Genomic DNA, 72089 nt, shown 5'->3' with positions numbered 1-72089 from the left:
TGGTAGGGTAAGAGGCGTGAATGGCATCAGATGTTATATGATCACTATGAATTTCACGGAGATGGCTTGCGCTTCCATGAGACAGCAATGTTAGCACCCGCCAGAGTTTGGAAGGTACCTTGTTGTAGGCCTCCATTTGGCGTGCTTGTCAAATTGCGCAATATCCAGATTATTGAGGCTGTAGGATGCGACAGTGGCCCGATATTGGACTGCATGAAAACATGAGACCAGTCATAATCGTCATTAAGGTTTCAGTCAGGCCAATCTGGTGGCAGACTGTGGCTCACTGGAGAGGTAGAGAGTAAAAGACTGGAAGTGGAAAATGCCCATAAAAACACATTTGTCCAAAAAGAATGGAAATTAATTGATTTGCCTCGAGGTGAGTTCTGCTCTTTACAGAAAACAACATGTACACCAGTTCCTTTCCGCCAGGCTTGCACAAATTCATAAGAATTAGAATCATTTGCTCCGCAGGCCCTAAAAATTTGTAAAACATGCTTTAGTGCACTTAGTTTACTACTGACAGCACTGACGTTCACTCCACGAGATAAGACGATGAAATTTTATCATTTTTCGAGGCCATTAAACTCTCCATGCATGACAACAGATTAAGTATTCTGCGGTGCTCCATCAGCAGTACATTGGACGAAGTGGATAACTGCTATCGTCTTTCGCAGTATGCCGAGAGCACGTCATTCAACGCGCTGGAATGTGAAACACCAAACCTGCGTGCCTCAGACTGACATAAGCAGACAAGAACATCAGGCTTCAAATACAACAGAAAGAAAAAGATTTTGTACTTTCCTACTTCTCCATTGAAGCACTCGAATCACAATTGCTGATAATTTTGCAGTTAGTTAGACTAAATGCCATTAAGCGAGGGACGCGCACTGAGTGTAACACTGTAGACACAGTGCTCTTAAATCAAGGAGACAGTCCAGCTGCACATTCTACTGTGATGCATTAGCAGTCGTTGCTAGGTTACAATGGGCAAAGAGACTATAGAGCAAAGTCTTATATCGATAACAGGTTCATGAGCCGACAACTGGCTTAATCTACTGACATGTTATTCTAAGAAAATCATACACTTCTGGAAGCTGAATATAGTACTACAGGACTGAAGTTCTGAAAGGGTCGCATTCTAAGATTTAATTTTAGATAGACAGTATCAGTCACCATCTGCAGCAAGCTACGAGAGGAAGTCTACATTTGTTACCGTCTGGGTCGTCTAGCTGTCACTGCTAGATGTTGTCTTAAGTAAGCTTCCTTCTGTTCCTAAATTCATATGCTCGTAGGAATCGAACTAGTGCCTTACAGCTGGCAGGCCACTTGCCATCTGGCTTCTACCGACTGTGGATCCAGAACCTGAGCCTGTCCAGCTGCCTTGTGTGAAGGGGAAGAAGCGGAGATTAGTGTTTAACGTCCCATTGACAACGAGGTCATTAGAGATAGAGCGCAAGCTTGGATTAGGGAAGGATGGGGAAGGAAATCGGCCGTACCCTTTCAAAGGAAGCATCCAGACATTTCCCTGAAGCGATTTAGGGAAATCACGGGAAACGTAAATCAGGATGGGTGGACGCGAGTTTGAACCATCGTCCTTCCGAATGCGAGTCCAGTGCGCTAACCACTGCGCCACCTCGCCTTAAGTGAGCGAGCTTGGCTGCTGCTGAGTTGCCATGTGTGGGTACACTTTTATCTCTGCAAGCCACCATCACTACGACGAACGCTGGAGTCCATGTTTGAGGTCCGCACTCTTCAGCGGACCCCACGCTGTGATGTGCGCTGTGCCAACAGGTGCAGACCTTTATCCCGGAGCCCGTGACAGCCGAATGCCACCTGGGCATGCGTCCTGACGCGACAGTCCCTCACTGGCATACTGCTGATGCACAACGTTGTTGCTATGTTCGTTAGGCTGCAGGATCCACACACCAGCAAGCTCTGCACTCTGAGAGCAGGACCCACGACATACACAGGGACAACATCCAAATTGGACACTGCTAGTGACAATGCAGTGCTGTAAGTTGTTGAACGAACATATGAAACTTCCACCTTCCTGATTTATCAGAAAATATCATCCAATTCCTATCCACGACTTCACTATGACAATTCAAAGGGTAGAGAGCTGAGTACCATCCTAATAACCAGGAGAATGGTTCTATCACCCACCGATCTGATTTGTCGTCAGAAGAGCTGCAGTGTCCACACTGGTCAACATTCTACCAACTCTTCAGTTGGGTTGAGGACGATTTCACCAGCTGCAACCTGCAGCAACAAGGCACAATGGGGTGAGTGCAACAGCTGACTTTCTTCTCGTGTTGGGTGTGCAAGTTTAATGATGTAACCAGGTAATACCAAGGGACACGTGACAAATTATTTACGCCATAAGAAGCCTTATATCTGTCACAGTTCTTTGTAATACTGACGAAGACGCTGGAATACATCCATTGACGTACACACACTGCAGCCTTTTAGGCCACAGCATTCCTTACGCAGAGTCAGCATCAGTTAAATTTTATAAGAGTCGTAGATCTGTCCATTTGGCGCATTAGAACATAAAATCCCGAGATGGTTGGAGGACCCTGCCCATAATGTTCCTAACGTTCTCAACTGGGATGAGATCTGACGACCTCAATGGCCAAGGCAGGGTTTGTAAAGCACAAAGACAAGCAGTAGCTACTCTCACCATGTGCAGGTTGGCATTGTCTTTCTAAAATGTAAGCCCAGGATGGCTTGTCGCGAAGGGCAACAAAACGAGACCGAGAATGCATCGACACGCCGCTGTGCTGTAAGGGTGCTGCAGATGTCAACTAAAGGGGTTCTAAAATGAAAAGCAATGGCATTACAGGCTGTCAGGCATTATGTCGAGTCACATTAAGGTCGGTATCCCATTGCTGTCCAGGGTGACTGCAGACTACTCTTCGCTGGTTCTTGGGTCTCAGTTCGAAGAGTGACTCATCACTGAAGACGTATTGGAGAAGCTCCAGACAGTGGGGGGATACCAACCTGACTGTCGCCTGCCATATGGCCCAACAAAACCGGGAGTGATGATCTGGGTGCTATTACTTCTTGGAGCACGAGCCCATTAGCTGTCATCTGTGTCACCCTTTCAACACTGAGATGAGTCGAAATATAATCTACGCTCTGTTATGTTTCCCTCCATGGCAAGCTAGCCAAGGCTTACATTTCAGCAAAATAGTGCCCACCCACACATGGCTTGAGTTCTTATTGCTTGTCTTCCTACTTGCGAAATCATGCCTTGGCCAGCAAGGTTACCGAATCTTATCTCACTTGAGAACTTTTTGAGCGTTATGGGCAGGGCTCTCCAAACACCTCTGGACTATGACGACCTAACGCGCCAGGTGGACAGAATTGGCACATTGTCCCTCAGGTTGACGCGCAACCACTCTGTCAAGAAATTCCGAGCCGAAAACTGCTTGCGTAGTGCCAGAGAAGGACCAATGCTTTACTGAGTACCTCAATCTTTGAGGCTCTTTCTGACGAAGAAATCATCCAGTATTTTTGAAATAGTAATCATTTGTTTGTTTCTACACGTACATCACATCCACTAGTTTCCATTCCATTAGGTAATTCCTTCACGGTGCATAGATTTTTCTGTCTTAGAGTGTAGGTTTCGTTGTGACTGCAGTTACTTGAGCAGCAGGACAATTATGGATGCAAATTAAAGAATATTACCGGACATCTGGGTAACTTGAGACAATATAAATGCAGGGGTGGACAAAAATATGGAAACACCACAAAGACACGCAGTACCATGCCTAACACAGTGTGGTTCAAAACAGATTCCAGTCGTCTTGGAATAGACAGATCCAAGTTCTGTATGATTTTCAAGGGTGTCTTAAGCCATCCTTCCTGCAACATATTGACCGATGATAATGATGATGGGGATGGATAGTGATCAGACACCTTCGTCTTCAAAGTAGATGTTGAGATATTTTGATACTGATGCCCAAGGAAGGTGCGACAGTTCATCCTTTTGCTCACAAATCAATCGTAGATGATTCAAACCGTTGAAAATGGCCCCTGTCGTCCTGGAGTACAGTACTGCCAATGAGGAATAACCATTATACCATGCGATGGGCTTGATATGAAAAAATGGCCACGTGTTCCTTGGCAGTAGTGCAGTCCTGGAGAGTACTCATGGGGCCTATGGAATAACATAGATTAGCGCTGAGCCCCTGCCATGTTTCATTCTTGTAATATATATACTCAACCAGAAGTTGGAACGGTATGAAACAAAACTCAATCGACCAAATGGTTCAGAGTTGAGATCCAAATAATAACAAAAGCTACTTCTACAGCTATCATCAGAAGCTTGTAAACTAGACACTGAATAATAAGGTTTTAAAAAATATTGCCTGTTTAAGAATTTGGAGAGCTGTTATATCGTCAGTAGAAGTTTACAATATACTGTATATGGGAGAGAAGGGAAGAAAAAAATGGTCCAAATGGCTCTGAGCACTATTGGACTTAACTTATGAGGTCATCAGTCCCCTAGAACTTAGAACTACTTAAACCTAACTAACCTAAGGATATCACACACATCCATGCCCGAGGCAGGATTCGAACCTGCGACCGTAGCGGTCATGCGGTTACATAATGTAGCGCCTAGTACCGCTCGGCCACCCCGACCGGCCAAGGAAAGAAAAAGAGCTATTTAAGAAGCGGAGTTTTAGGAAGTGGAGGTATTCCCCACGCTAAGTTTCAAGACGTAGAAAAATATTGTAAATTCTGGCACAGCGGATGGTGACGTGGCTGGCTAGCTGATGGATTCGAGGGCTGCGGCGGCCACCTCTTTGTATTCCACGCCCTGGAGGCGGCGCCGCGCCGCTCACCCGCAGGAAGCTATAAAGCTGCTCGCTCGTGCGCACCGCCCGCCCACAGAATGCCACCTAAAGTCGGCACCACTCCAGTAGCCGTCTGTCTCCAGGACTCTTCTGGCTGTCTGATGTCGGCCGACAGGACCCAGAGAGTGAAACGTCCCGGCAGCATTATGCGACTTGACGCCATATTGCTTCTAACTACTCCAGGGTATTTCCCTGCAAGATAAGGATTTACAATGAGGTGGACTGATGACCTCAGAAGTTAAGTCCCATAGTGCTCAGAACCATTTGAACCATTTACAATGAGGTCACAGAAGTCATGGGAAAGTCACCGGAAAGCGTTATACATATATACAGACGGCGGTAGTACAGGGTATAAAAGGAGATGTACTCAGGTGATTCATGTGTTAAGGTTTCCAAAGTAATAATGACCGCGCGAAAGGAATTAACAGACTTTGAACGCGGAAATCATTAGGAATTCGGAGATCCACAGTGTCAAGAGTGTGCGGAGAATACTAAACTTCAGGCATTACCTCTCACCACGGATAACGCAATAGCTGACGGCCTTGACTTCAGGACCGAGGGCAGTGGCGTTTCGGTAGAGTTGTCAGTGTTAACAGACAAACAACACTGCTTGAGATAACCATAGAAATCAATGTGGGACGTACGACGAACGTATCCGTAATGATAGTGCGGAGAAATTTGGCGTTAATGGGCTATGGCAGCAGACGACCGACGCGAGTGCCTTTGCTAACAGCACGACATCGGCTGCAGCGCGTCTTGGGCTCGTGACCATATCGGTTGGACCCTAGACGACTTGGTTGGATAAATCCCGATTTCAACTGGTAAGAGCTGGTGGTAGGGTTCGAATGTGGCGTGGATCCCACGAAACCATGGACCCAAGTTGTCAACGAAGCACTGTGCAAACTGGTGTTGGTTCCATAATGGTGTGCACTGTGTTTAGATGTAATAGACTGGGTACCCTGGTCCAAATGAACCGATCATTCACTGAAGATTGTTATGTTCGACTACTTGAAGACTATATGCAGCCATTGATGGACTTTCTGTCCGCAAACAACGATGGAAGTTTTCTGCTTGATAATACGTCATCTCACCGGGTCACAATTGTTCGTGATTCGTTTGAAGAACATTCTGGACAGTTCGATAGAACTATTTGGCCACCCCAAATCGCCGGACGTGAATCATGTCGAACATTTATGGGACGTAAACGAAAGGTCAGTTTGTGCACAAAATCCTGCACTGGCTTCACTTTCTCAATTATGGACGGCTATAGAGGCAGCATGGCTTGTTATTTTTGGAGGTGACTTCCAGCGACTGCTGAATCCATACCACGTCGAGATGCTGCACTATGCAGTGGGAAAGGAGGTCCGACACGGTATTAAACAATTCCACAGCTTTTGTCACGTCAGTGCGTAAGGTAGTTCGCTAACGATGCAGTGCTTTACAGTAGAGCATCGTCGATGGACGATCCTCGGGTATTGCAGAAAGACTTGAGCAAAATTGCCACTCGGTATAATCAATTAGCAGATGTCCTTAAATGTGGGCAAATGTAAGATAACGCTTACAACAAAGAGATTGAATGCGACAGTATCTGGTTAGTCGATTAGCGGTGAAAATCCTGAGCGCGCCACGTCGCTGAAATATTTAATGTTAATACTAAGGATCGATGTGAAATGGAACGACCACATAAAGTCGCCACAGGAAAAACAAATGGAAGATTTAACTTGGTTGGAGAGCTTCTTGAAAAATGCAGTGAATCTGTAACGAAAAACGCAACCAACAAGCTTGTCAGACCAGTTTTAGGGTTTCTTCCTGTGTGCCAGATATCGAGCAAAATGCGCTGCTGGGATCGAAATGCACATACGAAAGTGTTACAGAAAGGTTCGTGAAACTTAAACTAGCATTCTTATAAGAAAGATGACGTAGATTTCGAGAAAACCTATACCCTGAAAGCAGAGAACTTGTATTCTAAGAAAACTGTGCAGCTTTATTCTGACACAAACGTAAACTATGTGATCAAAAGTATCCGGACAGCTGGCTGAAAATGACTTAAAAGTTCATGGCGCCCTCCATCGTTAATGCTGGAATTCAATATGTTGTTGGCCATCCTTAGCCTTGACGACAACTTCTACTCTCAGAAGCATACGTTCAATCAGGTGCTGGAACGTTTCTTGGGGAGTGACAGCCCATCCTTCACGGAGTGCTGTTCTGAGGAGAGGTATCGACTTCAGTCAGTGGGGCCTGGCACGAAGTCGGCGTTCCAAACCAACCCAAAGGTGTTCTATAGGATTCAAGTCAGGACTCTGTGTAGACCAGTCCATTACAGGGATGTTATTGTCGTGTAACCACTTCGCCACAGGCCGTGCATATGAACAGGTGTTCGATCGTGTTGAAAGATGCTATCGCCATCCCCGAATTGCTCTTCAACAGTGGGAAGCAAGATGCCTAAAACATCAATGTAGGCCTGTGCTGTGATAATGCCACGAAAACAACAAGGGGTGCAAACCCCTTCCATGAAAAACACGACCACACCGTAACATCACCGCCTTCGAATTTTAGTGTTGGCGCTACACACGCTGGCAGATGACGTTCACCAGGCATCCGCCATACCCACACCCTGCCATCGGATCACCACAATGTGTACCGTGATTCTTCCCTCCACACAACGTTTCTCCGCTGTTAAATCGTCAAATGTTTACGCTCCTTACACCAAGCAAGGCGTCGTTTGGCATTTACCGGCGTGATGTGTGGCTTATGAGCAGCCGCTCGACCATGTAATCCAATTTTCCCACCTCCCGGCTAACTGTCATAGTACTTGCAGTGGATTCTGATGCAGTTTGGAATTCCTGTGTGATGGTCTGGATGAATGACTGCCTATTACACATTACGACCCTCTTCAACTGTCAGCCGTCTCCCTCAGTCAACACACAAAGTAGGCCTGTACACTTTTGTGCTTTACGTGTCCCTTCGCATTTCCTCTTCACTAACACATATAAAACAGTGGACCTAGAGATGTTTAGGAGTGTGGGAATCTCGCGCACAGACGTATGAGGCAAGTGACACCAAATCACCTGACCACGTTCAAAGTACGTGAGTTCCGCGGAGCGCCCCATTCTGCTCTCTCACGATGTCTAATCACTACTGAGGTCACTGATATGGAGTACCTGGCATTAGGTGGCAGCACAATGCACCTATATGAAAAACGTATATTTTTGGGGGCGTCCCCGGATGCTTTTGATCACATAGTGTATATCTCGCACAAGGATTATGAAAATAATAAAAAGTAGATTAGGACACTTACAGAGGCACGTAGATAGTCATTTCTCCCTCGCTTAATACGGTAAGGCGATGCGGAAGGCAATGGAGACCACCTCATTAAAAAGACTTAATATGTATACATATTAAAATAATTATATTTGAAAAAGGTCATGATGATATCTAAGTCGGCAAAAGATTCTGCATATGCACCGCATTCGAATATCTAGGAGCTGATTGTCAGGCGAGAGGTAACCAGTAGAAAAAGAATGAAAAACCATCGAAAGAGTAACATTCTACGAGCCTTAGAGTGGAGTGACTGTAGTTTGAATACAGTAAGTACGGTATAAAATCTGAAAAAGGAAGGGCGGAGACTCAATTAGGATACAGTAAAGGTCACTGAAGTGAAATGGAAAGGAGATAAAAAATTATGGTCAGGCTTATAGGGATAATATCAACAGCAGCAGAAAAAGGAGTAACAGGAATCGAATTCGTTATAAATAGGAAGGTATTGCTATCCTATCACAAATGACAGGAAGCGAAGGCTGACAACAACTTACACATATCTGACCAGGTCACAACCAGAAGTTGGAGGGATAGGGAGATTATATGAGCACACTGGACGTGTAACTCAGTATGGGCGAATGGAACGCTGTAGTAGTCGAAGGAAATCAAGACAGTGTTGCGGGAAAATATGGGTTCAATAGAAGGAGTGGGAGAGAAGAATGCCAATACTCTTGAGAGAAGAATGCCAATACTCTTTTCAAAATCAACTCGAGGAGGAGGTATACTTGGAAAAAACCTGAAGATACATCATGGCGAGTCATACATTCCGAAATCAGGTATTGGACTGTGAGGCATACCGAGGAGCAGATGTAGACTCGCACGACAATTGAGTAATGGTGAAGAGTGGACCTGATGTTTAAGAAACTCGTACGGAAGAAACAATGTGTGAAGACGATACGATATTGGAGTGGCTGTGTTATTCTGATTAAGATGAAAAGTTTCTTTGGAGATGCAATCATGTCCAAACGAACAGGCACTCCCGACACCACAGCCGTTACGAAAGACGTCAAATGAATTCGCAATTGCGAATGACTATCATCAGCTGTAGAACTGAATGATGACAACGAAAATTTTCTACCGTAATTTCCCCCTCATCGCGAGCTGTCGACATACCACTTGGCTATTCGTGCACGACTCATGGCCGTACCGGAGCTTCCGTGTGTCGTGAACCAACCGTCTACGACCTGTACTCGCACATCCATTATATAGATTACCGTGCACGTCAAAGGTCGTACTTTAAAGTCGCTTGCTCGATATCGGTAGATGAATACGATATAGCAGTGCCTCTGTTATTCTGTTACGAAACACGTGAAATGAATTCGTGACGGCTGTGGTCCCTGCAGTGCCTGTTCCTTTGGACACGCATGCATGTCAAAATGAACTTTGCATCGTAATCAGAATAACGCAGGCACTGCAATATCCTATTTATCTGCCGATACCGGACAAGCGACTTTAAAGTATAACATCTGACCTGTACGGGAATATACGTAATGGATGTACGACTTCAGGTCATACATGCATCGCTGACGACATGTGGAAGTCTGGGGGTGACTGTGAATCGTTTATGGATAGCCAAACGGTAAGGCGACCGCTCGCCATAAGCTCGAAATATAGGATCGAGTCCCAGTCCAAAACAAAGTTTCACTGCCGTCATTCAATTCTACAGCTGATGGCAGTCCTTGTTCGCAGTCGCGAATTCATTTAATGTGTGAAGAAGTGAGATATTGAAGTTTTGAGGAATGATGACATTCTTTTGAAGTTTCCTGTGGCCATGGATACTGGGATAGTCAATACCGTAACAGGCACCTCAGTTAAAGAATAAAGGACATTTACAAGAAGGCAGTCAGTGGAGCTGGACAGGCAAATGTAGGTACAAAGGAGGTAAAAAATGGTTCAAATGGCTCTGAGCACTATGGGACTTAACAGCTGTGGTCATCAGTCCCCTAGAACTTAAAACTCCTTAAACCTAACTAACCTAAGGACATCACACACATCCATGCCCGAGGCAGGATTCGAACCTGCGACCGTAGCAGTCGCGCGGTTCCGGACTGCGCGCCTAGAACCGCGAGACCACCGCGGCCGGCGAAAGGAGGTAATTCCGTTGAACAAAGAAAGAGGAAAGTACAAGAAAAGCTCAGGAAAAGCCTGGAACAAATAAGTATAGGTAACTTTAGAATGAAATAAATAGAGAACGCATGGAAAATAAGGCTAAATGGCAGCAGGAAAAATGAAAAGAAACGAAAAAGGAATGCTCTTCGGAAAGACTGATGGATTACAGCATGTAGAAAAGTCAGTACAGAATTTAATAAAATCAAAAGTACGGACGTCAACAATTAGGATGGAATGGCGATTCAACTGCAAAACGAGAGCGAGAGAGCGGGTAAGTGGAAACATTACATTCATGGACTATATGAGTGGGACGAGTCAGAAGAACAAAGGGGAGTCGAAAACATTGAGGATCTATTAATGACGATCATTTTGGCTTTAAGAACGGTAGAGGCACCAAGAGGAAGCTCTGACATTGTATTGATAATGGTAACAAGACATAAAAATAATCAAGACACCATCATATGATTTGTCACCTTATAATTGGGAGTCAAATGAAAACGGGAAGAATGGAAAAAAAGTATGTGAACTGTTCATTATCCCAAAATCAATCGGCATTGTTGTCAATACAATTATCCCACTATGAGAATAGACGGTCAGTGTCTTCATGCAAAAATGTTTGCGGTTGCCTACGGAACCACGATTGTACCCAAGTGTGCACCTCTTCGTCCGCAGAAAATATACGGCTGCAAATGTCTTTCGCTAGGGCTCCAAAAATATGGAAATCATTTGGATGGAGACTGTGTAACGGCTTCCAGTCGAAACGTTTGAAGTGTACACGAAACAGCCTTGGCAACATGTGGACGAGCTTTATCCTGCAACCGAATGATGACGTCCATCAACATTCTTGGGCGTTTCGACTTAATGTTGAACTTCGGGTTCTCAAAGTGTTCACTTACAAACTGTGCGTTAACTGTGGTGCTGTGTTTCAGAAAGTTAACGAGCAGCGAGCCCTCGGACTCAAAGAAATAATTCATTCAGATTTTCCCGGAACTTCCACATGTTGCCAGGTTTGTTCAACTATGTTGCCGAAGCCTCGCTGGGAAGCCCTTACACATCCTCTATACAGTCCTACCACATGCAATTCACATATTTTAAGAGTCCTGAAGACAGACATTTGTGGCCGAGGATTTCCTTCAGACGAACAGGTGCACGCCTGGGTATAATAGTAGTTAAGTAGGCAACAGCTAAAACAATACCATTGCTGTTGACGGGCGTTGATATACATCAATGGGGACAATAGAAAATGTGTGCCTCGACCGGGACTCGAACACGGGATCTCCTGCTTACATGGCAGACGCTCTATCCTTCTGAGCCGCCGAGGGCACAGTGGATACTGCGACTGCAGGATTTATCCCCGACACGCTCCCCGTGAGACCCACATTCTCAACTTATAGTCCACACGTTGCATTCGTAGTTCCCCTGCCATTATACACATTACTCGCGGCAGACAATCCACCGAGTCACGTAAGAGTTCAAGCAAATCGTGTGCATCCGCACTGAAGAGCGTGTCCGAAAGAACAGATGCCATCTTCATATCGTTTAAGGCTAACCGGCTGATGACCTTCTTCAGTGCGGATGCACACGATTTGCCTGAACTCTTACGGGACTCGGTGGATTGTCTGCCGCGAGTAATGTGTATAATGGCAGGGGAACTACGAATGCAACGTGTGGACTATAAGTTGAGAATGTGGGTCTCACAGGGAGCGTGCCGGCAATAAACCCTGCAGTCGCGCTATCCTCTGTGCCCTCGGTGGCTCAGATGGATAAAGCGTCTGCCATGTAAGCAGGAGATCTCGGATTTGAGTTCCGGTCGGGGCACAGATTTTCAACTGCTCCGTTGATGAATATCAACGTCCGTCAGCAGTTAATGGCACTGATTTAATTGTAATTTCATTCTAGAGAATTTCACGGTCACCAATGGCAACTGTTCTTTCGGGACATGTTCGAAAGAACAGATGCCATCCTCATATTACTTATCTGTGAATTCACTGATCGTCGTATCTCACAGGGGGGTAAGTGTATTTTACGGCAATTACTTCTGAAATAATAAACAGTTTACTTACTTTTTTCTGTGAGTCACGTTTTCATTTCACTGCCTCCGATACGTCATTCACTACCTTAATTACTTTGTTATTTCATGAATTTTGTTGACTTCGCGTCGTCAATGTCTTTCGATCATTTATTACACCTTTTTGCGTGTACTGATTATACACAGTTTTTAGCTAGTATTTCCTTCAAATATCTTGGTTAGCAGATAAAACTAGGCTGTTACTTACATTATATATTCTTAAGCTTTTTGTGGAAGAGGCTTTGCTGTCCTTTAGGCATGTGGGCTGAATTTGTATTTCTGTGTCCTCTGATGTCGCTACAATGAAGAAAGTAGGTAACTATCATTTGTAATAATCAAATCAATGGCTAAACGTATTCGTGAATGTCACGGTTCATGGGGAGGACGTTCGTAATTTTCTAGTGGTTATAGGCAGTACAATCTCGCTGTATTACTCGATTCTCTTTAGTGCTGTTCTCTCCACAGCAAGCTTGCTTTTAGATGTATTAATTGTTAAAAATTATTAACACTCCTTCCTTTTCTGCTTCTGTTTGTCTAAATGCGCTATAGACTGCAATGTAGTTACTAGAAAACATGTTTCTTTTAGATTTTCTCAGATTTTTAATGTAAGTTGTCACGTAACTGGTAGTCTACAGATATCTCAGGACAGTCAGGGGAAACTTACATCTGACGGCCAGATGAGAGTTTCAACCACAGTCCACAAGAATACGAATCTACTGTCTTAGCATTGCGCCACATTCCTCGTATGTTGCAAGTGTTTCATCATAAGGAATAAAGTTTTCCGCGCATCATTTTCATTGATAAACAGCTATGTATTCACTGTATCTTAACGTCAATTAGACAGCTAGCGAAGGTGTAAAGTCGTATTTGTTTTTTTATGAGCTACGTTCCCTTTTGACTCAGTGGATGGGTGTGGATCTATTTCATGAAAACTGCTTTAAGCTGTTGTTCCGCAGTTCTGGTTTCATGCTGTTGTTGAAATGGATTGAGCATAGCCCAACCACACCAAGTGTGTGCCTGGATCTCGGGGCAGATCTGTGCCACGTTGTACCCCAGAGGCATACAGAAGAATTCACACACTCAAGACAGTGAAAAATGCAGCCATGAAGGTAAATTTTTCGGTAACTTTTTTTATTTTCGGGGGAAATGATAAAGAATAAGACATCCTGAGGGCTTAACTCCAAACTGAGCCGTTGTTCCTTGGCACACTTCGCTTGAACGGACCGTCTCTCTAATCTGTCACATAGCATCCAGGGTAAAAGGGAAAAAATGGCCTAAATATATCACTATATAATTATCACTCTGACACTTGATTACTTCTCTCTGTCTCTCATATGAATATGGAAGCGACAGATAAATAAATGCGGTGGTTATGTAACTATGCGTACAAAAAAATTATGCGCAAGTAGAAAACGGATTGATAGATACCACTTATTGCCGTCTAATATCTTGCAAATGGTGGACGAAATATTATTTCCTTTAGGCTGAAAATAATTTTATCCTAGCAGGAATAAACATCAGCAATATTTTGAATAAAGTGTCGTGGAGCGCTTAAGTTTGATTTTGCGTCCCTCGTGTTACGAAATCTTAGGAGTTTGAGAGGAGGATCGCTATTGTAGCAGTAGAGCGACGTACCAGGTTTTATGGTGACCTCGACTCCCAACAGCGTGATTTGTGGCTAAGGTTTTCAGAAGATGTTTATATTCCAATGGTACATTCAGGAGCTGTTCCTTTGTGTTCTCCGAAGGCCTCTTAGAGCTGATCTATTGCACTTCATCATGACCTTCGTAACTAAAGATATGCCTGCTGGTACAGAAACGTTTCTCTAATGGAAACCATATCCAATAATTCAGTCACACGTATGTGCCGGAAACAAAGAATCTTTTACTTCCTGCTGTGATATATTCAGCCTACTGGAAATTGGTGTATCAGATTACATTCGTTCCAGTAAAGTCTTGAGAAAAGTGGTCCAGGCTCCGTTCCGCAGTAAATGCATTTGCTAGTGTGGGATAGAAACGCTAAATGTGACCCTCCTGATGTGATGTGTCCAGCGTACAATGACGCCAGCTTCATCAACGATACAATGGAGAAGAGAAATGGATCAACACACAGACTTTTTTGGAAGCCTTTATCTAAGTAATCAATCCAAAGAAGAAAATCACTCAAAATAACAACATTCTCACGAAAGCAGATAAAAGTAGTAGTTCGGTTCTGATGGACAAACGTGATTACGTTGAAGAAGTGAGAAAACTCCTCACACACAATTCCTACAAAATACTCAACAAAGATCCCACCAAAACCTTTAAAGAAAACATAATATCTGAATATGAAGGTAAGTGTTTGATCACCATGAACCATGCACCTCCTAAACCGTCCGGACTTCCTAACCTACACAAAGTAAGTCAACCTTTACGACCTATTGTGTCAACCTATACGGCACCGAACTACAAAATCACCATAGGATTACATTTCTATATCAAAACCAAGACAACATGTAAATCTAAGATTTACATTATAAATTCAATGGACCTCGTTAACAAAATTAAAAATTTCACTATTTCTCGTTATGCAAAATTAGTATCTAGTTTGGTTACCTAATAACTAGTGTCCCTTCCAGATGCTAGTCAATTGTTTCCTAAAGATGGCCCAATGAGCCGAAAACTAGTTTGGAATAAACAAAAATCAGTAGAACAAAAACGATGTACTTGTAATTCAACTTTAAATAATCACTAATAATGACTCGTTCAGATTCCTTGCTTCTAACGATTTCAGCTACGTATACTGCTCAAAAAACATTTTACACCAGCTTCATGTCCGTAAACATGTATGACTTGTGATTAAAGAAAAGCAGGGAATGAAAGAATAAGCCGTAATTAATTAAGAAATTAGTTGTACTGTGTAATAAATGCAAAGCAATAACCAACATAAAGGCAGTCACTTCGAAATTGCACCTCTCTGTACATTTGTGAAATAAAAATCTGCTGCTGGATAACATTAAATACCACGTTGCTCTATCTCTTACATTGCAACGTGCCTGAATCCTCCTTAGAGTGACGTCCACAAGATTCTCGATTCATTGTCTGTCGGTGGTCTTCAGATTTTGCTTTGTCAGTTTGAGTTTTTCTGTTTTGTGAAACATAAAATCACATAACTTAACGTGGTTTTACCTACCAGGTTAAGTGGTTTGGTAGGATACCGATGGATGTCGGCTGCCCACGCCTAGACGTAGTCTACTGTTCGGGAAAATTGTAACACCCAATAGGAATGGTCTGAATCACTTGAATATCAGAGGATGTGTAGAACAGTGAAACCATAATAAGTGACTGAGATTACAAACAGATGGTATGCATGTAGGTCCAGGAGCAGTTTCCTCTGAGATATCTGCCAGTTCTGTGAGTCGGTACAGAGCGGTCACATCAAGTGGAAACTTGGAAGCAAGTGCCGACATGCCCTCTCGACCTGAAAACCAGCAATATCAGCATCTGAGTGAGTCCGAATGGGGTAGAATGATTGATGTCCAGAAAACTGGCTCGTCGTGCAGTGACGCTGCTGTAGCTACAGGGCATGCTGGTAAAATAATGGTGCACATGTGGAACCGTGGCTAGAAGAGGGTCACATACAACGACGAGTGATTGCTAAACCACACGACATGATCAGAGCGCGGGATGACCGCAATTCTGTCCATGTGGCCATAGCTGTCAGAAGAGCTTCATCCACAGTGTTGGCTCGACGTTGGAGAACTGTAGTGGGTGTGGCTGTGTCTGCGTCGACAATTCAACGCCATCGGCTGCGGGTTGAATTGGTGGCATGCATGCTATCGCGTCGACTTCCACTAACTAACAATCACCAACATCATCAGACTGCTAAACACCACCAGTGACGAACTCAGTGGCATCAACTTCTCCTAAAGTAATGGCTATACACGAGTTACACGCTATCGTCGTCAACACAGTCGGACACACTGCACTGTTGAGTGGTATGGCGGACGAACGCCAAGTGTGATGTTTTACGACACAACTGGATGTAGCAAGGGATCTCGTCTCCTACGTATCGAAGTCAATCTGAACACCAACCGCTAAACCCGGGAGGCCTTAGAACTTCAGGCAGTGCCCCTACTGCAGGCATCTCCAAATGCCTCATTTAAGCAGCACGACGCCCGATCGCATGTGTCTAGGAAAGTACGAGCCTTCTTCACAGAACGACAGGTACCACTGCTTCGCTGGCCTCCGCATTCGCCTGACATGTCGCCCGTCGGACAAGTTAGGGATATGACCTGATAGCGATTTGTTCGTTGTTGTCCACCTGTCGATGCTTTGTTGACAAACGTACAAACCGCGAAGCAGCGTGTTCCCAACAGCATATCCAGGCCTCCGTGCAAGACGTCTATAGGATATACAGGACAAAGCGGCTTCGTACTATGCCGAACCGTTACGGTCAAACTGCATGTAATTCTAATCATTTGTTTGTCGCGTCCCTAGTCTGTGGAGTAAATTTAATCACTTGTGTCCTTCTCGGTGTTGCAATTTTCACAAGCACTTATGTATTTTATTGAATCATATAGGAATGTGATTCTATTCTCAGATACATCTCATGATGGAATGTGTATTCAGAAATCTATGAGGTGTCTTGCAATAATAACCAGCATCAATGAAGATAAGAATGAGGAAGTTTGTATCTTTCACGTAATAAAATACTTGTTTCCGGTTTAGTAATGCTGTCACGGATTCAGACTGGTCAGGTGTGTTCGCATCCCGGTTTTATCGGGCAAGTTTCGGCGAACCGAGGTCGCCCGTCACTGTGAGTGGCCGGACGAAACGTTTACTACGTCGTATCGGAGGCAGGTAGGCCAAGGGCAAGCAGAGCTACTGTTGTGACGCGTGCTGGTCATTCAGTCGTGTAAGATAAATGCGCGGCGGCACAGAGCCTTCACAAGTATTATCCGCAAATTGGCGAGGTACGCATGCTAACAACGGTCGGTCTCGCAGCAACCAATGCCAGCGCCGGCGACCACTCACCTGGATCTGTTGGGCCCTCCGATCTTACCAGCGCTCTGCCTTCGCCGATTTCGACAGAAAACATCTCCAAGGACGACCCTGGACGGTCGCACAGTAGCAGGAGGAAGCGTCCTTGGCTCGTCGGAGTTCTCATTTGAACATCAGAATCGAGTCTCAAATGGGATTACTAAGTCTTGCTTCTGGCTTCACGTGTATCATGAACTCGATTAATGGTTATTGTAAATGAATTCATATAAATCACAAAGAACCTATTCCAAAATATTTGAGGGGTCCTTAAGAACAGACATTATTTTACCCGCAAAGTTTTAGAGGGCGTCATGATGAGAATTTTAGTTTCAGCCTGCCGGTATCTTGCTCCATCAAACTTTGCAGCGCTGGAACGTTGATAGTTATAATTAGAGAACGGCTTCTGGTGCTGCCTGTGAAGGTAATGGTGTCCAGTGTACGTTGCCTTTGATCCACGGGCAACTTAAAGTAAGTTTGTGTGTATTCTTATTGTCATCAGAGATGAGCAAAATATTAAAAGTACTTACATTCTAAATCAAGTACTTGGCTATTTTTTTCTGTTTCAGATGTAAATACAAAACGGTTTTAAATAAAAGTATTACAACACAGAATGCAAAATAAGAGTTTTCAAAATTCCTTTATTCAAAGAAAATACCTCTGGTTAGTGAAAATTTGACATGCCATTTATTTAACTGATTTTAGCAACAATAACCGTTGAAATATCTTTCGTGTTCCGCTTATGTGGCCTCATTATTATTCCACCAAAGGAAAATAGTTGTTCAACAAGAGCAGAACTTGGCACGCAAGTATTTATTTAAGAAAAAAATTGCAGTTCGATATCTGTTCAAGGAATATAAAGTACTTCCAATACCTTTAAAATGTTGTACTGTTTCCAGATCTATCGTAGTGTTGCCACTATGACTGGCTAGAGAAGAATCACAATCCTCAGCAGACACGTAATAAGATTAAACCATTTTTATCAGAATTTTACAAGTTCTTCTCACTTTCTTCTTCTTGTTTCGTCTCTCACACTCTTGATATAAACAGATCCTCAACGTACTCTCTGCGAGTCCTCAGTACCGATATCAATTTGGAAAAAGGATAAGAGATGGATGTTAATATGCCGTCCTTTTCTTTTGGTTCCTCTATTCATAGAATCTCTCAAAACGTATATTAAGACTTTCTTTAATCATTGTAACTTATATCAGCATACGAAAGTGCTTGGTATACCCATTTCCAAGCTGCTTAGCATTCTTTGCATTCTCATTAGTTCTGGCAGAAAACATCCATAGCCCGTATCTTTGCCTCTTTTAAATTTCCGATGCCGTCAGCAATACGTTTTGAACAGCTTACGTATTCATTAAGAGACTGTATTTCAATTTCTTTAAAAATTGCTAATCCTAGTTTCCCTAAACTTGCATTTCCGATATCTTTGACTATGAGTAGAGCTTGAATAAAATTGTAATGTTAATTCATTGTGTTGGACATGGATAAGCAGGGGATTGTCCAGTTGATTCTAAATGGATTTCACAAGTTTTAGGAGACCTTGAACACAGATTCGAAAGTACTTGACATTTTGACATTGACATTGTATTATAGACTACTTTGTATGAATTACTTTGAGATCTAGTTCAGATGGTTCAAGTGGCTCTGAGCACTATGGAACTTAACACCTGAGGTCATCAGTCCCCTAGAACTTAGAACTACTTAAACCTAACTAACCTAAGGACATCATACACATCCATGCCCGAGGTAGGATTCGAACCTGCGACCGTAGCAGTCACGCGGTTCCGGACCGAAGCGGCTAGAACCGCTCGGCCACAACGGCCGGCAGATCTAGTCTTACACATATCTCTTGAAGCTATTGAATGTAATGTGTGTGACGTCGCTCCCTCCATCATTCATTTCCTTTGGCGTTATAGAAGGAAATGGTAAACACAATGTGTACTCAAGTCTTACTACCTTTTCTAATAATTAAGATCATGGGCATATTCACTTAACAGGTACACTTTTGACACTTATTGCACCATCTTTATTTGGCGTGGAACTACTTTTGTTTAAACAAATGGCTATTAAATGAATGAAATGCGAAACAAAAAATATCAAGAGAAGCGATTTTCATTTTATAAGTACAAAATATCTCGGTTTTAAGTATTTGAAAGACAACAGAAAATGGTTTTTGAAGAAAAAAATAACTTCAAATGCAAAACAAAAGTAGGTATTTTGTATTTTCTGTTAGCATTTCAAGTACACGTATTTCGCAAAATTCATATCTCTGATCGTCATGTTATATTTCAGAGATCATTCTTTATTTTATCTATTTTAGGGTACTGCAGTTGTTTATGATCCTTTTACTTTCTCAACGACTCATTTCGATAGCTTACAACCTCGTCCTCAGGTCGATACATATTGTATGTAACCCACTGCATCCATCTGCTTACAATCCAGCGAAAAACAACTGGTATTTTTTCATTCGAAGTGCAATTAAATCACATATATCACCCATAATAAAATTCAGACTTTCAGAGAAAATGTTTGTTTCATTGCTGACATAACACTCGCGGGTCTTAGTTCGTAGTCTGGAGAGGAAATTAAGACTGAGATCACGGGTTAAGCCTCAAAAAAATACGCGACGGTGAGTACCATTTTGCACTCTAGGCTAACATGGTGCCTTAGCGTGTTCTGATTAATTAAAACATCTTTTACGTTGAGGCATTGTATAACAGTCCCGTTAGGATTTTTACCCAAATATTTTCATTGTTTTAAAACGTACGTGAATGTAATATTTGTAAGTGACTAACCAACTCTCAATATGCTTACTATAATTTACTACAGGTTCGACAGTGTGACCTGCCATATGTTGAGTAAGAAAGGTCGTGTGGCTTTAAAACTGATTGTCTGCATGGGACACGGCCCTAACTTCTGTTAAGTGACGACGCGGAATGCGCTTCTAGGCTTGCACCCTGTCGATAACTTACCTGTAACGTAACTTACATAATCTACTATTGAAACAAAAGTCTTGGCTACCCTTAGGGAACTCATTCCTTACAATTGTAGTAAATGAAGTTTTGCTAGGTTCCTAGTACTTACATGTGGAATTAGTGAAGGCAGTATTGTCTTGTTTAGGTTAGCAAGGGTGTACCCAGTGAGGGACGGGGCAGACAGCTACTCCTCCCCTCCACAATCCCCGTTTGAAAACGGGGGCGTTTGCAAACGGAACACTTGTCTCACATGACATCCAGAAAGCCACGGTTGAAGGCAGTCATGTAGACGCAGCATATCTCGATTTATACGGAATATTAAGAGAAATCTGTGACTGGATTGAAGATTTGTTGGTAGAGAGGACGCAGCATGTTATCTTTGATGGAAAGTCGTCGACATATGCAGAAGTAACTTCAAGTGTGCCTCACGGAGGTGTGCCACGGCCCTTGATCTTCATGTTGTATATTAACAATCTTACAGACAGTATTAACAGAATGTAAGACTTGTCGTAGATAAAATGGCTATCTACAAGGATGTTTGAAAAGCTGCACACATATTCAATGGATCTTCATAAGATTTAAAAGTGGTACAAAAACTGGCGACCTGCGTTAAAATTACATAAATGTAAAACTGTGGAAATACGAAACGAAAATACGTAGCCTCCTATCAGCACAATATCAGTCAGTCGCAGCTGGAACCGGTTCAAATGGTTCAAATGGCTCTGAGCACTATGAGACTTAACATCTGAGGTCATCAGTCCCCTAGAACTTAGAACTACTTAAACCTAACTAACCTAAGGACATCACACACATCCATGCCCGAGGCAGGATTCGAACCTGCGACCGTAGCGGTCACGCGGTTCCAGACTGAAGCGCCTAGAACCGCACGACCACAACGGCCGGCCTGGAACTGGTAAGTCGGCCGGTGTGGCCGAGCGGTTCTATGCGCTTCAGTCTGGAACCGCGCGACCGCTACGGTCGCAAGTTCGAATCATGCCTCCAGCATGGATGTTTAAGTAGTTCTAAGTTCTAGGGGACTGATGACCTCAGATGTTAAGTCCCATAGCGCTCAGAGCCATTTGAACCATTTTTGGAACTGGTAACTCATACAAACATCTGACTGTAAACCATCTGTAGGGAAATTAAATGAACTATCGCAAAGGCTGAGTCGTAGGTAAGGCAGGTGGCAGACATTGGTTCATTCGTGTGGCCGCGCGGGGTAGCCGCGTGGTCTGAGGCATCTTGACACAGTTCGCGCCGCGGCCCCCGTCGGAGGTTCGAGTCCTCCCGCGGTCATGGATGTGTGTGTGTTGTCCTTAGCGTAAGTTAGTTTAATTTAGATGAAGTATTCGCTAAGCTTAGGGAGCGATGACCTCAGCAGTTTGGTCTCATATGATCTTACCACAAATCTCCAAAATTTCGTTGGTGGAATACTAGGGAAACGCAATCAGTCTGCAAAATAGAATGCGTACTAAACACTCATGTACCCAGCTTAGAATATTGCTGAAGTGTGTGGTACCCGTACCATAAAGGACTCATAGGGGATACTGAAAGCATAAAAATATGAGCTGCCCGAATGTTCGCAAGTTTATGGGAGCTGTGGGAGAGTTTCATGGAGGTGCTGAAGAAACTGAACCGGTAAACGTCTGACGATAGAGGCAAACTGCCCCAAGAAAGCCTAATTTTTCAAGAACCACCTTTAAGTATTGTATCTGGGAATATTCTACAGCCCTACGTGTAACTCCCGTGGAGATCAAGTGGAGTAAGATGAAACTAATTGCAGCGAATGTAGAGACAATGGAAACAATCATTCTTCCAGCGCTGTGAACGTGACTGACACTAGAACAAGACATAATAACTGATAACCTCTGCCATGCACTTCACAGGTGTTTGCAGGATATACACTATACGTGTAGACGTAGAACTCGCTTCCTGCCGCGAAACACTAACGTACGTTTGAGTTCTGTATGCTTGAAGAAGCCAGAAAAAGTGGTGGGTACTGAATAATAGCAAGAATACCAGGGGGTGCAGGGACTGGAAAAAAGTATGGAAACACAATAAACGGAGTAGAAAACCCGTTGGCATTAAAAACAGCTTCTAGTCGTCTCAGAGTGTATAAATACAGATCCATTATGGTTTTCAGTGGACTCTTAAACAATTCTTCCTGCAAAGCAGTGGCGAGTTCTGGTGATGATTACGGAGTTAAATGGGAAGTAGACCACCAAGGCTCAATAATTCTGAGATTCAGTTAACGACAGTAGCCAGGGGAGACGCGAAAATTCATTCTCGTGCGAGCTGGGTGAACAGGGACCCTATTGTCTTGGAACACAGCATAGCTATTGCGGAACAAATGTTGCACCGTGGGGTACACCTGATGAGCCACCTGATGAGCTAGAATTGTCACATACTCCTTAGCAGTAATGCGTCTTTGCAGAACAACGACGGGGCCCCTGAAGCACCACGACATGGCTGCTTAAATCATCGCTGGACTCCCGTCATGTTTCACTCTTGAAACGTAAAGTTGGCCAGAACCTGGAAACAATGTGAAAAAAGACTCATGTGACCAAATGACTTTCCTCCATTGCTTCATAGCGCAGGCTTCGGCACCACTTTTTCCTATTTTCGGTATTTGCATCATTGACAAGTGATTTTATAATTACATCTCGCCCAGGAATTTCCTACTTACGGAGTTTCCTTCGTGTTGTTTTGGTACTTATAGGGTTCGTGAGTGCAACATTCATTTGTGCAGTGATTTTCGCAACTTCCTTCCTCTTATTTTTTGTTACAATCCTCTTCAGTGACAGCATGTGGCGAGGGCCAAGAGTTTGCCCACGTTATAATTCCCTGAGCTCCGACATAACGCACTCACAACTACACAGATCACTATTCTAACCACTAATGACACCTGAAACGTGTTGAAGACATTGCACCTCTGCTGTTCGTGGTCAAATACAGCAAACCACCCTGCAGGCTTGGTTAGTACCTGCCTTTATGTTCAAGCGTACTTCCTAGCGTTGTTTACATGTTTTTGTCCACCCCCTGTATTTGTTGCGAAACGTCAAAACTACTGCTACATTCGTCACATTTATCCTTGCAACTGAAAATGGTATATGGCTCTGTGTCATAAAAGCTTCCAGTATCGTAGTAGTTGAAATAGGTGATTTTTTTCCTCGTGTTGCCAGCCAGTGTGAGAAGCTACTAGAAATATGAATATAGAACGTCTTCGTATGTACTTGGACGTTACATGTGCCTCATACGAACTATACTCTCATACAAACTACATTCTCAGAAATTCGCATTGTAGGTATTAGGTCTCTCTCACGAGCTGGTAGCACCAGTAGCATGTTTGGCACAGTTTTTCAACAATTTTAAGTTTTACTTTTAAGAAACCGTGGTTAGCTTTCACCAATTATCACACTTTCACTGCACTGATATGTGTCTTCCTGCCCACTCAGCCTGCTATTGTATTCTCTAGGACGACAGCTGTCGCTTGCAATGGCCAGATGGTTACCGTTTGCGCATTTAGACACAAATATTGCAGTCACGTACACTTCACATTACCAAGATTCTATCTGGCTGTGACTGATCGTTCAGAGATGTATGCCTCAGCCCATTTATAGGAGATGTGAAACATTTTTAACTTTTCAACGATGTTCCGGATGGAAGGATAGGCTCATTGGCTCTTATTCCTACTGTTATAATGACTGTCAAGTAACAACTTTCCAGTGTTTCAGCTGCAGTCTGTTGACTGTCCACATCCCGGTTACCCCGTGGGTCATATCTAAGCAGCCCCCTTGTGCTGATATATATCAGCTGTCTTCCTAGGATCACACACGACGATTCCACAGACTGAAGCCTCAACACGTCAGACACTCTCATGTACACACCTTCCTGCCCTCGGCAAACAGAATTTCTGTACTCTGTAAGCAAAGTTAAATGCCCACAAAATGGAAATTTGTGGTAAGGTTTTATGGGACAAAACTGCTGAAGTCATCGGTCCCTAAGCTTTCACACTACTTAATCCAACTTAAGCTAAGGACGACACACACACCCATGCCCGAGGGAGGACTCGAACCTCCGACGGGGACACGCCCACACAATAGCCACAAACAACGATATTAGACAAGATAGCACTGACTACACATTTTGGTACTGTAAAGATATCTTGATGTATTAGCTCTGTGCCTTGTTAACAGCTACGAGAGAAGTACTCTTCAAAACGTTCTGCAGTAGATTGCATATACATCAGCATGTCTAAATTGTAAACAGATCTGAGGGGATAATGTGGGGCGAAAGCGAAATACCGGAATGGAAATGCGCGGTATCGCGGTTAGTAAAACTTGAAACGAAGCGTATGTCAATGGAAAATAGTTTAAACACATTTAACGTTACGATTATCAAACTTGAAATAAACTGACTGAATTATTAGTGTCTCACATCACACACTTGATGTAGTCTAAATATAGGTACCAATTATCTAACGTATTACTAATTCAACATTTACATGAAGTTTAACAATATTGAGCTTAGAAGAACTAACGATCTATAAAATTCGAGAAAGAGTCAGAAATACACCCGTAGAACGCAACTGATCTGTCTTTTGCGTCGATATCCATCAGGCTGTCCCAACAACAACCCGTTTGGTACAGCGTGAAGCCCCTTTATTAGACTGAAGGAATCACCTATTTGGTCCACGCAGTCCGATGGTTGCCACACTTTACGCAGTACATTTAGAACAAAGGTTATCTCTCGACTGCTGCAGAATGGACAGTGTGACAGAGTTGCGCAAATAGCTGTTTTTCCAAGTGGCCCTTGTGTGACGAAACCAGACAATGATCGTTAGCGAGGTGACAAATATTTATTCGTTTGCGTCATTGAGAACGTAGAGCGTCTCCCAGACCACCATAAACAAGTACGTGGACAGAGTGTAATCAACAGAGTCTGTCCACGGTCGAGACTAGAGTCATAGAAGAAAAAAAGAGTTGCTCAAGACACATGTTTTAACGTCACCTGTTTCTTCCATCGATTTAAATAGAATGAACATTTTGGGAACGATCAAACACTCCCAAAGTGCAGCTATTCCACAAAGACGGTAACAAGTTTAACTCAAAAAGTAAAAAGTTCCGAACAAACGGTACGCCATTTCTTACTGTGTGTCCATTTTGTAATTCCGAAATACATTAGGAGAACAGAAACAAACGAGGCAAATGATGCTGCTGTATTTAATAATCTTCGATCGCACTCCGACGGTATTTGAAGATATTAATTGGGAATTAAGGCAAATTCTCAGTACAGGACCGAAGTAGAATTTTTTTTTTTTACCTTGCGTAGCATTTACCCATTTCAGTCATTAGAAAGTAATTTCTGTAAGTAACCACTGTTAAGAACATACCGTCGGTGCGAGAATACGTTCTTTACTTTCGAGACTTGTGTCGAGCAAGAGATCATCTTTAAACGACTTCTATATACTCATCAAGTCCCAGTCTGTTAAGTAAGAGCGTTGTCTGATTGATCAATAGACAGCAAACTAACATATATATATATATATATATATATATATATATATATATATATATATATATATATATATATAAACAAAAGATAAATACATTTACAATTAATAATACGTCCACTCGTCCGCAGCGTCGAGTATTACTTGGCATCTCCTAGGCATGCTTGAAATCAAGTTTTGCGCTTATTCAAGTGGAAGAGGCTCCAAATGTGTCGATTTTGCGTCGACAGCCGTTTCAAAGTGAATAACTTTTTTCCTTGCAAATGCTCTTTGATTTAAGACTATACATCCAGTACCAGCACATCTCTCTCCTTTTCCAGTCGCTGCAAGGCCTGCTGCGATGCTCCGGATCATCGTCCTGAAGTACTTAATCTTCACTTTTATCGACGAAAGAATGTTTGGAAGTCGGCATCAGGTACCTCTGATAAATTTGTAACATCTTCTGTTCATTTAAACTGTCAATAAACACGTGCAAATCTCAGTCACGAATTCAAAGTAAACTAATGCTTTATGGACATTACATGAAGTAAAAATGTTCCGTCTAGTGGACTGTGAAAGAACTAAGGAGATATTTCTTACCGCCTATGTGTAATACCAGTTACGCTGTTACTTAAGAGACCGTAAGTTAACGTTAGCTCAAAGACTGTGCAAATAAGTTACCGACGGCAAAAATACTCCCGACAGACTGGCAATAGCAAGGAAATCGTTTCTGAAGAAGAGAAATTTGTTAACATCGAGTATAGATTTAAGTGTCAGGAAGTCGTTTCTTAAAGTATTTATATGGAGTGCAGCCATATATGGAAGTGAAACATGGATGATAACCAGTTTGGACAAGAAGAGAATAGAAGCTTTCGAAATGTGGTGCTACAGACGAATGCTGAAGATAAGGTGGGTAGATCACGTGACTAATGAGGAGGTATTGAATAGGACTGGGGAGAAGAGAAGTTTGTGGCACAACTTGACTAGAAGAAGGGATCGGTTGGTAGGACATGTTTTGAGGCATCAAGGGATCACAAATTTAGCATTGGAGGGCAGCGTGGAGGGTAAAAATCGTAGAGGGAGACCAAGAGATGAGTACACTAAGCAGATTCAGAAGGATGTAGGTTGCAGTAGGTACTGGGAGATGAAGAAGCTTGCACAGGATAGAGTAGCATGGAGACCTGCATCAAACCAGTCTCAGGCCTGAAGACCACAACAACAACAACAACAACAGGTGTCGTTACCTATAAAACTGCGCAAGAAAGACACAGATTTTTGATCACGTTTTGGCCTTGCAATAAGTTTTCATCTCCTGAAAATATTCGCCTACTCTGTAGCAGATTCCGAGATTTCAGTTAAAAAAGAGTTTAGTAATACCATCCAGGGATGACATGAAAAACCTTTAGTTTTTGTATGTATTTGTAGAAATAACATTCTACTGTCCGCAATGACATACCAAAACATTTTCGTAATGTACGTAACGACAGGTGAGAAGGCATGATGTTAGTGTCGATTTTTCAAAAGGGTTAACTGAAATGCACTACTGGCCATTAAAATTGCTACACCACGAAGATGACGTGCTACAAACGCGAAATTTAACCGACAGGAAGAAGATGCTGTGACATGCAAATGATTACTTTTTCAGAGCATTCACACAAAGTTGGCGCCGGTGGCGACACCTACAACGTGCTGACATGAGGAAAGAGATAACAGGCATCTTATACGCACGGCTGTAACGGATCGTGCAGCCACGTCTCGATCCCCGAGTCAACAGATGGGGACGTTTACAAGACAACAACCATCTGCACGAACAGTTCGACGACGTTTGCAGCAGTATGGACTATCAGCTCGGAGACCATGGCTGCGGTTACCCTTGACGCCTCATCACAGACAGGAGCGCCTGCGATGGTGTGCTCAACGACGAATGGCAGGAATGGCAAAACGTCATTTTTTCCGATGAACCCAAGTTCTGTTCACAGCATCCATGTTTGGTGACAACGCGGTGAACGCACATTGGAAGCGTGTTTTCGTCATCGCCATACTGGCGTATCACCCGGCGTGTTGGTATGGGGTGCCACTGGTTACACGTCTCGGTTACCTCTTGTTCGCATTGACGGCACTTTGAACAGTGGACGTTAAATTTCAGATGTGTTACGACCCGTGGCTCTACCCTTCATTCGATCCCTGCGAAACCCTACATTTCAACAGGATAATGCACTACCGCATGTTGCAGGTCCTGTACGACTGCTGTCCTGGCCAGCACATTCTCTAGACCTCTCACCAATTGAAAACGTCTGGTCAATGGTGGCCGAGCAACTGGCTCGTCACAATACGCCAGTCACTACTCTTGATGAACTGTGGTATCGTGTTGAAGCTGCATGGGCAGCTGTACCTTTACACGCCATCCAAGCTCTGTTTGACTGAATGTCCAGGCGTATCAAGGCCGTTATTACGGCCAGAGGTGGTTGTTCTGGGTACTGATTTCTCAGGATCTATGCACCCAAATTGCGTGAAAATGTAATCACATGTCAGTTCTAGTGCAATATATTTGTCCAATGAATACCCGTTTATCATCTGAATTTATTCTTGGTGTAGCAATTTTAATGGCAAGTAGTGTACATTACACTCTTTCAGTAAGGGCATATTGTAATGAAAGGACATTACAATTAAAAACAACGGAAAATAGAGAATCATAATTCTCTGTAATGTGTCTTCGACACAAATCTGACACCTCATATTATTGCCATACTCTTCAGCCTGAACACTGATTTTATTCATATCTCTTCACTAATGTGTCCAGTGCAAGATGTTTCGTCTGTGTATAGCTACTACAACTACCATTCCTTTGAATCTGATTGTATATTCAAGCATTGATCTTCCTCTACAATTTATACTTCACACTATCACTTGTGTGACAGTGAATAACTTTCCAAATAATCTCTAAATCTAATATACAGTATAAAAATTTCACATTACAACAGTGTAGAATATAACATTATATCTCTGTATGAACATAATTCAAGACATCACTCACCGTATTACTGCTATGCGACTGCTCGTCTACAAACGACCTTCGCCGGCCGGAGTGGCCGTGCGGTTCTAGGCGCTGCAGTCTGGAGCCGAGCGACCTCTACGGTCGCAGGTTCGAATCCTGCCTCGGGCATGGATGTGTGTGATGTCCTTAGGTTAGTTAGGTTTAATTAGTTCTAAGTTCTAGGCGACTGATGACCTGAGAAGTTAAGTCGCATAGTGCTCAGAGCCATTTGAACAAACGACTTTTTCTGACACCCAGTACGCAGACACACATACACATACAAATACACAGTGAAAGGACAGGAAATTGAGAGAGGGGATGTGCTGTGATGTGGGGGGACGAGTGAAAATTAAGAAAGAATGTGATACTTAATGTAGAGAATTCAGGAAAAATTGAAAGTTATTATTAAGAATAAAAATATATAATTTGGCTTTAAAATATTCACGTTTCATATTAGTAAATGTTAAAGGACACGTAGATCATCCCGTAGATGACAGCACACTTCGTATGTCTCACGAATACAAAGATTTATCAAGAATCAAGGTTCACTGACAATGAGCCGTGTATTACAGTACTGTCGAGCTTCCTTTGACGAACGCAGCTGAGAAACTAAAATATCCTCAGAAGCCTCGGGCACAGAAGGACCTCCTGAGATTTTCGTTAATATTTCGAGAATCAGATAGTTCTGTTCGTCCATCAATAACTTATCGCGACTCCTGGAAAGCACTTCTTAAGTGTAACTCACGCCGAAATTGCTGCTGGACTTTGACTTTTATCGTCCTTATCAGCTTTCTAGGTAGCTGCAATAGCTTCAATATATATACTCCTGATTGTTCGCCGACCGCCTGAAATTCGAAGTTTTCGCTCATTAAACGTTTAACGCGTAAGAACGTGTGAAGTCATAAATAGCGCATAGCAACAAGGGAAACTTGCGTCTGGTGGTGGTTAGTAAATAGTTGAAATCTACAATTATGAAAATTAGTGTTACAATCGAGGGTAAATAAAAGTGATGCACGATTAGGAAGTGATCGCTGTGATTTTCCGGTCACCCTCGTGGGCTGGTAGATTTTGTTGTTATAATCCTTTCGGTTTCGAACCACCGCAGTACGACTCTGAGTTCACTGTCCGCGAGCGATGGGAGTTTATTCACCGCAGGTTCCACGTGTGTTAGATTTATTGTCACCTTTCACATTCAGCCTCTTCTATGCTACGTGATCTTGCACACTAACTTCGGTCACGTGCCCACTAACCCTTTGGATGAGCGGACATTTCGTTCCTGATACACAAGCCAGACTGTTCACTGAAAAGCGCTTTCCATAAGTTATTCCTCGTATAATCCTTTTTTTGCCTCCTACCGCACCATTCATTCCTAGGAAGTCAAAATGATACACAATGATAATTAAATCTGAAATAACAGCGATTACAGAAACAGCTTTAAGAAAGAATGCACATAATGTTCGTAGAGTTTTTCTTTCGTTTTAGTTTGTTTCCCGTTCACCTTAAGGTTTTTTCTTACTTTTTAATATGGCGTTATCTTCATTTACTGTATCTCCATTTCTACAGAATCTCTCTTCGGTAATACAACATTACTTGAAGAAAAGAGATCCAATTAGTTACCATTACACTGATAGTTATGTTACAAAGTTTTCCATGAGTTCGTCTCACGCCCCTTTCATTTTCAGACATGTTCATCTATTTACAATATTGCATTAATTTTTTAATTCTAACAGTCTACATTCTTCATTTTCTCCTGTTTCTTTTTTTCCTTCCACACCGTTTTTCACGAGATTTAGTTCTGAGCCTGGTTAATACACCCGAAAAAGTCTTTCTAATTTATATGTCACACTTCACACTTTTTTTTAAGTTGGTACCTCCAAAATGTTTTCTTGTTTGTGTTAGTCGGTGTTTATATCACCACTACTTTTCTTTTTCGAAATGAAAGACTGGAAGGTAAAGAAAGATATCACTGTAACATTGTAACGAATGTTATTTCGTTCTGTTGCGCGTATCTTATTAAGTGAATAGGTTTCGCAGTTCTACTGATGTAGTTGCAGTACGGTAAAAAGTCAACAGAAAATTAATGCATACGCTGTGCTGCCAGTCTTCCAAAATGTACATAATCAGTCGAGCTAGATAACTTTTCGTCAAATAACCCTCGCTTATATCTAGCACGTCGATATGCATGTTTGGCACTTACAGATATAATTAGCACGGTCTTGATATATACATTATCACGTAAACGTACCAGGCTGCCTCTATACCTCTATACCAGTGTTGTTTCATTTACAGCTCCGACTCTTACTGTATTGATTCTTGCTATGTTCCTATTTGTATAACGGGCAGTCAAATGGAAACGAAACACACGGAAAAATGGTAAATAAACTGTTTACGATTTCAAATGTAGTGGTCGTAATTGTTAATACATTTGTTCCACTGTAAGACAAGACGGTCTTCATGGAAAAATACTTACGATTGCCTACGGAATCTTGATAGTACCCAAGCGTGCAACTCTTCGTCCGAAGCAAATCGACAGGCACGAATGTCTTCCTTCAGTGCTCCAAAAATCTGGAAATCGCATGGGGAGACATAGGGACTGTATGAGGATGTGTAAGGGCTTCCCAGTGAAACTTCCGCAGCGTAGTGAGCGAGCCCACATGTTACCAAGGTTGTGTGACTACGCTGCAAAAATTTTGCTAGGAAGCTCTCACACAGCCTCCACACAGTCCCGATCTCACCACTTGGGATTTCCCTATTTTTGGAGCCATGAAGAAGAATTTCGTGGACGCCGATTTGCTTTGGATGAAGAGTTACACTGCTGGATAGAATCATATTCCGGTGGCAACGGCAAAAATTTTTCTAGGAAGGCATTGACCGTCTTACCTCACAGAGTGATAACAACAGTCATGGCGGCTACTTTTGAAGTAACAAGCAGTGCTCGGTATTTCAATTGGTGAACAAGGAACCCTTACAGGATCAGTTTATTGACCGTCTCTCCGTCTGAGTATTAAAAACCACTTTCCCCAGGAATCGGTGGGCGTATCAAGTTGGTATTTATGTCACAAATCTAGGACCACAGTATCTTGAAGGTGAAAAACTGGAACTTCTAAATTAATGCAACCAAAAGATACGACCATTTATGTCACACATTTTGATACCCGCAAACTCACTCATCCAAACCTGTAGGACACTACAAGTTGGCGTAGAATCATGCAATTTGACAAGAAGAAGAGTTCCACAGTACAACAAATAGAAAAATCCTGAAACTATAAATTTATAATTATATCAGACGAATTTTTTTTCCATTTATTTCAGACTCTCTGTCCGGCTGTCTTAAGTCCCTCTTCTCTCAGAAACTGTTAGACGTATTAAGTTGAAATTGGTGTTACATCTGGTCACATGGCGGTATAATAAATGTAAGCTTCTACATCAATGCAACCAAAAGATACGACCATTTCTGCAACAAATTTTGATATTCGAAAATTCACCTATGGAGATCTCACCGTTGACCTAGAATCATGAAATTTGGGAAGAAGCAAGATTTCACAATACAATTAAAGGGAAAAATCCTAAAATTGTGAATATGTAATTATATCATACAAAAAAAAATTTGTCATTCACTACCGGTTGTCAAATTTGAAATTAAGACAGTTTCTTAAGTTCAAAAATGGTTCAAATGGCTCTGAGCACTATGGGGCTCAACTGCTGAGGTCATTAGTCCCCTAGAACTTAGAACTAGTTAAACCTAACTAACCTAAGGACATCACATCCATGCCCGAGGCAGGATTCGAACCTGCGACCGTAGCGGTCTTGCGGTTCCAGACTGCAGCGCCTTCAACCGCACGGCCACTTCGGCCGGCCAGTCTCTTAAGTCTAGGAATTCCTGGGACCGATATCTCCCCAGTGTCAGTGTCGGTAACGGGGAAAAGGTCGTCAAGAATCTCGATTCCCGAAATGGATGAGCTCTCTGTATACATAATTAAGTTTGTAAGGAACGCTCAGTGAGCGAAACCTACTCGCAACTGGCCAATATTTTACCATATGTCACTTTTTCACTTGACTGTCTCTCATAGTAACAGTATTCTTTCCTACTCTTTGCTACCTATCGAAACCAACACATTGTTTTCGAAAGCGCTAAAAGATAATAATTTATGGTAATTAGTGTATCCTAACAGTGTTTCTTCTGAAGTATCTATGATCAGAGCTATCTGCGTTTTCTTTATTAATTACCTTTTAGGCAAAACGTTTATCCTCTTATTTGTTGCTGAGAACTTTTACAGTGTAAGCAGTTGTCATATTTTATGCCACTCCAAAATTACCTTTAATGTTTGTTATTTGTCGCCCATTGCTTACGACCGTTATTTTATTTCCAAAGAGGTAATATTAGTCGGTAAATGTAGACAGATGGGATTCTCCTCGGTGGCATCGAACTCCACCGTCAAAAAGTCGTGTTGTTCAAGCGTCTTTTCCGATTATTTCGCTATAACGCACTCGTGGTCAATCTGTTCCTTTTCGTTTACCATCGTCGACTTCTACAGCTACTTATACATCCTGCAAAGCACTGCGAAGTGCACGGTAAATGGTCCATCTCATTGTACACTCCTGGAAATGGAAAAAAGAACACATTGACACCGGTGTGTCAGACCCACCATACTTGCTCCGGACACTGCGAGAGGGCTGTACAAGCAATGATCACACGCACGGCACAGCGGACACGCCAGGAACCGCGGTGTTGGCCGTCGAATGGCGCTAGCTGCGCAGCATTTGTGCACCGCCGCCGTCAGTGTCAGCCAGTTTGCCGTGGCATACGGAGCTCCATCGCAGTCTTTAACACTGGTAGCATGCCGCGACAGCGTGGACGTGAACCGTATGTGCAGTTGACGGACTTTGAGCGAGGGCGTATAGTGGGCATGCGGGAGGCCGGGTGGACGTACCGCCGAATTGCTCAACACGTGGGGCGTGAGGTCTCCACAGTACATCGATGTTGTCGCCAGTGGTCGGCGGAAGGTGCACGTGCCCGTCGACCTGGGACCGGACCGCAGCGACGCACGGATGCACGCCAAGACCGTAGGATCCTACGCAGTGCCGTAGGGGACCGCACCGCCACTTCCCAGCAAATTAGGGACACTGTTGCTCCTGGGGTATCGGCGAGGACCATTCGCAACCGTCTCCATGAAGCTGGGCTACGGTCCCGCACACCGTTAGGCCGTCTTCCGCTCACGCCCCAACATCGTGCAGCCCGCCTCCAGTGGTGTCGCGACAGGCGTGAATGGAGGGACGAATGGAGACGTGTCGTCTTCAGCGATGAGAGTCGCTTCTGCCTTGGTGCCAATGATGGTCGTATGCGTGTTTGGCGCCGTGCAGGTGAGCGCCACAATCAGGACTGCATACGACCGAGGCACACAGGGCCAACACCCGGCATCATGGTGTGGGGAGCGATCTCCTACACTGGCCGTACACCACTGGTGATCGTCGAGGGGACACTGAATAGTGCACGGTACATCCAAACCGTCATCGAACCCATCGTTCTACCATTCCTAGACTGGCAAGGGAACTTGCTGTTCCAACAGGACAATGCACGTCCGCATGTATCCCGTGCCACCCAACGTGCTCTAGAAGGTGTAAGTCAACTACCCTGGCCAGCAAGATCTCCGGATCTGTCCCCCATTGAGCATGTTTGGGACTGGATGAAGCGTCGTCTCACGCGGTCTGCACGTCCAGCACGAACGCTGGTCCAACTGAGGCGCCAGGTGGAAATGGCATGGCAAGCCGTTCCACAGGATTACATCCAGCATCTCTACGATCGTCTCCATGGGAGAATAGCAGCCTGCATTGCTGCGAAAGGTGGATATACACTGTACTAGTGCCGACATTGTGCATGCTCTGTTGCCTGTGTCTATGTGCCTGTGGTTCTGTCAGTGTGATCATGTGATGTATCTGACCCCAAGAATGTGTCAATAAAGTTTCCCCTTCCTGGGACAATGAATTCACGGTGTTCTTATTTCAATTTCCAGGAGTGTATATTAGACTTCGTTCCCTCCCATTCACATGAAGAGCGCTGGAATAACGATTACTTACAATCCCTGTGCGGTTTGTAACTTGCCTAATCTTATCCTTGTAGTCAACATGGGAGCAATAGCAAGGGGGGAGGGAGGATGTAGCATGTTCCTAGACTCATCGTTTAATACTAGTCACTGAAACTCTGTAAGCAGGCTTTCGAGAAGTATTTCACGTCTATAATCAAATGTCTGCCAGTTCAAATTTTATAGAATTTCCGAGACGCTCTTCTGCGTGTCAGACAAACTTGCAGATCATTCCTATAGACCTTCTTTGTATACGCTCAATATCCTCTGTTAGTCGCATTTCGTATGGTGTTTGACACATTTGCGCAATATTCTGAACAAGTTGCACGAAGGTATTTTAAGCAAGCTCTTTTATAGATTGACTGCATTTTATCAGTATCCTATTGCTGGACCGAAGACTTACCTGATAATTACATTTCACACGTTCACAACTTTTTTATCTCGGTATTTTTCTGACGTGACTGATCTTTTATAATTAATTGATATTATAGTCGTAGGATACTACTTTTCTGCGTTTTTAAGTGATTAATTGTCCGCCCCCGGTAGCTGAGTGGTCAGCGCGACAAATGTCAATCCTAAGAGCCCAGTTTCAATTCCCAGCGGGGTCGGGAATTTTCTCCGTTCAGGGACTGGGTATTGTGTTGTCCTAATCATCATCATCATTTTGTCCCCATCGACGCGCAACTCGCCGAAGTGGCGTCAAATCGAAAGACTTGCAGCTGGCGAGCAGTCTACCCGATGGGAGGGCCTAGTCAGACGACATTTACATTTAGTGAATAATTTCACGTTTCTGGACATTTTTACCAATTTGTCAATCATTACATCACTTTGAAATCTCATCAAGATCTGCCTGGATATTTGCGCAGCATGTGTCAGTTAAGCCCTTCATTGATTTTCTGTACAGCGGTCGGAAACGGTTCGCCCAGATTGACCCATGTAATTCCTTCCGCACTAACAAGGGATCCAGATGCCGAGACTATCCTTAACAGCATCTTTATCTTCTAAGGAGGCCGAAAAATAGGTCTTATACCTTGTCTTCCCAGGACTCTGCTAGTTTGTTGGACTCTGCGCCAGAGAAAGAAAGAAATGCAATTGGTGGCTCATCATGTGAATGTTTCTTCTTTTCCCGTCTGTTACCAACGCATACTGGATTTTCATCTCTTAGCGTAGTTTCTTTTCTACTAGCAGTTCACTTTGGGATCCGAAACTCCGATCACGTAACCACATTCAGATCGAACGAGACAGGCACAGTTCTGGCTATAGGAAAAGTTTTGCAAATGAATGTAGTTGTGAGGGTAACAGAAATACGGCGCATAGTTGTTAAGCAATAAGTTGCAATTCAGTTAGCTGGGCTTAGTCCTAGATCCGTACACGGTGTTTAGTGGTGAGATTATTGCCTGTCCGTTGGAGAAGTTAATAAAGCTGGTGATTTCCTTAGTGGTTATCGAAAGGGAAATTGTAAGAGATGTTACGAAGTTTCATGTGTTCCTGTTCCTAATTTCAGATTCATCGATAACATTACAAATATAATACTATCTTTAACAAGCGCACATCATAGCAATCTCCATAACACGGTCTCACGATTGTTGCAATCTACGTCGAGAGAAGAAAAAGGTAAACAAATTCTATAGGTAACACCCAAACAATTGTTGTGGAGTATCCTGTCAGGTCCGAAATAAGTTCGGATAAACCATTTTACTGATAAGACATTACACTGGTAGTAGCAAAGATGATAACAAAATCGTTCAGATGTTCCTTTGCTTTTATAAATGTAACTCATGTTGAAACTGCTGTGCCGTAAATTTGTTGTTCTCTTCCAGTGAAAGACGCAAGGCAAGTTTCCTTTGTCGGAAGCGAAGGCAGGCGGGATCTGCGAATCTCGCTTTATTGCTATGCTTGCCACTCTGTGGAACATCAGGAAACAGGTGGGCATTGAGGAGACTGCTGAATCGAACTTTCGTCTCCTGAGAAAGTCACTCAAGCGTGCGATGTTGCAAATTTAGGGGCGCGGCACTGTTTTCACTTGAGCCGTTCTCAGAATCGGAGATCCACCTGCAGCTGGCATAACGAAAATTGCTTCACAGAGAAGACGTGGTCTCTCATCACTGAATACTGTCGTACTGTCGTCCCCTTCTCCGCTGATCTCGGATAATTAACACACGACCAGTTTCAGTGTGTGACTATATTCACGTTACAACGCAAAGTCCATAAATTCATCTAAATACCCAGGAATTACAATTGCGAACAAGTTTAATTTGAAAGAACACATAGAAAACGCTGTGAGGAAGGTGAAACAAAGACTGCATTTTATTGGCAGAGCACTTAGGAGAACCAAACAGATCTACTAAATAGACTCATTGCAGTATACTTGGCCGTCCTCTTGCTGTGCGGTGTGGGATCTTTACCAGATATAATTAACGGTAAACATTGAGAAAGTTCGGAGACGGGCCGTACGTTTTGTACTATCGAGAAATAGGGGCGAGAGTGTCACGGACATGACACAGAAACTGACGTGGAATCATTTTTCGTTGCGGCGGGATCTTCTCAAGAAATTTCAGTCACCAACTTTCTCCTCTGAATGCAAAAATATTTTGTTGACGCCGACATACGTAAGGAGCAAAGACCATCATAACAAAATAAGGAAAACGAGAGCTCGTACGGAAAGCCATAGGTGTTCGTTTCTTCCACGCGCTGTTCGAGAGTGGAATAATAGAGAATTGTTTTGAAGGTGGTTCGACGAGTCCTCTATCAAGCAACTAAGTGTGATTTGCGAGGATCCATGTTGATGTGGATTTAGACACCGAAATGAGCATTGCGTCTCTGAAAACAACTGAGAGAGATTCTCGTTTCCATTTCCTTGAGGAGCAGAAAGTGATTAAACCGTGTACAGAAGTAACATTTGTTAAGAGAATATACAAATTTCCATTATCCATCCTGGTGGATGGTGGAAATGCAGACGCATGTAATGACAATAAATAGCCTGAAGATGGAATTACGGTTTTATTGCATGATCGATTTCGAGCCGTTACGCCTCAGCTTGAGATGCACCGGTGCACATATTAAAAAACTTTTTTAAAATTACATACATCAGTGCATATAAAACATAACATTTAATTTCTTGCAAAGTGTACATTGTAGGCTAACGAGCTACCAGTCTTAAGATCGGTTTATAGGTAATCCTCATATACAGCAATTGTAATTAGCCATTTTATGCCTTTAATGTTTGTGTCATTACACATCGATACTTATCACGTACCGTTAGAAATGTTATTGCAGTAATATTTTGCTTTCGCTGTAATGGCACTGAGGGTCAAAGACGATGGTGGTTGTGAATCTACTCGCTGCTACGTTCTCAGGATGTTCCATAGGTAAAACTTAACACGAATTCACGTTGAAATTTATAGCCTGTGGTGCATAAATGTTTAGTATTATATCTTATATCTTAGTGTACTGGCCCAGGTAACATTTATTGAAGATCAATGTAAAGGCTGTTGTTAATGCTATAAAGTTTTTCATGTTAGAGAGTGGTTATGCTTTCCCCATACATCTAGGTTCACGTCATTTGGTAACTTAGTAATATCAGTGTGTAATGACGTAAACGTTACCAGACAGAAAATCTTGATGAACTAGTATTGACATTTGCTATGACTTATTATAATATCTATGTATTGGGATTTAGCACAGACCTCTAACCTACTTAAAGATTGGTAGACTTGCTGTTGTTAATGCTATAAAGTTTTTCATGTTAGAGAGTGGTTATGCTCTCCCCATACATCTAGGTTCACGTCATTTGGAAACTTGGTAATATCAGTGTGTAATGACGTCAACATTACCAGACAGAAAATCTTGATGAACTAGTATTGACATTTGCTATGACTTATTATATCTATGTATTGGGATTTAGCACAGACCTCTAACCTACTTAAAGATTGGTAGACTTGTTAGCTTACAATGTATTCTTTGCACGAAATTATGTTATGTTGTATGAGAACTGATCTATTTATCCCTAAGAAAGTTTTTTTACTATTTGCACATTTGCATCTGAGGATGAGGCAAGAAGCCTCGAAATTGATAATGCAATAAAACTTGTAAAACAATAAATGTAGCCTGAAGCTATTTTATTTACTGCTATTATAAGAGTATTTTCCACCCGTAGATACATACAACATTTAAACTATCAGGATTTGGCGCTTATGGTTCTACAGCGGATGGGATCCTGAAACATGTAGAAGACTAGGGTTGTAGCTGTGACTTAAGCTTCATCCTATAACTTCTACGTGACCGAAAAGCTGTCAACGACGTCGAAACTTTTATAAAAGACGAATGTTCTGGTTTTAAGATGATTAAGTAATACTCGTTGTAAATGCTTTCCTACTTCAAGATAATTTACTGCTCTCTTAATAACTTTCAGGAGAGTGATGCTCTTGCCGGTGTGTACGCAAAACATCAAAATAAGGATAAAGTAGATTTTTTGTGCCTACAAATGATATATGTTGATCTCTAATACTTAAACATAGTGAATATATGGCTTTGGCGTACCAAGAATGCTTATAAGACCTGGCGCCAATATTGCCGGAATACAGTCCCTGCGAAAAATATTTTTAGCGTAACTGGAAGGCGTTCGTTTCATTACAGGGGTGAACACATTCTCACAGCACATTCGTTTTGCATCATGTAACAAAGAAATGACATATCATCTAAACACAGCACGCGTTGTATGCTAACCAAGTCTGTTTACTGTCCCTTGAATGTTCCTGGCTCTTTAGGCATCTAGTTTTGCATACGCAGAAAGCGGGAATTTCTTTAAAGAAGTGGAAGTAAAGACTGGTGATGAAATGGTCTTTCCAACGTTTATATCTTTTTAAATGAACTTTGAAGGTGGAAAATGAGGAATGTCTTGAACGAGCAATGTTTTGAAACTTCAACACTATCATCATCTGCTTAGATGATCTCATTGTGTTCTAGTCTCTATCATCCATCCACCTCTTACAAGGTTTTCCGAGCTTTGGCTTTCCTATCAGGCAATAATTCGTTGCTTTTTGTAATGGATTTTATGTTATTATATCAACATAATCCTTCCATTTCATTATTTTCTCTTCCATCTTGTCATTAACAAAAAAGATATTTAAATCTGAACTTAATGTTTCATTCCTTGTTTTACGCATTTCATTACAGGTCCTTACGTAACTCATGAACTTTACCTCTGCTGACTGTTGTTAATTATTTGGAACCACATACAAGAACAGCTACAGCCATAACTTTATAGAATTTCATTTATATTTCCTCTTTGTTTACCTACACAAAATTCTTCAAATTTTTCCACAGATAGCTTGAGAAATTTATTAAGCTTCTCTTCAATGTCTTTGTCATAGTTAAAACTCATATCACATCCTAGATAACTGAAGAAAACTGAAGTCGGATACTTCTAAAATTTTCGCATATATTATTCTTTCTGATCTGATTCGGTTTGTCACTTTGAAAGACATTATCGTTGACTTATTCGCAGATATATTTGAATTGAAGTGTATTGTGTTTTGGCTCAATCTTTTACATAAATTATCTTCTTATTAACAGCATATAATAGAGTAATTAATGGTTTGTTGACCCTATTTCAGTATGTAAGTGCATGTCATCTTTCTGGTTCATAATTAGGTCGTCAGTAAAAGGATAGACTGCACCCTTGTCGAACAGTTTGATTTATCCATATTTCATCCGACCTTTCTGACCCTGAACTTACAACTGCTTCCGTATTTAAATATAACCTGTTCGTGGTAACAACAAGATGTTTAGGAAAACCTTTAATTTCTAATATTTTCCTTGTCCAAGGCTTTTTGGAAATTCTAAGCGAATTTCACGACGTTTTTTAACAATTTATCTCATGAGCTTGGTTGTTCTTCTAAAATTATTGCGTCTGGGATAGTTTGTTGTCTTTGACTAAGAATTATGCTGTAAATTTTATACTCTGCAAGTAGTAAACTTACTTCTCTATGATTTCCTGTGTCTTTCCTGTCGACTTTTGTAAATATAGTAATAATTTCAACTGTGTTCCGTTCTTCAAGTATACAACAGTTGTTTCTCTGTATTTGATTGATTAATTTCTTCCTGGCCAGTAGCTTTTGTATTTTTGTTACATTTAGGGCTGCTTTTAATTCTTTTATGTGTATTTAATCTGCAGAGATATATTAGTTTTTCTATAATAAATTTCTTCACTCTCTTAATTATATCATAAGCTTTTTAAACTTCCCAGTGATAAAATTTGTGTGCTGGACCGGGATTCGATCCTTGTCTTGAGGGAGAAATTCTGTTACCAAATGAGTTGCGTAGACAGTTTCTTTTTTGAGTCATCAGTCTTCTGAGTGGTTTGATGCGGCCAGCCATGAATTCCTCTCCTGCCCTAACTTCGTTTCAGAATAGCACGTGCGCCCTACATTCTCAGTTATTTTCTGGATGTATTCCAATCTCTGCCTTCCCCTACAGTTTGTACCCTACACGGTTCCCTCTAGTACCATAGACGTTAGCTACTGGTGCCGTAAAACATGTCACTTCATCCTGCCCCGTCTTGTCAGTGTGTCCCATATGTTTCTTTCTTCATCGATTCCTTGGAGAACCTTATCGTCCCCCGGATTTTCATCATTCTTCTATAGCACCACCTCTCAAACGCTTCGACTTTCTTCTGTTCCGGTTTCCCACTATCCATGATTCACTATCATACAAAGCTGTGCTCCAAACGTACACTCTCAGAAATTTCTTCCTCAAATTAAGACCTATGTTTATTACTAACAGCCTTACCTTGGCCAGGAATATGTTTCTACCTGTGCTAGTCTGCTTTTTATGTCTTTCTTGCTTCGTACGTCACGTGTTGCTTTGCTTCCAACGTAGCAGAGTTTCTTAACTTCGTTTATTTCGTGATCACCAGTTTCGATGTTACATTTCTCGCTATTCTAAATTCTGCTACATCTCGTTACCTTTACCTTTTTTCAATTTACTCTCAATCCACATTCCGTACTCACTAGGCTGTTGAGTCTATTCAACAGGCCAAGTAATTCTTCCTTCTCTGACTGAGGACAGCAATGTCATCAGCGTTTCGTATTGTTGATATCTTTTCACGCTGAATTTTAATCCTGCCCTTGACCCTTTTCTTCCTACCAGCGCTCCTTCGTTGCATATGTTGAACAGTATGGTTTTTCAGTCATCGGTCTTCTGACTGGTTTGGTGCGACCCGCCACGAATTCCTCTCCTTTGCAGACTTCTTCATCTCAGAGTAGCACTTGCAACTTACGTCCTCAATTATTTGCTGTATGTATTCCATTCTCTGTCTTCCTCTACAGTTTATGCCCTCTACAGCGCCCTCTAGTACCATGGAAGTCATTCCCTCATGCCTTAACGGATGTCCTATCATCCTGTCCTTTCCCCCTGCTACTGTTTTCCGCGCGCGGAACCAACTCATTCCTTACCTTATCAATCCGCCTAATTTTCAACATTAATCTATAGCACCACATCTGAAATGCTTCGACTCTCATCTTTTCCAGTTTTCCCACAGTCAACGTTTCACTACCAAACAATGCTGTGCTCCAACCGTACATTCTCAGAAATATCTTCCCCAAATTACGGCCTATGTTAAATACTAGTAGATTTCTCTTGGCCAGGTATGACCTTTTTGACATTGCTAGTTTGCTTTTGATGGCCTCCTTGCTCCGTCCGACACTTGTTATTTTGCTGCCTAGGTAGCAGAATTCTTTAACTTCATCTACGTGACCATCAATCCTGATGTTAAGTTTCTCGCTGTTCTCATTTCTGCTACTTCTCATTACTTTCGTCTTTCTTCGATATACTCTCAGTCCACGTTCATTCTCAGATCACGTAATTATTCTTCACATTCCCTTAGGACAGTAATGACATCAGCGAATCTTATCACTCACATCCTTTGACCTTGAATTTTAATTCTACTCCCGAACCTTTCTTTTGTTTCTACCACTGCTTCTTCCATATACAGATTGAACAGTAGCAGCGAATGCCTACATCCCCGTCTTACACACTTTTTAATCCCAGCGCTTCGTCCTTGGTCGTCCACTCTTCTTCTTCCCTCTTGGCTCTTGTACATGTTATACAAACACATCAGTAAAAGTTTGCTCGGTTCTGAGAATTCCGGAACCTGTACAGAAAATTGGAGTAGAGCTCAACATAAACATCATTTCCGCCCTCTTTATTGCTCATAAAAACCACACATTGCGTGTTCTACCACCACACAGTGAGACCTTCAGAGGTGGTGGTTCAGATTACTGTTACTGTACAGACCGGTACCCTAATACCCAGTAACACGTCCTCTTGCATTGGTGCATGCCTGTATTCGTCGTGGCATACTATCCACAACTTCATCAAGGCACTGTTGTTCCAGATTGTCTCACTCCTCAACGGGGATTCAGCGTAGATCCCTCAGAGTGGTTGGTGGGTCACGTCGTCCATATACAGCCCTTTTCACTCCATCCCAGGCATGTTCAGAAGGATTAATGTCTGGAGAACATCATGGCTACTCTAGACGAGCGATGTCGTTATCAAGTGTTCAAATGTTCAAATGTGTGTGAAATCTTATGGGACTTAACTGCTAAGGTCATCAGTCCCTAAGCTTACACACTACTTAACCTAAATTATCCTAAGGACAAAAACACTAGATGTGCACGATGGTAGCGCGAATTGCAGCCTATTGCGCACAGTCCTGTGGCTGCATGAAAAGCATTATTCAACATGGTGGCGTTGCTGTCGGGGTTTCTCCTAGCCATAATCTGTAGGTAACTTATTATAGGAGGGTAGAAAACCAACACAGTTCGTGGAGTCTTAATTTTGGAGCAGATTGTAAAAGGGTCGTTTAGGTGAACGATGTGTTGGATCGAACTTAATATTAAGAGTGCTTTTCGGTGCCGCTTTTTAAAAAAGGAAAGTGAAGAAAGCTAACATTAGCACCTAGGTTTTCAACTGAGGCTTGAGCTACGTTTGTTGGGGGTGTTCTTCCGATATGTGAGTCACCTACCATATTACTCTGGAAGGAGCATGTTTCAAATCTCCTAGCCTGCCATCCTCATTAAGTTCCCTGGGTAACTTGAGGTGAATTACGGAACAGTTACTTGAACGGCAATTATTCGTTCCTCCATACTTGTTGACCCTCTCTAAGCCTCAGAATGCAATTGCCTCGATATAGAAAGACCCTGAAGTGATGGAAGCGTTATATAAAAAGAGGGAAAATTAAAAACCGGAAAAAAATCGACTCTTCCCTCTGAACGCTTGTACAAAGTGAATATAGTCCTGTGAAGCAGTATGACACCAACAACAAAATAAGAATGACAAAGCATTCAGATGCATAATTCCGGGCAGCTGCTTCTTTAAGCTTCTCACTTTTCTGTTTTACCACACACGTTATTCAGCATTCGTGAAATGACAATGCAACGGACGCCGTCAGAAAGTTGCAAGAGAAAAAAGACCTGTGTTAGCTGAAATTTCAGTCACACAGCTGGAAACGAGAAGTCCACTGTTCTCGTCCAATTCATGTGCAAGACAGTCAGCGCTCAGCAGCACCAGCAGAGGATGACCGATGACATAATGCGTGCGGCACCGTCGCCTGGCTGGCGCCCCCGAGAGGCAGGTAATCGCTGCGCTATATCGGGCACTGTCCGGCCGCAGCCGATGTTAATGCAGCGTACCCACAGGAGTGCCAATGGCGTCGGGCGCCTCAACTCTCTCGTACAGAGCAGCAGCCTATGGCGTCAGCTGCCTGTTGCTGAACTGCTTGTACGAAGATTTTCGGGTGTGTTGGCTCACTGCACCAGATCTTTTTATTATTATTATTATTATTTTAGTTCTTTTTTCTTTCAAGTCATCGGTCTTCTGACTGGTTTGATGTGGATCACCAGGAGTTCCTCTCCTGTGGCTACCTTTCCATCTCAGAGTAGCAATTATAACAATTATTTGATTGATATATTCCAATCTTTGTCTTCATCTACCGTTTTTACTCTCTGCAGCTCCCTCTAGTACCATGGAAGTTATTCTGCGATGTCTTAACAGATGTCCTATCATCCTGCCCCTTCTCCTTGTCAGTGTTTTCCACATAGTCCTTCCCTCGTTGATTCTACGGAGAACTTCCTCATTCCTCACCTTACCAGTCCATCCAATTTTCAACATTTTTCTGTAACAGCACATCTCAAATGCTTCGATTTTCTTCTTTTCTGGGTTTCCCACTGTCAGCGTTTCGCTACCATGCAATGCTGTGCTCCAAAACTACGTTCTCAGAAATTTCTTTCTCAAATTAATGGCTGTTTGATATTAGTAAACATCTTTTGGCCAGGAAAGCATTTTTTTTCAGTGCTAGACCTTCAGTATACTCTTTCCAACATCAGAAAAAGATCGAACAAGCAACGAAGGGGTAACGTTCTACGATTGGGCCGTGGAATGTCAGAAGCTTGAACGTGGTAGGGAAGCTAGAAAATCTGAAAAGGGAAATGCAAAGGCTCAGTCTAGATACAGTGGGGATCACAGACGTGAAATGGAAAGAACACAAGGGTTACTGGACAGATGGGTATAGGGTAATATCAACAGCAGCAGAAAATTGTACAACTGGAGTAGGCATCGTTATGAATAGGGAGGAAGGACAGAGAGTGAGTTACTTTAAACGTTTCAGTGCAGGGTTGTTCTCACCACAACCAACAACGATAGTTCAGGTATACATGCCGACTTCGCAAGCAGTAGGTGAAGACATAAAGAAAGCATACCAGGATATTGACCGGATGATTAAGTACGTCAAGAAAGATGAAGATATAATAGTCATAGAGGACTGGAATGGGGTTGTAGGGGAAGGAGTAAAAGAAAGGGTTACGGGAGAATGTGGGCTTGATAGTAGGAATAAGAGAGGAGAAAGTCTTATTGAGTTCTGCAATAAATTTCAGATGCTAATAGGGAATACTCTGTTCTACATTCACAAGAGGAAGTGGTTAATTTCGAAATGGCAGGAGATACAGATAGATTTCACTTAGATTACATCATGGTCAGGTGGAGATTGCGAAATCAGATAATGGATTGTAAGATGAACCTAGGGGCAGATGTAGACAAAGCAGAAATGACGAAGAGTAGGGCCGGCCGGGGTGGCCGAGCGGTTCTAGACCCTTCAGTCTGGAACTGCGCGACCGCTACGGTCGTAGGTTCGAACTCTGCCTCGGGCATGGAAGTGTGTGATGTCCTTAGGTTAGTTAGGTTTAGGTAGTCCTAAGTTCTAGGGGACTGATGACCTCAGATGTTACGTTTCATAATGCTCAGAGCCATTTGAACCATTATGAACGAAGAGTAGGTTGAAGTGTAAGGAGCTAGTCAGGAAGAACCAGTGTGGAAAGAAGTGGAGTACTTAACTCCTAAGTAATGAAGAGATAAGGTTAAAGCTCTCTAAGGCTATAAATATTGCGATAAGGAATAACTCAGTAGGCAGTTTAGTTGAAGGTCAACGCACATCTCTAAAAAGATCAATCAAAGAAGTTGGAGAGAAAAACTTAGGTACGATTAAGGTAACTTCGAAAAAACCCTGGGTAACAAGAAATACTTCAGCTGATAGACGAAAGAATGAAGTAAAAAAAGCGTTAAGGGAAATTCAGAAATACAAAAATGCATGTCGCTTAGGAATGAAATAAATTAAATACAACTGCAGTAACATTAAGTGCGCAATCGGAATTCCGCTGTTAAACGCAGAGGACAGGGCGGATAAGTTGGAACAGTACACTGAAGGCCTCTGTGATGGGGAGGACTTGTCTGATGAAAGAAGAAACTGGAGTCGATGAGAGAGCGAGGAACCAGTATTAGAGTTACAATTTAAGAGATTTGGACGATTTAAGATAAAATAAGGCAATGGATATAAATAACATTCCTTCCGAATTGCTAAAATCATAGGGACTAGTGGCAACAAAACGATTATTCACGTTACATGAAAGAGATGATAAGCAGTATTTGTTTGGAAAGAGTCTAGCTATACACTGCAAGAACAAAATTGAAAATATCTGTCGAACCATCGACGATGATGCACCTGAAGACTTCGGAGGGACAACCGGTGTTACATATATTCCATATTGGGATAAACTCGGGATAGAGATGAGCCACAGCAAAATGTTCTAAATAAAACTTGGAGGTGGCAAAGAGGGTAAAGCATTGCTACAAATGGCAGCGATCTTGAACGTGATTTTCAAGGTGATTTGGAGGTCAAAGTGATTATTGTAAATGGAAAACCAAATATTTGATTAAAGATTTGAAAAGAGCCGCAAATTTTACTTATAAAATTGTACATTATTCAAGGTAATGGCAAGGTTCCATAAAGCTCAAATAAGAAAATCTGTTTGTAGTTGTAGTAGTGATTCGGAACTTATGGGGGGTACAGCAAAATACAATGTAGATACAAATTGTAAGACGAATAAGGAGTCACGCATCGCTGCCAATAATCGTGATCTAAAAGTAATTATCGAAGTTCATTCGAAGGTTGAGTTTTGTTTCATGGAAACTCCTATTTGTCACGGCGGATTTGGAAAAAGTGAAGAGAGTTTTCAACGTTGAGATTTATTTACAGTGTTTATCGGCAAAAATAAAGACGTCACAACATATACATTTATATTAACATTTGCAAGACGGGAAAAAACATAAATAAAAAGTAGATCATTGATTTACAAGTCGTTAAGAGAGCCCCTCACCTCTCATCCCGCGGGATGCTTAATTTAAAGAGATCCAGTGCCTGTCACTTTGTACATGGAAATTAACCAATGAGCTTTTGCTCAAAGTCACCACCATTTTCTTCAATCCGCATGTTATCTCCTTAAGAAGTGTCTGACAATCGAAAGCAGGATATCTCGTGGGATGGGTACACAAGCTTTCCAGATAGTTCCATCATGATTTCTCTTGTCGTTGGCTACTGTTCGTAACAAATATTTCCAAATATCTCAGTAGGCAAAAATCAAGATTATTTAGATAGGGTGAACAAGATGAGATATAGCTTGGGCCATGGAATGGACCACTACGTCTAATTCATTGGTGTCAATGTTATTATGTCCTTATGATCTGTGAGCAACCTGGCGGTTCACCGTCCAATTACACCCACATTCTTTGTCAGGTCTCTAAATCCACGTCTTCAAGGTGGGCCAGAAAATTACTTGGATCTACATTGCCATTGAAAAAATAGGGACGAATCAAATAGCCATTGACATTTACGCACCAAACGTTAAGGCTCCAGTGATGATGGTTGTCAACAGTCCTGTAACAGAGTGGATGGACATTCGACCAGTAATAACCGCTGTACCCGTTTAATTCACCGGTATTTGTAAATGTGGTTTCATCTGAATACATTACTGAGGTGAACACTTCTTGACGAAACACAGGCCAGCAGCAAAATGCAAGGCGTTCTTCGAACTTCCGAAGCCTTAGTTCTTGTGTCAACGTGGTATAGTAAGCACGAAATCACTGCGCCTTCAGAATTCTGAGAACCGTTGACTCAGATAATCGTAGTTCACTTTGAATTGATATGCAGATTTAAATATACCATTGCAGGAACGGCTGTGACGCGATTATCATTTTCCCCATATTCATGACGACGACGTATACGATATAAGCGGCTGCGAGTGCGATCGCATAGTGACTTTATTTGGGTGGCCTCTGCTGGGAAAACGCCTGGCATGAAATGCGGCAAAGTGGACGTAGAAACCCTGACACTCTCCTAAATCGTAATGATATCTACTACATACATGAAAAAAAGTTTTGCGTAGCCTCGTTTCTGAGAGTTCAAGAACCTGTACAGAAAATTGGAGTAGATATCAACATAAACATCATTTCCGCCCTTTTTACAGCTCATGAAAACCACACATTGCATGTTGTTCCACCATACAGCGAGACCTTTAGAGTTGGTAGTCCAGATTGCTGTACACACGGGTACCTATAATACCCAGTAGCACGTATTTTGCATTGATGCATGCCTGTATTCGTCGTGGCATACTATCCACAAGTTCATCAACGCACTGTTGGTCCAGATTGTCCCACTCCTCAGCGCCGATTCAGCGTAAATCCCTCAGAGTGGCTGGTCGGTCACGTGTCCATAAACAGCCCTTTTCAATCTACCCAGATATGCTGGATAGGGTTCATGTCTGGAGAACATGCTGTCCACTATAGTCGAGCGATGTCGTTATCCTGAAGGAAGTCATTCACAAGATGTGCACGATGGGGGCGCGAATTGTCCATGAAGACGAAAGCATCGCCAACATGCTGACTTTATGGTTGCAGTATCGGTCGGAGAATGGCATTTAAGTATCGTACTGCCGTTACGGCGCCTTCCATGACCACCAGCGGCGTACATCGGTTCCACATAATGCACCCCAAAACAGCAGGATTCAAATGGTTCGAATGGCTCTGAGCACTATGGGACTTAACATCTGAGGCCATCAGTCCCCTAGAACTTAGAACTACTTAAACCTAACTAACCTAAGGACATCACACACACCCATGCCCGAGGCAGGATTCGAACCTGCGACCGTAGCAGTATCACGGTTCCGGACTGAAGCGCTCTACCACAACGGCCGGCCCACAAGCATCGACGGCAATAGGGGTTGGTTGGCTGATTTGAGGGAGGGTAGCAAACAGTGAAGTCATCGGTCCCATCGAATTAGGGATGGATAGGGAAGGAAGTAAGCCGTGACCCCTACAAGAAACCATTTGTCTGAAGCAAATTAGGGACATTGTAAAAAACCTAGATCTGGATGGCTGGACGCGGGTTTGAATGCGAGTCCAGGGCCATAGAGGCACCACAGCTGAATATTTCTGCAGGGGACTTTCGTTGACTTGTTGAGTCCACGCTACGTCGAGCTGCTGAAAATGGAGATCCGACATTTGTCATCTCATTGCATAACGCCGGCACCTAATCCACTTCCATTGTACTAACTTAAAACGGTCTACAAGATCTTATTTTCTTCGTTCAGAAATCATCATTTTATACGTAAAACGTGCAGCTCTTTTTAAATCTTAAATCAAATATTAGGATTCTCATTTAAAGAAAAGTGACTTTAACCTCCAAATCACCTTGAAAATCACGTTCAAGGTCACGGCTATAAGTAGCAGTCCGTGACCCTCTTTTCTACCCACAACTTTTATCTAGATCATTTTGCTTTACCTCATCTCTATCCCGAATTATTACTCATTATGTATAAAAATGGTCCACCCTGTATATGTGACGTACTTAAACATACAATATCGGCATACCAGTAATGAAATTAATGTTCCTGCTCCAGCATCTTTATTTAATTTTTCCATATCTCATTAGAAGGCAGTATCGAAATATTTTTATGGTGATTTCCAACATATTTCCAGCTCAAGAGCGTCTTTACTCTTGGTGGGACATTAATCTCTATCCGTGCTCTCCTTCATATTGTGCAAAAATCTGTAACCCACTCAGGCATATTAGAAGTGTTGTTTGTGATCCAAGAGAAACTATTTTGATTTGCGAGTATGTAAACCCAACCATATCGGGCTTAATGACTGTGAAGCACAGGCAACAAAAGACTGGTTGTCGTAAATGGAACGTAGGCCGTTTATCTTTTCTCCTAATCGCCTCGCGTCTGCTTTTGCAATTTCACAACACGAGCGAGTCCGTGTAGCACCACAGAAGAATAATCTAGTATCGTTTACTCTTTCGAGTTTGTCCAGACGTCCTGAGCGTGGTCGCACTTCGAAATGAGGCACTAAATTTTTCCTGGCTGTGATCTCATTGGGAAAGGATTAGTATCTGTCTCCACAAAGCGGCTCGGTTTCGGCATCATAATCTGCTCTCGGAGCCGGTAGCCGTTCCGCGCTATTGGCCGTGCCGACTGGAATGCCGGCCACGCAGATATCGGCCGCACGTCGCCTCGAGGACGCCCCGCGTTTGGGATGTCGGTCACGGCGGGCTCTCGGCTCAGCTGCTGACGAACAGGAAGAGGGCGACTCTGAGCGAGGTGTTAAGTGCCGAGCAGACCTCGCGCTGAGCGGCGGCGCGCCGTCGGCCGACATCTGTACACGTTGTCGGAAGTCGTCGTCTGACGTCTTGCAAGAGGAGGCATACCAAGTAACATAACTTGGACACCTGATTACTACAAGGGCTATCCGGAAAATAGCCTCCTTGGGCTATAAATAACGTACTGGAAGAGTTAATGCAAATTTATTAGAAAAATCTTAAAAGATGATGCTGAAGTTTTCCCCACTAATACACTGTTTCCCTCCTTCTCTCTCTCTCTCTCTATGGAATTATGCGAATGGGATGGAAATCGGTAGACGCGAATTACTTGTACAGACAAATAAATGGTTACATGTTAAGAAACACTGGATGATTTATTCAAGAGAAAAAGTTTCACAAATTGAGAAATCAATAATGCGTTGGTCCACTTCTGGCCCTTATGCACGCAGTTATTCAGCTTGGTAGTGTTTGATAGAACTGTTGGATGTCCTCCTGAGGGATGTCGTGCCAAACTCTGTCAAGTGGCGCGTTATATCGTCAAAACCGTTGAGAGTTTATGCTGCATGTCTTTGTGCTTGTCAAACCCTACCTTCGCCAGCAAGGATGCCGAATCTATCCCCAATTGCGAATGTTTAAACCGTTTTGTTGAGAGCCCTCTAACCAGCTCGAGATTTTGACGAGCTAACTGTGCGAATTGGACAGAATTTGGCAAGATATTCTTCACGCGGACTTCCAATGAATCTATCAGTCAATGTCAAGATGAATAACTTCTTGCACAGATGTGGAACAATACACTATTGACTTTCCCAATTTGTGAAGCTTTTTCTCTGGAATAAATCGTCCAATTTTTCTCAAATTGTAATCATTGTTTGTATCTAAAAGTACAGCACATCTATCGACTTCCTTCCCATTTCGATAACTCTCTCGTAGTGCTTCGTTTTTTTTTTTTTTCGTCTTATGAAATATCCGCCATGTTCAACAGTTCATTCTAACAGTGGTACTAATGACCAATGTTGAAGAATAGAAATATTGAAAAATAGATGGGTAGATCGATTAACGGATGATCTAGGAGAAAATAACTGTACTGGACAGGTTTATTAAAAGTAAGGGGCGGGTGACAGGACACTTTTCGGGGCGTCAAGGCTAGTGAATTCAACAGTAGAAGGAAGTTTGAGGGATAACCATCGTAGAAGGAAACCAAAATTTGATTAATGTAAGCAGATTGAAATGGATCTAGTTACGCAGAGATAAAGAGCTTGCAAAGAGCAGACAATCGTAGGTAATTTGTTATTTTATGCTCTGCACGTGGATATTCTTTCCGAGCTATTGTATTTTAGAATTACAATTTAATTTTTGCCGCTGCATTGCACTTACGTACAGGCCGTTGTTCTAATTAATTATGACCAGTGTAGCGTGATTGGGAACATATGAATACAGTGAGGTTGTGCTGACTGGGATGCAAAGGCGAATGTGTTTATGTTTACTTGTTTTGTAAATAAAAGTGCCTTTTCCTGCTACTATTTACTTTATTTATCCCATACGCGTCTCGCCTTCTCCTGTTCTAAGGCATCATCAATGGGATCTATAACGATACACTTTTGTTAGTTACAGATTATCAAACAGTTCACTTCGCGATTTTTTGTAAGAAAAAGTAATTACTTACGATTTGCTGATCTGCAGGGCTGAGAAACATGGTGAACAGTGTGTGGAAGGCGAGAACACAAAGATGTGATGAAAAGGCAGTGATAAAAGTGCTAGTGCGACCGCCAGACCAGATGTGAGGAAACGCAGATCTGCAAATCGTAAGTAATTACTTCTTTTTACAAAAAATCGCGAAGTGAACTGTTTAATAATCTATAACTAATAAAACTGTATCGTTATAGATCCCACTTATGATACCTTAGAACAGCAGAAGGCGAAACGCGTATGGGATAAATAAAGTAACTAGTAGCAGGAAAAGGCAGCGACAACAATTTGTACTCACTTAAATTACATTTATATGAAAAGTATTGTGCAAAATTTGTTTGCTTTGTCTTTATGTGGCTTTATATGCATTGTTTCGCAGGGGATAAATTTATACGATTTTGGTACGCTAACTCCACGTTAAGATAGTTTTTGATAGGAATTTCAAACTTATGTCGTACAGTACTCTATACATTGTTTTTGAGCTGTTCCGCTACCAATTACATCAAACAAATCTTTCGACTAACGTACAGAACAACATTTGGTCGACACGAGAAGAAGAAAAGATGATGCAAAATTCCTGATCACTAAACTTTGCGTCCCACAGTTTGGAACATGACTATCTCTCAGTAACCGTACATAAGCTTCAACGGAAAAATAAGTCATCCAACCGGTTGCAAATAATTTTTAGTACATTGAACTAGATTTCGATGCCTCTAAGGATGTTTGCATCAGTATGAAATTTTAGCAACCCTATGAAATACATGGAAAAATAAGTTTGACAGTCACATTAACAAAGGTGAAAATGTCGCAACATAAAGGTTATTTACGTAAAGTTACATTGCGAGCAGGCAGTAGTCTAAATTACTAGCAGAGGTGCTCAAGTCAAAAATTAAAAATGTTCCAGTGTTTGGTACGTACGCTTTGTAATGAGCAACAGCAGATTGATCGGGCCAGAGGTTCCTGGTAAAGTACTGCGCAGCTGTTTGGAATTTTTAATAGTCTTCATGAAAAAATCAGCTTCACTTGCGAATTAGAAAATAATAACGGTCGTCAACATTACTTCGACCTTAGCATTCCCATAGACAACGATGGACTTTCCTTCGATATTTTACGAAAAGCCATTAATACAGATCAGATTGTGTCCGCTAGTTCAGTTTATCCTTAATTCCATAAAAAAATCATTTTTCCATTCGACCATTAATCGTGCGGTTTCTGTACCTTTGTCACCAGACAAGCTTAATGACGAGATGCATTTTATAAAAAAATATTGCAGTCAGTAACGGTTTCTTTAGATGAAAATATTTTCAGAGTTAAAACTGACGCTAAAGTGACAGCTTTAGGCATCTGTGCTGTTTCTGAGAGTAACAAGTATAAAGAAGTTTTTTCGATTCCATTTTTAGGCCACATTTATTACAGAATTTGTCATCTTCTCATTATAAAATATGGATACAAAGTTTCTTTTCTACTAACAATAACTTACAGAAAAATCTAGTTCACAATCTCATGTCCACAGTTGCTCCTATACAAAGTTCAGGAGTGTATAGAATCACTTGCGATACGTGTCCTCTTTATTATACAGGACGAATTGGAAGACCTCTCAGTGTCAGGTATAAAAAAAAACATTAATTAGGGAAAAGATGCACTAATGTACGTAATTCCACTTTTGCTGTCATCTGTTTATTTCCGGCCACGAACCGAAAACTTTTGAAGAAATTTTCATTTTACGTAGAGAAAAGAAAGACCACAGCCTCGACATATTCCTAAGAACAATTACTTCATTCGCAACGAACAGTTATAGTTACTAAAAAACATTTTTTCAATGGCTTTAATACGCTAGTCGTAAAATTTTGATTCCTTTATTTTTTATTAGTTTTCCTGCCTCTAGTTCCGAAACATCTTTTTTTGAAAACTCATATAGCGAAGTACTACTACAGTTTCCTTCATGCAGATATTTTTTTGGACTGTGCAGCTGTTTGTGTAAATATTCTACAGTATTATGTACTTCATGTAATGGTCATTTCTTTAAAGCCTAATAAATGGCTTGTAGTTGACTTCATTTACTTGAATACTTTGTACTTTCAAAAATTCATTAAGATCTCATCCTTCGAATTTTTCTTTTTGTAATTAACCGTTGTTTAATTACATTATTTCTGTTGTAATGTCTGAAACTGGCATATGTCACTTTCCGAGCCCGATCGGCGGCGCATCTTGTTTCCTGTTTCTGTGGTAGCAATGTAAACCATGTTGTTCATTACCTTGTCCCAAAGTCTGGAACATTTTCAATTTGACTTGAGTATATCTCCTCGTAATTTTGAATATTGCATGCTCGCAATCTAACTTTAAGTAAATAATCTTTAAGTTATGATATTGTCATCTTTGTTAATGTGTCTGTCAGACTTATTTTACTACGTTTTTTATAGGGTTGTTCAAATTTCATTCTGATAAAGACATCCTTATAGGCGTCGAAACCTAGGTCAATGTATTAAAAATTATTTGTAACTGGTTGGCTGAGATAATTCTCCGTTGACTTTGCGTCAATATCCTTGTTAAATTCGCAGGCTCTCCAGTATCACATACAGTGCGGGCTCGCGACACTGTAGATGGTGATCCGTCTGTCGGATGCGGACGTTAAGCCTGGGTCCTCTTGGTGCTATTGTGCTATTCTAGAAGAGTACGCATTGTGCCGACACAGAGAATACAATATAAACATGGCACTACACACACACACACACACACACACACACACACACACACAGAGAGAGAGAGAGAGAGAGAGAGAACTACTTAAACCTGACTGACCTAAGGATATCACACACATTTATGCCCGAGGCAGGATTCGAACCTGCGACCGTAGCGGTCACGCGGTTCCAGATTGTAGCGCCTAGAACCGCTCGGCCATTCCGGCAGCTGCATATTACAGCCACAATCACTCATTATATATGCTTAAGACCCAACTGACATTCTTCAAGGGAAAGGGTCCAATGTGCGCAGAGGAAGAAAACCAGTTCAGTTTAGGCGGATGAACCCAGCCAACATTTGCTTACGATTACTACTCATTCTTACTTTTGACAGTTACTTCTGTAGTTCACGTGTTTTATTCTAGCCACTGTCAAATACTTTTGAATAACTGTTTTCTTGTTGATGAAGTGTCCATATTAATTACATCTTAATCTTTATTTCGTTGGATTATCTAATATTCTCACATATCTGTTTCATTATCTTAGTTGTGTATGATTGCAGTATGTCATTTAAATCTCAGGCTGCTTTTTTTTTTTTTTTTTAAAGGTGTAAGTCATATTTTACGGTTACGGTAGCTTGTTGCATACTTTCCCCTCTGATTACATTTACACACTACACTTCCTAACTCAATGGGACGATGAGTCAGTATGGCTGACGGTTTCTGCAGTGATATATTAAGTCCATGCCGCTTCGACCTGCCGGGAAAAAGGTCCGACGCGATATTAGGAGCCAACCCATGACTCTGGCAACTCAGCGCAAATGCCAGTGAAATGGGGGTACAGTTCAGTGAATTACGTTTATTTCCTTTCTTGTGTGTTATGACCTGTGCCACTTTGCAGTCTTTATGTACGGATCCTTGGACGAGCGAATCATTGTAGATGATTATTAAAAATGCAACTATTCCTCGGCATATGTTAAAGCAGCGGCGATCAAACTTTTTTGTTACAAAGCCAGCACTGACACTATGACGCGGCATCTTGGGCTGCAGATCTACCGATCGTATTTCTGATTGATACGATTTTTAAATTACTGTGTTACTAGCTATCAATTGATTAACAATAGTAAGAGAACGACAAGTTGGCTGTAACCCTCCAAATACTGATCACTAGGCGTCGGCACCTCCTCGAACACACCATAACGACTGTTCTCTGTTTCAAATTGCTGCTACCTTCAGACACTGCAAAGTTGTGACACTGTAATTGCCTGTGCGGTTCTAGGCTCTACAGTCTGGAACCGAGCGACCGCTACGGTCGCAGGTTCGAATCCTGCCTCGGGCATGGATGTGTGTGATGTCTTTAGGTTAGTTAGGTTTAATTAGTTCTAAGTTCTAGGCGACTGATGACCTCAGAAGTTAAGTCGCATAGTGCTCAGAGCCTTTTGAACTGTAATTGCTTGACCAATTGGTGTTGTGTTGTATGAGCAGATGATTAATTGATTAATAACAGTAATTGTACTTATATTTAAATGGGTTATGCAACACCATCACAAATATTTACTACGCGTTTTGAATGCCGTTTTCCTTCTACTGATTGTGTCGTATTACAACAGCCTTAATTTCATTTTATTTTTCTTTATAGAAATGTATACCACATTTGAAGATGACCATCTCTGTAATGCATATTCACGATCCCATGTTACTTGCGTTTGAAATTTATACTGTAGCGGCTGGCACACAAGGCCATGAGTTGTCAGCAATGGAAGGTAATTACCCTGCCCCCTTACACCCTTTAATCCTGCAGTGGCTACTTATCCCTCTGCCTCTGAGGTAAGCCACCCACTTCACTTACACACGGCTGAATTCAGAAACGTCAGTTAAAATTAAGCACCCCAGTTTTATTTGTTACTCATAGTCAGAAGAAAAACTACACTGTTAAGAAGTTCTTAACGTTAGCTGATGTTTATAGATTTGACTGTTGCTACATTATTACGAATGTGTTATAAAATTCGGCCGAGAATTGCAGGACACACGAATACTTGACTTGGAGTGCATGCCACGTGCGACGTCACTCAAATCCTGGAATATTTGCGTCGTGTTCTTTGGTGTGGGAATTATGGAAAACTATATTTAGTAACTTTGCTTTAGTGGGACTGTAATTGGTTACGTTACCATTGCTATCACACAGTTAATGTGTTTATTGTGTCTCGTCATTGGTAGATTTTATATACGAAAAAATTTTCTTTGAATGTTCTGCCGGATTTAATCGCAGAAAGTATTAAAACCATCTTAAATTTAAGTCTGTACTAAGTTCAGTGCTTTTGTATATGTAGTCGACTGCAGAGTCGTCATTGGGGAGCGGAAAAGTTTGGTGACGACAGACCATGATAATAAGGTGTATAACGCAACAGAATGTTTTGCATTAAACGAAAGCAGTAATCTGACTTCGTGACAAGCAATATAGATCGCAAGTTTCGACTTACAAAGTATGCAAGTAAGCAGATAATGCAGCTCGGATGGTGTGTAATCGACACGTCACCAAACCAATCGCTTCTCAATGTTACTGAAATGCTGTAGCATCGACAGATCCATTTCATGTTATTAATAAAGGATATTGGTATCTTTTATAAGAAATAAAACGTATATCAGCTTAATTAATTTTATTATTATACTAACATTACTTAATATTACAGAGAGCAAGAACAATTGCGTACTTACCTGATGCAAGATGTAATAAAAAGAATGTGTCGGCACTGGGTTTTACCCTTCCTTTTCTCTTATCATCATCATACAACGCAAACATGACAGTATACACGAATCTAATACTTTCACCTACACTCTACAACTATATATAAAAGTCTCACATATCCGCAAGGGAAATGGCTAATGGCCAAAAGTAACACCGTTACCTCTAGGCGACTGGATCCACCCCGTGGAACTCCCCATCCAGCAATGTCATCTGATATTCAGTTTAATTTTATGATGTAGACACTACAAAGGAGGGACTCCTCAAGCGTTTGTTAGGGGCGAGATCACTCCCAGAAGTAGGATAAATATATACAATACAAGCTGAGAACAAAACGTGCCATTTGAATATCCAGCCCGCACTGTCTAACAAGGGTAATAAGAGAACAATTCAAATATGCTGCTAAGAAGAAAAAGTTCCGCGATAGGCATATTTTTCTAGTGCGAAGGAACAAAATTGTGCACATTACAAGTACACAGTCTCTTGTTTTCATCAACTGATATATTTCTACTATAGTACCCGGTGCTTTATGTTTGAGATATCTCGTAATCACTGAAAATGTTTCACATAACGATTAATCCTCAAATGTAACATGCTTCACGAATACAGCTAAGCGGTTAGTACCAAATTGGTAGATGAGACGCCTGGCTTGCGAATGTGGAAATTTCTATCGACGGACAAAGAGTCTGAGGCCATACTAGTTTTCTTTTATGACAAATTATCTATAGCTTGAGGAAGATCATTTGAATTTAATGTTGTTTGCTGTGCTGCATCACCGGTTGGAAGGATTAGCCAGTGAACCACAACTGCCTGGGGGTGCCCGAATGTGATAATGATGTTTGGCAGACTCTTCGAGGAGGCTCCTCCCTTAGGGTGTTTCGGTGTTTCCGCAAGAGCGTGCAAAAATTTAACAAAACACAGGAGATGCTACACTGAACAATTTGAGGTAGGGAGCATGGAGTCGGAAAGGCCAGCTTAAGGAGATACTAGGAATAAAATCACATTGCAGTGTACTTTTTTTATTTACAATAGATACAGTTAACTGCATATACCATCACTGACACAATGAACGTACAATTTGTACTGTATCTTACAAAATGTGCTGAAACTGACGGCCATCGACCTCAATGCAAGCTTGACGTCGGCGAACAAGATACTGACGCACCCTGACAAATATCGCTGTGTCTTTAGAATCGCATCAATGGCAGCTAAAATTTTGGCAGCTAAAATTCTGGCAGGTAAGATTCTGGCAGATAATTCCATCTCCATATTCATTGGGGTCTGATGATTTTAGGTATCCTCACAGGAAATCATCAGTGGGATTCAGGTCATGTGACCTCGTAGGCCATGGGATAGGACAACCTCTTCCAATTCAGCAACGAGGGGATACAGCATTGCGATGGTTGCCGACATCCACACTGAAGTGAGGCGGTGCACCGTCATGTTGAATGGCCCTGTCGTCGATTCACAGCATATTCTATCATGAGAAAATGTAAATACAATGCAACAGAGGCACCTTACGGAGAAGTACAGTAAACAAAATCTGCATCATGACTTCCTAATGATCAGGCTTGTCTTCCTTGTTTCCTTTCAGGAAGTACAGAATGTACATATAAATAAACTGCACAATACGTGTAAACTTGTAATCACGTTAGTTGTAAATAAGCTGGCAAACAGTGTTGCTAGACAAAACAGGAGACAAGTTTACTTCCATTTCTCCTTAAACTGGCTTGTCCCGCCCCCAGGTTCCATACCGCAAATTTTTCAGTGGAGTATTCTCTATGTCCTGTTATATTTTTGCACGCTCTTACCGAAAGACCCGGTATAAAGTCCTTAAATTAGACTGTATAATGACCATGTAAGCAATACGAATAAATAAAAATTTACAGTTTCTGGGCTAACCAATTAATCACAAGCATCCGTTACAGCCCTTTTGTCTCCGATATTCCATTTGAATTGTTCGAAAGTGTTTGCAGCATACGCAGAGTTTCATTGTTTTGATACATTTTGAAATTATGTGACGAGAGCGGTATGTTAAAAATGGCCTGAAGATCTACTCTCTCTCCCTTTGAAGGATGGTAACGTTACTACGGAAGATGTGGGAATTTGCTATTTGCAATGAACTTGCAATGCTGGGGTTGACTACAGAGAACGGTTAAAAAAATTGGCTCTGAGCACTATGGGACATCTAAGGTCATCAGTCACCTAGAACTTAGAACTACGTAAACCTAACTAACCTAAGGGCATCACACAAATCCATGCCCGGGGCAGGATTCGAACCTGCGACCGTAGCGGTCACGCGGTTCCCGACTGAAACGGCTAGAACCGCACGGCCACAGCGGCTCAGAGAACGGTTACTTCTTCTGTACTTTCCTTGTGTTCTATAGAGAAACGAGCTTCGGCGGAGGCTTGTGACTTTGCTTCTGAAGGACCACCACCTTCATCCAGAAAGGTGATGCAAACTAGAATCGCTTTACGGCCAACGAGTACACCACTGCTCTAAGACTTGAGCTTATCTGAGGCTAAAGCACTAGACGTTGCACGTGTGTTGACATGTATTGAAGATCAAATGGGGCATTTGAAATGCCCAGCAGAGCTCAGGCTTCAACGGCCAACACAATAATCCTGAAATTAGAAAACACAAATTGTAGACATCCGTATGTTAATAACAAGAAGCTGCCACACAAGTGAATTTAGGAATCTATCTATTTTGGGTCGTTACATTATCGTAAATATTGAAGCGCTACTCAAGGGAACGGTGCAACCACAGTTGCACTGGAAAATTTGTGAGGCGTACTAAGGTAAACGTGGTAAAAATTGAGAATAATGCTGTTAATCGTTAAATGACTGAAACTCTGTTGTAGATTCCTGTCTTTAACGCCGCTAAAAGTTGCTGTGTAACACGTGCACAGTACCAGATTGTTTCTCGTTGGGCTGACCTCTCTTGAACGTCCGTTGTTGTTCGCGTATCTTTTGAAGTATACAGTACACCCTTTTATTTTCGTTTCGAGGAAGAGCGGGGACGTAATCGTGAGAAGCAAAGATTCACGAGAAGATGACAGTGTAGTCCTGTGACAGAGGACATGCTCAGCCTCGCGGTACTCATGAAATTTAGACGCGCCGCCCGGACGAGACCACCTGTGGCTGTCAGTCGTCCGGGGCTCTTCTCCCGCAGGTGGACGGCGTCTCTGAGCCCCTGCCGGCCCTCACATCTGGGCAGCACGTATGCGAAGGACAGATTCAGCTGGCGCGCAGTACTCGTTTTAACGACTTCTCTTATTGCTTGGACAGTTTACAAGGGAGAAACAGGAAAGGAATTTTAACACCAGCACTATGAAACAAGTCTCTAGCTGCAAAGGCGGTAAGGTAAACGTCCACTGAGAATACAATGTTTAGTTTAGAGAAACTGGAAAGTTTTGACATCAGTTTGAGAGTTAAAGGCACTGAGCGTTCTTTATCGACACCTCTTCCATAATCGAAAATATGGTAACTGCTCAACTTACGATTCATTATCCACAGGGTAAGCTACCGTGGTTTTTACGTTCCGTTCGCAGCGAAAACAGAAGCATCTCGTTCTGCTTTCACTTAAGCAACGTCTCCTTTAGCATATCGAGTTGTAATACATACCCCTCTTTTTAAAAATGATTTCTGATTTTGACCAACTGTTAAAACTAACATTTTCCTTTAATTTTGTTTGTGAGTGAACTAAAATGAGAAATTTGCCTACAAGAAAGTGCACCCGAAGATATGCATTACAACATGAGATGAGCTAATATGATTGATTAATTGCAATGTTCAAATGTTGGCAACGATTTTCGTAACAAGCAGTGTTGATTTAGAAAAACCCGTCGACAAGCTGTTGGAGTCCTTAAGGTGTCTCCACCAACAAGGCACAAATCACAGCAGTTCTAAACAAGTTTCCACTGAAACTAAAAAGGAGTGGATGGCGAAAGAATACGACACTAAAACTACTGATTGCTATTTTTAACAAGGTGTGAGTAAGTTCAAATATTATTCACCAAAGTATACATCACAAGCACTCTGAGGCAAGTGCGGATAGCAGTGTTAACTGTAATCTTACAAATGAGTGAGCATGTATGTAGTAGCGACCGGAACAACAGGAAGGAATCTGCTCACACAATCGGCATCAATTTGATGTAGTAGCTAGAAGGAGATGAATATAAATTGACTGAAAGTTTTCAAAATTAATTACGCTCCGACTTAGTCTTCTTGTCATTTTTCCTATTAACTGCACAAGTACTGAGAAACAGGTTACTGTATCCATATCACAAGCAGGGAGAGATTCTTAGGGTGAATAGGCAATTAAATATATTTATGAAACAAGCGGTTTTTAATTTCAAGTGAAAAGCGTAACGCCTCCTCATAATTGCAGTGCCTATTTCTATTAATTACTTTCCTATGAAGGAGTTCCATATAGTTTTTCTGGAGGAAACATTACACATCCAGTGACTTACCGCTGTCAACAATGGTCTCGGTGACAGAAAGACATTGGTGACTTGCAGTCTTAAGGACACAAGCCCAGGCGTGACTGTGTGCCGTATGCAGTTTGTATGTATCTAATGACCCATCTTTATGAGGCACCGGTGCACGGTGAGTGAAGGAAAGTGGATGGATAACATTCCATTCTGCACCAAGTCGTTAGCAGCAGGGTACAAGCTCAGATTGGACGACGATGGGGAAGGAATCAGCCGTGTCCTTTTAAGAGGGACATTGCTGGCATTAGCCTTAAAAAAAATTGGGGAAACCATGATCTGTACTGCGGGGCCCGACGGAAATGCATTTCATGTGATCCGAAGATCCAAATCCGACGCTTCATCACGTGACAGCTCGTCAGGCAGCGCAACAGAATCAGCAGACTAGACCAGCGGAATAGGATCTCTCTTCTGTATCAGGTATTTTCAAATCTCCCGCATCCTCTCTGAAACCAGGCTTTCTGTGGCCTGTGTACTTGACTAAGTCTTTTACATTTGAGCCAGCAGGTGAGCCGGTTTTCAGTTTTGTGTCTTTTCTGCCATACATTTATTTATTTCTTTATTTTTCCAGCGGATTTCCAATACTCGCCCAGCGAGAGGGAACGCCGATTAGCTCAATTATTTGGCACTAATTGAAGTGTGGAGTAAAAGCAATGAGGTGGTGAGTCGGCCAACGCGTGCTAGAGGCAAGAAAGTTATGAGAGTCCAAATCATTTCTCCGTTGAAGTGCGGGAATGCGATTCCGCACAGCTACATTAAAAGGTGTAAAGTTTTCAAACGGCACGGGCTGGCTGGAAATGTCCACGCCGGGTTTTGCGCTCGAAACAACGCCCCCTGCGCACCACAGAGACAAGGGAGCTGGCGGCATAGCGTAACCTCGGGCCTGCTCTACTCTTGGACAACCCAAGTGCGTTAACTCCATGCAAAATAACGACCAAGACAGAAGTATGCAGTATGTGTTTCGCTATTTGTACAGCAAAACAACTGTCGATGGTCGAAACAGAGAGGATATAAAACAGAGACTGGCAATAGCAAGAAAAGCTTTCCTGAGAAAGAGGAAGTTGGTTGCATCCAATATAAATTAAAAGCCGGTAAATACTTGCAGAAAGTATTTCTAAAGCAGTAGCTATGTACGAAGTGAAACATTGGCGATAAGCAGCTCAGATGGATTCCCGGGTTCCATTCCCGGCGTGGTCAGGGATTTTCTCTGCCTCGTGATGACTGGGTGTTGTGTGATGTCCTTAGGTTAGTTAGGTTTAAGTAGTTCTAAGTTCTAGGGGAATGATGACCATAGATGTTAAGTCCCATAGTGCTCAGAGCTATTTGAACCAGCCAGCTCAGATGGGAAGAGAACAGTAGCTTTTGAAATGTGGAGCTACAAAAGAATACTGAAGATTAGACGAACAGTTAAAGTAACTAATGGGGAGATGCCGAATCGAATTGGAGAAATAAGATACTTTACTAAAAGAAGAAATTGGTTGATAGGATACATCCTGAAGCATGAAAGAATCACAGTTTGGTACTGGAGGGAAGTGTCGGAGGTAAAAATTGTTGCGGGAGAGCAAGGGATGTATGCAGTAAGCAGGTTCAAATGGACGTAGGTTGCAGTAGTTATTCGGAGATTAAAGGTTTGCTCAAGATAGGATGGCGAGCCACATCAAACCAGGCTTCGAAATAAAGACCACAATACATGTGAGGCAAGACGTTGGTGTTCGCTCACATAGAAGCCAAAAGCGGGAATAACTGTAACAGACGTGCTATTGAGGTGCGTTCGAATTTTTTATACATTAGCGAGCAAAAATTATCATAAAATTTGTATCGCAGGTTTCAAAGCTCCCTAGCAAAAGTAAATTAATTCAAAAATTTGATACCTAGCGATGTAGTCTTTTTCACAATCATTAGCTCTTAAAAATTTCTTTTTTTCTTTGATACAGCACATAATGACTTTCTTTGTAATAAAGGTAATCATCACTACTACGGTGCTTCACGACTGCTTCAAGCTGTGTAACTAGGAATAACACAAAGCTCATTAACCAGTAACCCGGTGGTCAAAACCGTTTTACGCTCTACAGCTTCCGACCCGTTACATTTAACCACCTACATCGGTAGAGTTCAGTGGTGGCTTAATAGCCTCACGCGTCCGGTGGATGTTTACCAGCGATCAGCCTTCACGGTGAGCCTGCGGCGCCCACGCTAACGGAGACGTTGCCAATACGTGGCGTGCCGCCCACGACTGCTCGGGGTACTCTCCATCCATTGGCCCGCCTCGCTGGCGTATCGTCAGGTGATTCAACATCCGCTGACGGCAGCATTGGTGGGTCAAGGCAGCAGCACACACCGGCCTTGGGTTCACCGAAACTGCATTCACGTTTTAGTAGTGAGACATTATGTTAGCATCGATCTGCTATAGTCGTACGGTATCCTTCAGTATATTGGAATTTTAAGTTACAAATTTGACCTTGAAACATCCCCTTGGAAAAATTAATGAATTACTGTGCTGATAAACCTCTTACGTTATTTGATTTTCAAACAGCTGAGCAGAACTGAACGTACTCAGACATTTCTCTCTTTACTTACTCTGATCAACACCAAACTGACACACAATATTTTTAGCGCAACGCAATCTGACTTTCAATAATCCCAACAAAAGAATGGGCCTGACTGACAATAACCTATACCTTTCATGAATCACTTACCTCACAAAAATCTTCGTTACTCGAACTACTGCAATGCAGCGAGCGCCAATACTGCCAGCTAAATAAAAGATTCTAACTACTGAAGTCACTAACTACTGATAGACATAGTTAGCAAATGAAAGATTTTGATAGAGAACAGACAATGTATTTACCTTAATAATATTCAAAAGTCATAATATATATATAATATCAGTTCATTATATCCAGTATTACAAATTTCCTCTTTCTGGCGGACACACGTCCAGATTGTCCGCTTTCAAAATTCTGTTATCTCTCTCCGCACTTCCACTACTGCTGGCGGCTCACCTCCAACTGCCCAACGCTACGCGCTATTCACATCCAACTGCCCAACACTACAATAGCGAATATTTCAACAATGCCAACCAGCCACAGACTGCACATAGCACAGTCAGTGAGTTTCATACAGAGCGCTACGTGGTGTTACCAACATAAAAACCTAAACAGCCTATGTCCGCAGCTCGTGGTCGTGCGGTAGCGTTCTCGCTTCCCACGCCCGGGTTCCCGGGTTCGATTCCCGGCGGGGTCAGGGTTTTCTCTGCCTCGTGATGACTGGGTGTTGTGTGATGTCCGTAGGTTAGTTAGGTTTAAGTAGTTCTAAGTTCTAGGGGACTGATGATCATAGATGTTAAGTCCCACAGTGCTCAGAGCCATTAAACAGCCTACTTACAACCTTGGTTTCCTCAGTTCGTAAGCAACGCATTTATGGACGTGCTAGAATACTTTCCTGTATACGGTTAGTATCCAACATGTGGTAAAAGTCTTAATTTTTGTATCTCGTCTGAATTATCATTAAATATTGCTTCGTTACCGCTCTTGATCGTGCATTCTAAACACTACCAGCAAAATCAAAGCTTTTCAGCATACAGAAACTACGTTTAGAGTACTGAAGTGACAAAGTGAATTATCTTGCTTTGTACATATAAGCTGCAGTATGTGACTCTAATGCATATAGCGTGTTTTCTTTGTGCGATTTTGAATTGCTTGCACCGCAGACGGATGCAAGAGACACAAAATGGCGACTGTTTGGGAGTGAACTTCTTTAGAGTTCTAATATTAAAAATATAATTTTCCTTAATTACCTGTATTGTTGACAACAGGTCAGAGTAGCCTAAAATTGATTAACGATGTAAATACCCCTGCTATATAGTTCAATATCAGCTCATTAGAGTATTGAAGTCGTCATAAAAGGCGGCAACAACAGATATTTCCTTTAATTTCTGTCCAGTCAGTCTAAAGCACACACACTATTTTTGCGTTCCATACACGTCTGGCTTTTCCCAGTAATTGTCTTATACGCCGAAACGCTCGTGATTGCATGTCTTTGGTCTGCTGTCGCAAAACACTAATTGTCACTACTGATACTGCTTTTTTTAAAAAAAGAAACTGTCACAGAGGATGTGGAATATCAAAAATGCTTCAAATGGCTCTAAGCACTATGGGACTTAACATCTGAGGTCATCAGTCCCCTAGACGTAGAACTACTTAAACCCAACTAACCTAAGGACATTACACACATCCATGCCCGAGGCAGGATTCGAACCTGCGACCGTAACAGCAGCGCGGATCCGGACTGTAGCGCCTAGAACCGCACGGCCACACCGGCCGGCGATCGCACGAGGAAAAACGACTGTCTGAACGCCTCAGTACGAGCTCTAATTTCCCGTATCTTTGAATGGTGATCATTGCGTGATTTGAAAGTTGGTGGTAATAATATATGCTCTACATATACTCGGCGAAAAAATGGTTCAAATGGCTCTGAGCACTATGGGACTTAACTTCTGTGGTCATCAGTCCCCTAGAACTTAGAACTACTTAAACCTAACTAACCTAAGGACATCACACACATCCATGCCCGAGGCAGGATTCGAACCTGCGACCGTAGCAGTCGCGCGGTTCCGGACTGAGCGCCTAACCGCGAGACCACCGCGGCAGGCTACTCGGCGAAGATCGGATGTGCGAGTGAAATGTATAATGAATACCTGGATACGAAATTGTAAGACAATGCTAGTATTAACTGATCAGGTTAAACAAATAAATTACTATTAATTGCAGTGCAGCTGAGCTTACAGGTTACACAGTAAAAACTATGCTCTTGTTGCAACAACTCAAAGGACGTTTGAAGCAATAAAACTGATGGAACAGTCTCGGACTTGGGAAATGATGTAAGAGGCCTAGAGAGAATATATGGCGAATTTTGACAAGCAGGTGTAACATATTTTGCCTGGAGGCAACACGATTTCTACCAGTCAAATGTCATCCTCATCTACGCCGTCACTGTTGGAATGTGTTGCCGTAATAACATCATAGTCTGAGGATGTTAGTCTTTTACCGGCAGAGGCTAAGCAGAAGACTTACTCCATACGATGACAACAAACTATAAGTTTAAGGTGTACTCTACTACATCTCGATAGATCCCAGGTCATTTGTTTTGTAATACAAACTGATACAAAGTAGTCACGTCACTGCTGCGAACCACGCATGTGTGTAAACGAAGATCGACGCCAAGTCTGTGACGGAGATATCCTCCGCCACACACTAACACAGCGTATTTTGAATCAGAGACAGTACATGTAACGATGATTTAATATAATTCGTACATCATTAATTTTTTAATGTAAATGTAAAGGAATGCAGTCTGTATTGCAAATATATTGCCATGTTCTATATAACTTTACTACATGGAACACACAACAAATGAGGATATTTGGGGAATATGAACCTGGAGTCAGACCAAACAAATACTGCTTATCTGTTATACGTGTGAAAGTGAAGTCAGGCGAAGAATGCCGTACGTGGTTTTAGAGAAGCTATGATGAAGATTCTGTGTATTTTATGACTTGTCATTGATATTCAATTGTAACCGGACAGAATGCAATGTCACCAGACAGAATGCGATGCATTATATTCCTTACAGTAGTATTCTTGCTTATGCACCAAATTCATGAATGTAAGTCGTTTGAGGACAACAGGTAACGGAACTACGAGCAGACGCCGCACTGTGCGAGCGAGAACAATGCAACGTGGCAGCTTTAGCAGACCACGTCGAAAGGTATGTTCAGTATTTTACAATACACTGTTTCACAACTGCTATTAGAGGCTTGTATCGTTTGTAGAGGATACTTAGAGAATAAAGTTCTGCTAAGAAAACCATGTCCGGAAATGTACCGTTTGGATATAAAATTACGTTTGGAGATCGGATCACTTCACCAATTTTGTACGGGTGCAATAACGACTGCGAGAAACTGCTATTGGTGCGTTCGTAACATGTTACAGAATTTCAGGGACGATGGAAAAGGGTACATGTATCAATCTGAGCTAAGGGATCCTGTACCAAAAATGACCGAGACGTCAGTTGTATGTGAATATCATCCTAATAACTGTGACAGCGCAATATTTGAAGCGGTGCTGTTGTTGCTCAGACTGTACGGTAGCAGCTGTCAGAGTTGGCAGATATTTTGCATCAAAACAAAAAAAAAAAAATGTGTAGTAAACATGGGCTCCGTAATGGCTTACCTTAAGATCTGTGAGGGCTACGATACTGTGAAACACATCTCTCCTACCGGAAGCTCTTTGCTTTCCATATTTTTAGAGGAGTTAGTGTGGACCAAAACAATAGTTATGAACACTTGTTCAGTAAAAGAGACGCGTTTCACAGTATCGAGGATGAGCAAGTGCACGTTGCTCACAAGTTATGCGTTTTGGAGCCCGTATTTACGAGACACTTTTTCTTGTTGTTTTGATCAATGCTACCACCTCTGATAATTGCCTGCCATACAGATTTAGCAACAGCACTACCTTGGTTCAAATGGCTCTAAGCACTACAGGACTTAACATCTGAGGTCATCAGTCCCTTATAAGTTAGAACTACTTAAACCTAACTAACCTAAGGACATCACACACAGCCATGCCCGAGGCAGGATTCGAACCTGCGACCGTAGCAGCAGCGCGGCTCCGGACTGAAGCGCCTAGAACCGTTAGGCCACAACGGCCGGTATCAACAGTACCGGTTCACGTATTCCACTGGCAGAGGTATAGTTTGAACATCGGATCACTTTCAGATCTCCCTCTTCATAGTACGCACACGAATTGAGAAGACAGCGTCGTCATCAGTTCTTGTAATTATGGCATCAAGTACCAGTTTCGTACGGCTGGAATGATTTTCGCTGATAACTTTCGACTCAGCCATTTCCAGACCAAGATCCCTTTACTCTTTTTCATTATCCCTGAAAGTCTGTAACATGTTCATCACGGAGTCACCCTGTATAAGACTGATACACACCTGCTTATCAGTTGCTCTGATCTAGTCGTCTGAAGGACTTACATCATGGCATTAAGACAACGCCAGGAGCGGGGAGGATAGGGTGGGGTGGGGGGAGGAGGACGTGTGCCAGCGACATGACGTACGATGGACGGTGGTAGTCGTACAGTAGCGGAGCAGTGGCGGTCAGCCAGGCTGGTGGCCTTGTCGGCGTGTGAATCGCGTGAGTAACGACCCGCGCCTTCCGGCCACCGCCACAATTAGAATAGGACACGCCTGGCTGGTTCACGGTCAGCGCCTCGCCCGTAAACAGCCGCACTACCGTGTTTACACGCTCGTGCGGCGCCGACGCCCTGCTGGCGACTCTAGCGTCGCCCCACCTTCCTTCGTGTCCTCCGCAGTGGCGGTATGGTGGAGGGAGGGGAACATAGGCAAACTAAAATACTGCACGGTATCACTGTTTTTGTCTGGTCGCTACCATCACATTCTATTAATATACTACTGTTCAAAAATTGAAAACGAAAGTAATCTGGCATGATGTGTCACTGACAGGTAACATACTTTGATAAAACTTGGACCATACGTAGAAATAACTGCTACAGTACAGATCAGTGCATGCTCTGCAACGTGCTACCATGCTAGGAGTTTTTGTGATAGGGCGTTCCATCATCCACTTGCATGGTTGACAACCACTGGACGACGCATGTGGATGTGCTGCAATAGGCCTCCCCAAAGCATCCGACATTTGTTCGAAAGGATTTAAGTAAGGGGAACGGACAGGCCAGTCAATTCGCTGAATATTCAGTCGTTCCAGATCTCCTCTTCCACCTATGCAGCTAGATGCGGTCGAGCAATGTCGTTCATAAAAATGAAATTAACCGGAATGAACCCCTGAAAAGACGAACGTGGGCAAGCAGTACAGTGTTACAATAAGGTTGACCAGTGAATGTACCGTGGTCAAAGATTTTATAAAATGTTCAAATGTTTGTGAAATCTTATGGGACTTAGCTCCTAAGGTCATCAGTCCCTAAGCTTACACACTACTTAACCTAAATTACCCTACGGACAAACACACACACACACCCATGCCCGAGGGAGTACTCGAACCTCCGCAGGGACCAGCCGCACAGTCCAAAGATTTTATAGGTCAGTACACCAATTCAACATTTTGCCTCTTCACGCCATAACACCTGGACCACCAAAACGACCGTGATCGACAGTGCAGGTGGGTGCATTACCTACCCTCACATGGCGAGAGCTGGGAACACGTCTTTTAAATTTTGCACACTAGCATACAAAATACTGACAGTCTATTTTTCCGCGAAACGTCAATTCATATTACTGGAGCATATGTCACTGTCGTAAAAATACTTGTACATGAACCCGCAAGGTCGCAAAAATGCAGCCTTTGTCTCGTGGAATATTGCATTCATTGATAAAAATTAAGTGCATCAGAGGTAATGGGTCGAAACATTGCATCCTGGGGAAACAGAACAAAGCGGCGAGCAACATTTATCCCCAGTGTCTTTCATTTTTCTTGAATATGTGGAAAGATGTTACACGTAGTCATATCCTCAGAAAGGGTGTTAAACTGCAAGAATCGTGAATCTCTCCACAGCAGAAATTTCCACGCATGAACCGTTCTGCCTATTTAGTGCCCGGTTGCAGGTTCAAATGGTTAAAATGGTTCAAACGGCTCTAAGCACTATGGAACTTAACATCTGAGGTTATCAGTCCCCTAGACTTAGAACTACTTAAACTTAACTAACCGAAGGACATCACACACATTCATGCCCGGGGCAGGATTCGAACCTGCGACCGCAGCAGCAGCGCCGTTCCGGACTAAAACGCCTAGAACCGATCGGCCACAACTGCCGGCTCGGTTGTAGGATGATGCGGAAAGGGACATTATGAGGAAAGATAACATTAGACACGCGGTTAAATAAAACAAAAAGTTCTGAAATATGAAATAGGGAATGTCTGGACAAGGCTATAAGCTGGGAAACCGAGGATCTGGAAGAGGTGGCGAGGAATAAGTACGGTGAATAATGACTCTATCTGAAGTATGGCGAAGTTATGTATATCAAGTATGTTACGTTGACTGAGAACAAAGAACAATGCAATTTGAATATGGACTTAAGGCTACGAGTGAAAAATAAAGTATTGGCACTGTTTTATGTGCATGAATGGACAAAGCAGGTACTAAGGAAAGAAGAAAAAATTTGTATTAATACTACTCTAAGGCACATACAGTCCTTCGGCTCACGAATAAGCAGACGCAAAATATAAAACCCTGCAAAATGTAAGAGAAGAAAGTTGAATGTGTCATCAACATTGATGACCTACGCCATTTGGCTTAACGCAGATATGTAAGACTATCAGCAAAAGGGTTCAGAGTAAAGAAATAAATATGGTGAACTATTGGCGTTTTTCTGCAGAAGGGGCGTATTAATGAGCGCCGTAAGAGAGTAAAAAACACATAATAATTTGTTACGTTAAGATCGCCTAATTACTTCCATAGTAACATCCCGTTTTCAACAACTTATTTCCATCTTCGGATGTG

Source organism: Schistocerca piceifrons, chromosome 1 (assembly GCF_021461385.2).
Source record: "Schistocerca piceifrons isolate TAMUIC-IGC-003096 chromosome 1, iqSchPice1.1, whole genome shotgun sequence".
NCBI lineage: Eukaryota > Metazoa > Arthropoda > Insecta > Orthoptera > Acrididae > Schistocerca > Schistocerca piceifrons.
This window is presented reverse-complemented; position numbering follows the sequence as displayed.